The 59,067-nt window shown below is 56.5% G+C and overlaps 4 protein-coding genes, 1 long non-coding RNA gene and 1 pseudogene across 13 annotated transcripts; 3 read left to right on the top strand and 3 right to left on the bottom strand.

Annotated features, from left to right (window-relative positions):
• Positions 1-390: 390 nt before the first annotated feature.
• Positions 391-22,358, top strand: SMTN (smoothelin). 5 transcript variants are annotated; one of them, XM_077187898.1, is made up of 22 exons: positions 391-599; positions 5,595-5,755; positions 5,998-6,091; positions 6,200-6,278; positions 6,373-6,656; positions 8,138-8,240; positions 8,424-8,641; positions 8,768-8,831; positions 10,001-10,055; positions 10,136-10,944; positions 11,897-12,000; positions 14,013-14,129; positions 15,138-15,296; positions 15,388-15,463; positions 15,733-15,897; positions 16,448-16,510; positions 16,673-16,736; positions 17,067-17,237; positions 17,336-17,456; positions 17,528-17,679; positions 19,008-19,181; positions 21,428-22,358. In XM_077187898.1, exons 1-21 carry the CDS (start codon positions 549-551, stop codon positions 19,150-19,152), a joined length of 3,255 nt encoding a protein of 1,084 aa, XP_077044013.1. In that variant the 5' UTR covers positions 391-548; the 3' UTR covers positions 19,153-19,181; positions 21,428-22,358. The 5 variants fall into 5 exon arrangements, with proteins under 5 accessions (XP_077044013.1, XP_077044016.1, XP_077044014.1 ...); XM_077187899.1 differs by having other exon boundaries at positions 392-599; positions 8,436-8,641; XM_054645967.2 differs by having other exon boundaries at positions 393-599; positions 10,001-10,093; positions 10,621-10,944.
• Positions 22,359-22,990: 632 nt separating this feature from the next.
• On the bottom strand, positions 22,991-24,735 carry SELENOM (selenoprotein M). Its single transcript, XM_054646046.2, has 5 exons — positions 24,489-24,735; positions 24,369-24,404; positions 24,245-24,279; positions 23,704-23,782; positions 22,991-23,614 (listed from the first exon to the last, which is right to left on the bottom strand). Exons 1-5 carry the CDS (start codon positions 24,645-24,647, stop codon positions 23,402-23,404), a joined length of 522 nt encoding a protein of 173 aa, XP_054502021.2. The 5' UTR covers positions 24,648-24,735; the 3' UTR covers positions 22,991-23,401.
• A 3,420-nt stretch (positions 24,736-28,155) lies between these two features.
• On the top strand, positions 28,156-36,299 carry INPP5J (inositol polyphosphate-5-phosphatase J). Of its 4 annotated transcripts, none has more exons than XM_077187902.1 (12): positions 28,156-28,863; positions 29,663-29,773; positions 31,242-31,350; positions 31,919-32,035; positions 32,107-32,282; positions 32,842-32,953; positions 33,353-33,462; positions 33,760-33,949; positions 34,142-34,279; positions 34,637-34,729; positions 34,965-35,069; positions 35,225-35,422. In XM_077187902.1, the coding sequence occupies exons 1-12, from the start codon at positions 28,256-28,258 to the stop codon at positions 35,279-35,281; spliced, it is 1,926 nt and encodes a 641-aa protein (XP_077044017.1). In that variant the 5' UTR covers positions 28,156-28,255; the 3' UTR covers positions 35,282-35,422. The 4 variants fall into 4 exon arrangements, with proteins under 4 accessions (XP_077044017.1, XP_054501538.1, XP_054501537.1 ...); XM_054645562.2 differs by having other exon boundaries at positions 28,157-28,863; positions 35,211-36,299; XM_054645563.2 differs by lacking the exon at positions 34,142-34,279 and having other exon boundaries at positions 35,211-36,299.
• Positions 36,300-36,391: 92 nt separating this feature from the next.
• On the bottom strand, positions 36,392-39,091 carry PLA2G3 (phospholipase A2 group III). Of its 2 annotated transcripts, none has more exons than XM_077187903.1 (7): positions 38,647-39,091; positions 38,450-38,582; positions 38,246-38,380; positions 37,680-38,140; positions 37,440-37,569; positions 37,195-37,329; positions 36,392-37,034 (listed from the first exon to the last, which is right to left on the bottom strand). In XM_077187903.1, exons 1-7 carry the CDS (start codon positions 39,074-39,076, stop codon positions 36,830-36,832), a joined length of 1,629 nt encoding a protein of 542 aa, XP_077044018.1. In that variant the 5' UTR covers positions 39,077-39,091; the 3' UTR covers positions 36,392-36,829. The 2 variants fall into 2 exon arrangements, with proteins under 2 accessions (XP_077044018.1, XP_054502020.1); XM_054646045.2 differs by having other exon boundaries at positions 36,392-37,031.
• Positions 39,092-44,150: 5,059 nt separating this feature from the next.
• On the top strand, positions 44,151-50,324 carry LOC143695457 (uncharacterized). Its single transcript, XR_013184662.1, has 2 exons — positions 44,151-48,469; positions 49,803-50,324. It is a non-coding gene; the product is annotated as an uncharacterized LOC143695457 (long non-coding RNA).
• A 489-nt stretch (positions 50,325-50,813) lies between these two features.
• LOC143695468 (olfactory receptor 10A7-like) lies at positions 50,814-52,383 on the bottom strand (annotated as a pseudogene).
• Positions 52,384-59,067: the final 6,684 nt, after the last annotated feature.

Raw genomic sequence — 59,067 nt, 5'->3', positions numbered from 1 at the left:
CCGGGCCCGGTGGGGAGGGCCTCTGGGCAGGAGGTGCTGGTGGCTCTCTGCCCCGCATCCCGCAAGCCGAGGGGCGCAGCAGCTCCTGCGGGTGGGGAGTCCCCGCGGCCCGGCTGGGCTCGGGGACACTCTGGGGGCAGCGATACACCCTGGGGGGCTACCTCAAGGTGGCCAGGCCCGAGTTCTGCCACACCGGCACCGGCGTGGGGTCCGGGACGGGAGTGAGTGCGGCGCAGCATGGTACGGCACGGCTGCTGTTACACGGTGCCAGAACAGGGCTGGGCACCGGGATACAGGACCCGTAGGTCCGGCGGGGCGGCGCCGGGCCGGGCTGGCGGCGGCGGGGCGAGGCGGGGCGGTGGGAAGCGGTGGCCCTGCGGCGCTATTGGGAGCACGAACGGGAGCGGAGCGGAGTCGGGAAAGGGAGGGGAGCGGGGCGGGGCGGGAGCGCAGTGGAACCCAGCGCAGGGCCGCGCCGCCCCGGCCGTGCTTTGTTGTCTCGGCCGACACCGGGTCCCGGCCGCAGCAGCCCGGGCCCAACGGGCAGGATGTCTCAGGAGAGTCTCCTCGGGATGGACGAGGGAGCGCTGCGGAAGCTGGTAAGTCCCCAGACTGCTCTGGGTCTCTGGGTACGGTGCGCGCCCGCGGCGGTTCCGGGGGTAGATCGTGCCTGGAGTTTCCTTGAACACCCCCGGGCCGGGGGCCGCTGTCTCAGGCGCGGGCAGAATGAGACCGGGCGGGCCTCGGGTCTGTTGCTCGGCCGGGGGACTCTGGAGCCATCTCTGGGAGCGGTTGTTGCGCTGGAGATCCAGCGCTGGTCCCAGGCGGCAGCACCTGGAGGGACCCGCACTGGCCTGGGTCGGGCTCTGGGCCGGGGTGAGCTCCAGCACGAGCTCTGGTGATTCCGAAGACTCTGGCCCCGCTGCTCTGGCCGCTTTTGGCCCTTTGCTCGCAACCACGCCTGGCCGTACCGCCTGTCCCGGCTCCATCTTCTCGGCCGGCGGATCCCGGGGAATCGTTCCCCGATGTTGGCACAGTTCCCTGCTCCCCGCTGTCTCCTTGCGGGCTCCCGCGCTGCCGGGGAGCTGGCGCTGTGCCAGGCGCACTTCCCGGGCTCTGCCTGAATGGCTTTGCATCCCATCCCCTCCTGCGCGGCGGCTCCTGGGGCACCCACCGGCCGGAGCGCTGCCCCAGGAGCGAGAGCTGCAGTCGTGCGCTGCCGCGGCCGGTGGGCTCTGGAGGACGAGGGCCTCCGTGTCCCGAAAAGGGACTCAGGATACTCAGCCGGGTCTGGTGTCCCGGGAAGCCCCTACAAGTGCCCGGCTTTGGGCAACCCCGGGGACCTCCGGCCCGGGGCTAGGGCTATGCTGGCTGCCCTGGGGGTTGAGCCGGGGTGGCCCGGGCCAGCGATGGGGAATAGTCACAGCAGGAAGCTGAGTCAGCCGGGAAGGCAGCTCTGCTGGTACAGGAAAGAGTCGGGATGCCGGCGGGAAGTGAGGGCTGTGCAGTGGGTCCGCACGGGGGCTGCCCCCGGCTGAGCCTTCTGTCCTGCAGCCCTCAGCCAGCTCGGAGTGACGACATGCAGACCTGCCCGTGGTTCGATCTGAGGACCCCACTTGCTTCTCGTGGGGTGATTTCGGGGCCAATGGGCCATCTATCCAGAGGCACGGGGATGGATGGTCAGAGTGTCTTCCCATCTTGCCAGTGCTCCAGCTCTGCCACATCCCAGCCGAGGTCTCTGATCTGAGATGGAGCCTCAGGAGCAGTGGGTTCCTGGTGTCTGGCCAGCCCAGGGAGGTGGATCTCATCCTGCAGCAAGAACTGCTTCTATGGATGCTTTTTCTTCGACATGCTGAAGCTTCGCCTTCCCAGAGCACTGTGCTTGTGACCCACATTTCCCTGTGCTGTGTGGCACAAGCTGGGGAGAGCCTCAACTGAGCTGGCATGAGGCAGGGAAGGAATTATTTTTCTTCTGGTTAGGTTTTTGGCTCCACTCAGCTGGAAGAGGATTAGTCCATATAAGGGAAAACTGCCTCTCCCACAGCTTCCTCCCGTCTTCTCTGCTCTCCCCAGCTCTCCACTCTGCCTTGCTTCTCCTCATTTGTCTCAAGTGACGCCTAGGCAGCAGCATCTAATGTCCCCAGGGAAACTGAAAGAAGAAGGCTGGGGGACTTGAGGAGGTCCCTGCAGCCCCCTCACTCCTGTGCTGGCTGGGCTGGGAGCTGCCAGGAAGCCCCTGCCCTGCAACTCCTGCCATAGGCATCTGCATGATTCCCTCCCCAGCTGCCCACTGGTATCCCAGTCCCAGGGAGGCCGGTTGTGATGAACCAATGGTGCTGCATAAAGGAGACCAAGGTCTTGGAGAAGCTGGAGGAGGGAGCTGTGGGGGATGGGGTGGGTGCTACTGCAGGGTGGACATTAGGTGGATGTCCAGAAGCAAGAGATTGTTTGAGTGCTTACAGCTCTACTGAGCTCCAGGCTGAGGTCTGCCAGCTTTGGGCTGGGGAATGCTTCCCTCTCCCAGCCTCTCCAACTCTTAGTCTGGTTGACTAAGGAGGATATAAATACCTTTGGAGACAGAGGCAGGGCAGGCTTGAGCTAGAAAAGTTGCTGCCATGAGATCCCCTTCTTCTTATACCCAGTAGCCTTTGGCAAATCTTCAATGGCCCTGAGAAGCACTGCATCCCTGCCATATCCCTGTCATCCAGTGTCCTTCCTCCTTTCCTCTGCCCGGGGGGCAGCCATGCTCCCCATGGCTCTTTCTAAAGGTGCCAGTGAAGCTTCAGGCTGTAGGTGGTGCTCAGTGTTCCAGGCTCATCAGATGTCCCAAAGCAGTTTCCCTGTGGCCAGGCTCCAGCCTCCAAATTGCTGTGTGCTGCAGCACTCCAAAGAGCCATGGGGGATGCCAGGGTAATTGCAGCCCTCCTGGGGGAGCTGCCCACTGCACCAGGGCTGTGAGCACTGCTGTGCTGGGCATCAGTGGGGAAGCAGCCTATGGGTGCTGTGCCAGTGCCCTTTCACAAAGGCACTCTGTGTGCCGAGGAGGGTGTTTGCTTGGAACCATTAATTTGCTGGCAGCTGGGCAGGGCCCATGAGGCCCCCGGCATGTGCCGATCCCTGAGTCTTCCTGTGCTGGCAGGGTTGGGCCCCTTGGTCCTTCACAGCTGTTGTGGTTTCCGTCATGCTTTCTCTTGCTACTGGCTACGGCGCTTCCAAAGCTGCTCATTTGCCTCATTCTAGCTCCCTGCTGACGTGGGCTTGGAATAAGGCATTTTCTCCTGCCCTGCCATTTCTCCTGTGGGGAGAAGCCTTCCAGGACCTGAGTGCATGTCAGGTCCCAGCTGGAGCCTCCTGGATAGGGCAGACCCCAGAGCTGGCATGTGGGTGCCACTCAGCACACACTGGTGCCAGCATGTTTTCTGCACCAGTGTCTGCAGGGGTGGTGTTGCATTGTGTCCTCCTTTCCTGGCACTCACGACTTTTGCAGCTGCTGTGTACACGCCCCTTCTCCTCTCTCCCCCAACCAGCTAGCCTGACCCAGCTGCTTGGGCCAAGCCACTCACTGCCAGCAGCTTATTCAGGGAATAGCCAAGGCCTTGGCCACCCAATATGCAGCTGAGGACTGTTTTCCTGTTCTCAAAGCCTTTGGATGTCTGCAGGGAGAGCTTGTCCTTACCACAAAGCTCTGCCTTCATCCCCTCATTTTGAGCTGAACCAAATTCCACCACTTCCCAGCCCATCTATGCTGCCCTGTTTGCAGGGAGCCAGGCTTCCTGGCTGGCCGCCATTGCTGCTGGACCATGCCTTTTTCGTGGTCATAGTTGTCCCCACTGTAGTGGCATCCTTGGGATGCCAGCAGCCATCTAGGGCAGATGGGAAATGAGAGGCCCATGAGGATGGAGGTGCTGGTTTTCTCTCCAACACTCTCCACTGCTCTGGCAGTGCCGTGGCTCCTGCTCTTCCCAGCTGCTTCCCTGGCCTTGTGGTGGCAGAGGTGCCTGCTCTGGATAAAAGCCCAGAGTGGGCTGCAGGCCTCAGGTCTAGCCAGGTTGTTGGAAGGAATGGTGCTGCCTGCTGGCGTGGTGGGGGCTGCTGGGGTGGGAAGGAAAGAGCACCCTGGCTCCAGGCAGCTCCCCCAAAGGTTATGTGTTATATAGAGTTGGTTTGCCCTAGGGCTTGGTAGTCCTGGCCACCAGTATCTTCCCAGCTGGGGAAGGATAATGCTCCCTATTGGGCTTTGTGGCTGGCAAAGGTTAGAGTACAACAGTTTTGGCTGCTGCTGGGATGGCACATGGCATCTCTGTGCCTGCTCTGTGCTTGCTGGCTTCACTAAGATGGGAATACCCTCCCATATCACCAAACTCCAAGCAGAGAGGGCAAAGGGAGATAGCTTCTCTGCAGAGAAGTCTGCATACAGGTAGTGGTGTGGTGCCTGCAGTGTGGCTCAGTTCAGGTCCAGTCAAGGGACTAACCCTGGATCCCTGCTGCAGCGGAACCCGGAGAGCCTGCATGGGTGGCCTCTCAGTGGCCCATGGGATAGGAAGGGAAGGGACTGATGCACTTGTCCTATGGCATAGCCATGGCTTCTCCCAGCACAATGGAGCTTGATGCTGACAGCAGCTGGTGTTGGTCATTTGGTTTATTTTAATGAGCTCCATGGAAAATCACCTTCCGGGTTCCTGATGTTAGGGTGGTGTTGATGTCCTACAGCAGGACAGTGTAAGGATAGTGGGGCCATGCCTGCCCTGACTGGCCTCTCACTGCATATCTGGCTGCCTTCTGCCCCTTGAACATCAGGAGGTGTGTTCATAGCGCTCTGGAAAAACTGGAGCTGGTAGTGGGGCTGACCTGATCTGGAAGAGGGGGAGCAGCTCTGCATGCCCTTGCCAGGTGCTGGCCTTTGGTGGGCTGAAGAGCACCTGGAGTGCCTGTGAGATGTTCATGAGGGGCATTTGTGGGTGAGTTGTGGCTATGCTTCCCACACAATAAAGGGTTGGACTTGGATTTAGAACAGATCCCACTCATGGATTTGGTTCCAAGAGCCACCTGCTATGTGCTAGCAATGAATGAGAATGGGGAGGGCTGCAGGGTGGACAAGCTGACTCCTTGGTGGGATGCTGGGGTCCTTTCAACCAGCACCTCCTGGGGAACAGGGGATGAGAAGGGAATGGGCTCTCCTGTCCCTTTGCTGCTGGAGGGACTGGCATGGGTAGGAGGACTTATTCCAGAGCTGGTGCTACTGGGAGGGGCAGAGCTGCAGGGCACCAACCCTTGCAGGCAGTAGGACCACTGGTGGGTGTTCATTTCCCATGCTTGTCTCTTTGACCTTTACATGCCCAGAGGTCTCGGTGCCACTGTGACAGCCCCTCTTCACTATGGCTGGTTCCAGCATCCTGTCCTGGGGGGGCCGTGCCCACTTCCTGAAGGGCCTGGCAGTGCCGGGCAGCGTACACTGGGCACGTGGGTGCCACACACAGACAGTGCCTTTGTCCAGAGCGTGGGCAACTCATGGCAGTGTGGGAGAGGGCGGCACCAGGGCTGAGATGGGGACTCAGCAGCCAGAGCCAGTGCTGAGCCCTGCCCTGTGCACCCAGCTGGAGGCCACACTGGACCTGGCTGAGCGGCGCCGCATCCGCTCGGCTATCCGGGAGCTGCAGCGGCAGGAGTTGGAGCGAGACGAGGAGACGTTGGCATCCAAGCGCTTCCGCCCAGAACGCAGCAGCCACCGACAGGACAACAAGGAGAATTGGCCACAGTGAGTCCTGTCGTGAGCTGGGGTCATTCCCTGCCTCTGCCCTGGGAGATGGGGGCTGCGGTACCTGGCCCCACTATGGCTGGGACAGATTTGAGTGAACATGAGGGTGGGAGCAGCGTGGCACAGAGCAGCTTGGTGCATGGTGGGGCCTGTTGCCTGGATCTGCCAGCTGCCCACAAGGGGACTTTGCTCGCAAGCACTTGTGACAGCTCCCAGATGGCCACTCCTCTCACCCTGCTCAGGTCCCGGCGCCTGGAAGAGGAGCAGCAGGCAGCCCTGGCTGCCTTGTCTGAGCAGCTCGAGGCCATCACCAGCGTGGAGGAACTGACAAAACTGGTGAGCGACCATGTGCCGGGGCAGATTGTTTGCTGGGACGGAACTTGTGCTGGGGCTGACCACAGGTCACCCTGTGCCGGGGCTTTCCTGGGTCCTTCCCTCTTGCAGCTGCGGGCAGCGGGTGAGTATGAGGAGCGCAAGCTGATCCGAGCTGCCATCCGTAAGCTGCGGGCTGAGGAGATTGAAGGTGAGGCACCATTCCCATGTTCTTGGGGGGGAAGCCCTGGAAGGTGTGAGATGTGGGCAGCTCCTTCCTGAACACCATCTTTGCTCCCACTCAGCTGCAACCCTGGCTGGGAATGTGCAGAGCAGCCGAAGGGATGGCACCAAGCCCCCCACTGTGCCTGGGGAAAGGAAAATCTTCCAGAGGGACAATGCTGAAACACCAGTCTTTACCGGGAGTGAAAAAAGCTGTGGTGAGGATAGCACCAAGCCTCCAGGCACAGACAAAAGCGGGAAGAGCAGCCAGCAGGACGATGCAGAGCCACCACTGGCTGGGCCAGAGGAGAGTGGGTATGGGGAGGCTGTGAAGCAGGCCCCTGCCCAGCAGCCCAAAGGCTCAGTGGTGAGTGTGTAGAGCACTGCAGGGGGTGGGACTGTTCAAGATTTCACCTTTTATGGGGATTCCTGTGCCAGCCTGTCTGGAGTACAGAGCCCTGGGCAAGCTGTGGTTGCCTGCCCAAAGGGATTGAGACAGGTGGGGCTGGGGTCTTTGGGGACAGGGAAAACACGGCTGGGCTGTGCCAGCATGGCCCCAGCAGTGGTGAGCTGGGGCTGGGTCTTCAGGCCAGGGTGCCCCTTGGGCTTCTCCCAAGGATGCTACCTGATGGGGATCTGGGAGCCCCTGGTGCGCATGGTGCACCCATCTCTGCTCCAGTTCTTGGGGATGGGGCTCTTTGGAGGCAACTGCTATTCATCTCTCCTGCAGCAATTTTCCTGCATGGGTAGAAACCTCAATTCCCTGTCCCCCTTCTCATAATGGCTATTCCTCCTAGCCTTCGAGGGGCCAGAGCTCATTCTGGACTGAAGCTGCTGGGAGCTTTCTGGATGGGGGAGGGATAAACTGGTGGGCAGAGCTGCAAGGAATGAGCACAAACTGGGGTTTTCAGTGCAGCAGGGATGACACTGCAGAGACTCTGTGGTGGTAGGAGATCTCTGCATCCAACCCTGTGGGGTTGCCCTGCAAGGGTGGGAAGAGGAGAAGCAATGGGTGTACCCGCAGCCGGGTAAGAAGGTGTGGGTTCTCCCATCTGCCTCTGTCCAGCCCTGCTTCTTCCTCTGCCTGCCCCAGGGCTGTAGCAGGAGACTGCCAAAGGCATGTAGCCTTGTGCCACCTTTCAGCACTGTCTGCCTCCTCATCTGGATGTGCTGCCATGCTGCCCCCAAGCCCTGGCTGGGCTGGGAGATCACTGAGCAGCTGAAAGGGCTGTTCCACTTGATCTGGCTGATTTCTATGTGGCCATTTCCATTCCTGGGTTTGGGGCCTGGCTCTCCTGTGCCCTCTCAGGGTACAGGCCCCTCTTCATCTCCCCCTGCCCTAGAGTCATGGTGCTGCTAGAGGCACTGGCACAGCCAGGACTGGCACCTTGTTTCCTAGCTTACACCAGGACACCCCAACCCTGCTCTGACTTATGTCAGAGACAGATCTGTCACCTGCGTGTGGTCCTATGTTTGGAATATTTCATCATTTGCCAAGCAGAGCTGCAGGTGCTATTGACAGGGACACGGTATTGTAAAACTGGATGTTCTCTGCATCACAGAGCCCTAGAGTGCCTGGGCTGGAGGCATGGGGCAGGTTTGGGGTCCGCCTTCACTAGACACTGTCTCTCTCCCTGCCCACAGGATGCAGCAGGGTGTGGGAACACTTGTCCCCCTGTGAGCCTCTTGTTGTGACCCCTGTGCAGGGACTGGCTTGTCAATTCCCAGCAGCCTGCAGGCAGCGACCTGGATAGCATGGGAAGAGTCCACAACCTATGCATCCCTGGCTGGAATGGGCCATGGTGGCCCAGTGGGTGACTGGAGCAGGGCTGGTTCTACTCCCCCCAGGCCCGCAAGCAAGAGGATGTGGTGGAGCAGGAGCATGTCCCAGCTGGGATGCAGGAGCTGTGCAGCCAGCAAGCAGGAGACCCCCAGAAACCTGGTGCTCAGGGTGAGTTCCCACAAATGTCCATGGCAAAATCCTGTCTGGGTTGCATGCCTGGGGCCAGTTGCAGGACGATGGAGGGCATACTATCTCACAGTGGTGGGCAGGGCAGCCAGGTGCCTGGAGGGGCTGCAGGATGCATTGCAGGCAGCTGCAGGCTACCTGAGCAGAGACTCTTCTCACCCGCAGCTGTGGTTTCAGGGAACCTCGTGCTCCTGGCGCTGCAGCCAGTCCCAGAGCCCAGTCCAGAGCCTGAGGATGATGGTGAGGACCTGCAGCAGGGTCAGCCCCAGGCAGCCTGGAAGGAAGGGAACCTGGGCAGCCCTGCCAGCGCCCCAGAGCCCAGTGTGTCACAAAGCCCCAGAGGGGAGCAATTCATCCCAGGCCAGCCCAGTGCTGGCAGCCAGGTACAAAACTGGTGGCAGCTGCCACTGCCCTCCTTGCCCAGGGCTGGCAGTCTGTGGGTGAAGCCAACTTGATGGGTGGACTGCATGTAACCCCCAGCTGAGTGCTCTGCCCCTCTACTCCCACAGCTTCATGTTGGGATACACTGCCAGGTGCTGGAGCCAGGTGGGAGACATGAGAGGCCATCAGTGGGTAAGTGTAGCCTTGAGGGGGGTGACATGAGAGCTGTCCCCCTGCCAGCTGGGCAGTGCCACCCCAAGGCCCCCCTGCTCCCCTGTCCTGCAGCATGTACATCGCAGGCAGCCCTGGGGACATGACTCCAGCCCACGTGTGCTGGGCCAGGAATGTGAGTGCAGGACAGGGCCAGGCGAAAGGCCACCCCTAGCTGGGGGCCGATTGCTGCCTAGCCAAGTGGTGGCAATGCCCACCCCAGCCAGGGAACTGGGTGTAAGGCGGGCTGTTTACTGGGGCTCCCACTCTGGCCGGGTTACTGCAGGGCCATGAAAGGGAATCGGTGCCAGTAGCAAATCCTGGCCTTTTGCATTCTTTGTCCCAATAAGGCTGGGAGCTGTGCACGGCTGGCTTCTGACCACCCCCACCTTGGGCCCAGCACCCTGCAGGGCCTCCCCACAGCCCTGAGGGATTCCAGTGGCCAGCAGTTGCCCTCTTCCTACTGCTGGGAAAACCATCCCCATGGCTATGCCAAGAGGAAATGTGGAAAAAACAAAAAGCAGCTCTCTGCTTCCAGGGTCAGAGGTTGCTGTCCTTCTGAGGAGCCCCTGGAGGCTGCTGGCTCCTGGGAAGGAAGATGCCCTGGGAAGATGCTAGGGGTGATAGGCTGAAGCATGGCACAGCCCTGGGGTAGAGGCAAGTGTGCAGGATCTGACCCCCCCCTTGCCTCACAGGGGGCTCAAACCTGGATTCTGAGGAGAAGCTGAGCCCCCTCCCTCCATGGGCATCAATGACTCCAGCCCAAGGGCAGAGAGCTCTGCCTGCACCCTTGAAGGCTGAGCCACCTGGCCCCTTCAAGGTCTCTCCAGAGGCGATGATATGCCAGGGCCTGGTGAGGACAGGGGTGATCCCAACCTTTCAGCACAGATCCCAGGGACCCCCACTGCACTGCTCGGCACACAGCCTACCCTCTGCAGTGGGGTTTTGCATTGCAGGACAGAGCCCATGCCTGGGGTGCAAGGCAGCCCACAAGTGCTGATGGATTTTGGCACTAAGCTCTGGGGAGTGTGGAGTGATGGGGAGGGAGACTGCAGGGTGCTGTGCTGTGGTGGGGCGATGCCAGTAGCACCTGTGCTGTGCTCACCCTCTGCCTCCTTTGTCATTCCTTCCCTGGCCTGTCTCTTTCCAAGCATCAGTGCCCACCCAGGAGGTCATGGGGACCCCGGCTCGCCCAAATACTCACCGGTGGGAGCTGGTGCCCTCCTCCCTGGCTGGCCCCACGGGTAAGATCCTAGTGATGGCTGCCTCCATTCTCTGCTTTCCAGTGGTGGGATGTCCCTGCTGGAGCCTGGGCAGGTGTGGAGCTCCGCAGTGCCAGGATGCCGCAGGATGCTGCTGGCTGCCTACCTGCCCCTTTTGCTTCCTGCCCAGAATCCCTCCCTCCCTCCTATCCATGTGCAGTGGGGGGAGGGAGCAGAGGCTTTGAGGGGCTGCAGCCACCCTGGGAAATGCTGGTTTATGATGGGATCTCTGGGGCACCGCAGTACCTCCCGTGAGCACGAGAGGGATTGCATGCACGGTCAGGCGCTCCGGGGGCATTGTGCGTCGTGTGGGCAACCTAGGGGGGGCTGCATGCGCAGTGTGATATCCCGGGGCGGGGCCAGCATGCATCGCAGGGGGCACCCCAGGATGGGGGGCAGCAGTGTATCGCAGGGGGCACCGCGGGGCGCTGCATGCACGGTGCGAGGCCAGGCCGGCGGGGACACGCGTTGGCGGCCGCAGTCCGGTGACCCCGCGCCCATCCCCGCAGCGCCGCTCCCCGCGGGACCCCCGCCTTCCCCCGCCGCCGGCTCGGTGCGGGAGCGCGCGCAGCGGTTCGGGCCGGCGGGGGCGGGCGGCGCGGGGGGGCGGGCCGGGGCCGGGGCCGCCCAATGGCAGCGGGGGCCCCGCACGGCCCCGCCGGCGCCCGCTCAAAACGCGCGGGGCAGCGGCGGCGCAGAGCAGCGCCCTGCCCCGCGCCCTGCCGGCTCCCGCCTCGACGCCATGAAGACCTTCTTCACCATCGAGATCAAGGATGGGCGCGTGCAGCCCCTGGCGCCCCGCATCACGGCCACTCCCGGCGGCCAGCGGGCAGGTGGGCACTGATGGGGTACGGGGTGTGCAGGACAGGTCCAGTGGGCAGATGGCATCTGTCATAAGGCTTGACACTGTAGGGGTGATGGGCATGGGTGTCATGCAGGGAGGTGGGACTGAAAAAGGTGTGGATCTCTCGGGAAGGTGGGCACCGCACGGGAATGGACATCTACTGGGCTGTAAGCACTACGGGACTGTGCTCCTAATACGACAGTGTGCACAGCTGGGCAGTGGAGCAGGTGGATGCCAGTGGGCCGTCGGGCACTGACATTTGATGGGCACAAATGGGCAGGTGGAGGCGGGCAGGTGGAGGCAGGCATGCTGAGCCAGGCCAGGTGGGTGCTGATCGGTGGCAGAGTGGCAGCAGGGGCATTTGAGTGCTGCCAGAAGAACAAAGCATGCCTGGTAGCCCTCATCCTTTGGCATGCACTCTCATCGTGCTTGGAGCATCTCAGTTCGAGGAGACCATCTTGCCCTGCAGCCTGTCCCTAGCCCTACCGTCTTACTGTGTTTATGTTTGGGGTCATTCTCCAATCCCTGCCCTGCCCCTGCAGCCCTGCCCCATCCTCTCCTCACTGACCTGCTGGTTCAGGGGAGCCCACGCCATCCTGCTCTGTCCCATCCCACAGCTGCACCGTGTCTGTTCCAGCCCTGCCCCAATCCTGCTTGCCCGCAGATGTGGCCATCCCTCTCACTGGGGGGTCTTGGCTCCAGCTGAAACACTGCAGAAAGCGCCCTTCTTTGGGGTGGATGATAAGCCAGGGCAGCGAGGGGTCTCAATTGCCCCATCTCTTGCTCACCCCCAAAGACCTTTCCCTATGCCAGAGCTCAGTGCTCCCTGCTAGGGCAGGATGTGTGAGGCAGGCAGATAGCCCAGCCAGAGCCACTCCCCAGCTGTGGGGCTGAGCCTGTGGGCTGGTTCAGACCCCACATGCCTCTTGCTCCCCTTGCAGAGGTGACTCTGGATCTGCGGAATGCCCCCATCCGTATCACCACCATCCCCAGCAGCGTCAGCAGCATCTGCAACATCAGCAGTGTCAGCAGCAATGTCACCAAGGTGAGTGCCCAGGGGGTCTGTGGGACTGTGCTGCACCTGGCCATTACCTGGCAGCTCCAGGGCTTGGGGACCAGGGACCAAGGAGTTAGTGTAGGCAGCATGCCGCAGAGGCTGTCTGGTTTTGGTTGGTGCTTTTGTTTAGATAGGGTTTTTTTCATCAAGAGACCCTGGACTTTGTGTGTGGTTGCACTGCCCTGAATGAGCCCCCTGCACTCTGGACTGTGCCACCATGTACTCAGACACTTGGGGAGGTGCGCAGAGGGGGACAAGGAATCTTTTGTGGGTCTCACTTTGTTTTAAACACCTTTAAGGGTGGCAGCAGCTCAGGGAAAAACCCATTGCCAACCACCCCTCTGTTTTTCCTCGGGGATGGACCTTGGCCATGTGTCTGGGGAGCCTGCCTTGGAGGGGAGCTACTCCTCAAAGGTCTCTAAAGCACCCTGGAGCTGTGGGTTAGGGTCTTTCAAGTTTCTGCTATGCCATGCTGAGTGGAGAGTGCCCAAAGCCCCAGCCTGACGAGGAGGGATTCTTGGGTGCAACTGGAGGAAAAAAAATCTGAAAAAACAACCCCTCTGCAGTGTCTTTGCAGGGAGGGCAGGCTGTGAGGCTGTGGCCATCCTGGGGCTGGGTGCACACAGGAGACAGCCCTTCAAGTGCTTTAATCTGCTCCTGCCCATCTAGGGTAATGCAAGGCGTCCGTGTGCCGCCTTGGCAGGAGCCAGGATGTCAAACGTGGCTCTGTTTCACTCATGGCCACGCACGCCTGGCTGCCTCTGCAGGAACGGCCCTGTGGGTGGCCTGTGTCACTGCCAGTGGCTGTGGTACCACTGGCTTCACCCGATCCTCAGCCCAGCCCTTGCCAGCATAAGGCAGGCAGTGCCCACAGGTGCTGCCCACACCTGCCAGCAGGTCCTGCCTCTGGGCAGCTGGCTGCGGTGCGGTGACTTCCCTGTGCTAATGCGTTTGGGCATGCTTGGCCCAAGCACTTGTCAGCTCTCATTAAGGTATTAATGGGTCTGTCAAGCAAGGTGGGGGACCTGAGACCCATTGGCTGCCTGGCAGGAGATGCAGCCTCCAGGTATGCTCCTGATGGGCAGTGAGGAGAAGGAGGATGAGGCAGTGGTGCTGGCAGCCCTGCCATGTAGGGCTTGGTTGGAGGACCAGCAGGCTGTAGAGACCTGGGGGCAGTAGCCACAGTGGCATGTCTTCTTGTTTGTGGGGTGCTGCCTGTACCTGTGCAGGGACCTGCTCCCCCTGGGGCAGGCACTGGGGAGCACAGGGGTATGAAGACCTAAAATCCGTGCTGTGACCAACGCCCTTGCACCAATGCCAGCCTGGGGCTGGAGATGTTGTGCTGTGGACAATGCTGGCCCAGAGTGGGAAGGCTCTTGGACAGAAGAACACAGCAGTGGTTTGCTTTTTCATTCACCCAGCACTGCTGTGGTCAGGGCTAGTCCCCACTAGCCCCATGGCTGGTATCTGGCCCTGGAAGCCTCCAGGGGTGGGGGGGCCTCTTGCAGGGCTCCCCTTGCTGAGCCACCTGGTCCCACAGCCGGATGTGCTGCCAAGTGTGGCGCCTGGCTCAGCACCCCTGCACGGGACCCCTGGCTGCTGGGACCAGAATAGCCCACAGGCAGGGAGCGGGCCAGCCTCCAGCCGGGGGGGTGCCTGGGCCCCTATAAAGGGCAGCAGGACAGCTGAACGGGGCTCGCTGCAGCGCCTGCACCGCCATCATGCCAGGGCTCAACTTGGAGGGGCTGGCGCAGGCTGGGGTAGCAGAGCTGGCAGAGCTACGGCAGGAGCTGGTGGCGTTCCGGGGGGCAGCAGAGGGGCAGCTGGAGCGGGCTCTGCAGCGAGTGCAGGCGCTGGCACAGGCACTGCAGACATTGGAACAGGAGCACCTGGAGTTACGGGCAGAGCTGGGGCGCCTGGGACGCCGCCTCGATCTGCTGGCACCAGGGCTGCAGGTGCCCCGCAGGGAGGACATCAGCACCCTCTTTCTGGAAGCACAGGACCCTTGCGCTCACTTTGAGGGCACTGAGGAGCCCAGTGTCCCTGTGGCCCATCCACCCACTTTCTCCAGTACACGCCAGCAATCAACCCTGCATCTCTCCCGAAGCAACAGCAGCGTGAGTGTGGGCAGCCCTGTCCCATGACAGGGGGAAGGGAGGGGGTCACCAGCCCCCAGGGCTCCTGGGGGTATCTGTAGCCCTGGCACAAGGTGTGACTGTGGCAGTGGTGCACGGGGACACGGTACCATGGGGATCTGCCACTCCTTGGGCTCGCTGGTGGGGCTGTGCACCCACCTGTTTCGCATTCCCAGTGTGCCAGGTGGGAGGCCCCAGGCAGCAGTCTTGCCTCCACCACAGCACCAGGCACAGGTGGTGGCATGGGTGCATGTGGCCAGTGTTAACTCCGGCTGATGGCTTTGCCATGGATCGGTTTACCAGGTCACAGGATGCAGGATGGGACCAGGTGTGTGCATGGCTGCTCTGGCCCCACTCTGTCATCTCTGGTGCCCTGTGCCCTATTCTGGGCCTGGCCCACTGCCTGCTATGCATTGCTGGGGGGTTGTGCTGAAAGGGACTTGGCTGTGCTCAGGCAAGGGCCGAACTGGCCTAGATCCTGGCAGGGATGCAGAGGAAGGCTCTTGACCTGCTGCACAAGCTCTTCTCTACACTAAGTCCCTTAATTCCATGAAAATCCCTGTGCTGCTAATGGTGTGCACGGGCCTTGCCAACACCTTGCCCACTGCTGGGTAACAGCCACTGCCTGGCCCAGAGCTGTGGGCAACTCCTGCTTGCTGGGGAACCCAGCCACCTCCTAGCAGGGAGCAGAGAGGATTTGGAGATATTATGGCAGCCAGACTGGAAGGAAGAGAGGGACTGCTGGGTCTTCCTGGGGCATGGGGTGCTGCAGATTGCCATGTTCCCCTGCCTGCCTTGGGTGCTGCAGATGCTTGTGGCACCCACCAGCTGAGAGCACTTAGGCCCAATGTGGCACATCCTCTCTAGGGTTCTCACCGCCTGTATGTAGCACTGGGCAGGTGTCAGGGTGATGAGAGCCTGGACCCTGAGAAGAGGTGGGGGTGTGGCCAAGCTGGCAGGGGGCTCAGCTGCATGGTGATGTTCTTGCAGATGGAGCCAGAGGTGGTGGAGCAGCAGCAGGCGCCAAGGCGAGAACCAGAGCTGCCCAACGGCATGGAGAAGGTGCAAGTGAGGGAAGTGGAGAGAAGGAGCAAGCTGAATGTTGAGGAGCTGAGCAAGATTGAAGATGAGGATATCCTGGATAAGATGGTACTTCTTCCTCTGGTTTGGGCTCCTGCAAGAAGGTAAAGGGACCTCAAGCTGATGGCAGAAGACTAATGATGACTTCCCCCTCCTGCAGTTGGATCGGACAACAGACTTTGAGGAACGACGGCTGATTCGAAATGCCATGCGGGAGCTGCGCCAGCGCAAGCGAGGTACTCGGGGATGGTGATCCCTGCTAGGGTCAGAATGGTGGTGGTGGCAAATATAGGGCACTGAAGTGTGGCTGTCCAGCTGTGGGGAAGCAGTAGGAACCAGTGTGTGCTGGTTCCTCTGTTGTCCCCTTGGCTTTGTGACACCAAGGACATCATCCTTCCCACAAACCAGTTGTGGGCCAGCAGTAGCTGCAGGACTCCTGGTGTGGCAGAAACAATGAGCACCACCCCACTTCCCTGCTGATGCCATCTCCCACTCATGTTTGCAGACCAGCGGGAGAAGGAGCGGGACCAGCGGCTGCAGGAGGCTAGGAGCCAATCTGTGACAGGAAGGGCTGGCCATGCCACAGAGACCACCACCACACAGAGCACTCAGTCAGCCGATGGCTCGGCATGCAGCACTGTCACCAAGACTGAGCGTCTTATCCAGTCTAGTATGGACTGGGCCAGGAGGGGGGTGTGCCAGCCCTTTGGGGGCCTTGCAGAATCCTTCCCAGTGCTCTGCCACCACAGCTCCTTTACCGTTCACTGCCTGTCCTGAGTCTGGCTAGACTGTCCTGGGAGCAGGACAGTGTTTCAGAGCTGAGTCTCTGGCTTGCCCAGAGCCTGCCTGGGGATAATTAGGGTTTTGCTCTGGTGACTTCGCTCTGAATCCCCAACCCTGTCAGGATGGCAGGGCCTTATCTGCACCTTTGGCCTGTGTCTTGCCTCCTATATCCCTGCTCTCCCAGTCCCTGGATGGCTCAAGCTGAGTGGCTGCAGGGGCTGAGGGATGCCCCAGCGCCCTGCTGCTTTGCGCTTGCCTCTTTGTTCTCTGCCTGGGGGGCACGTGCGCTCTGTCCTCCCTCTGCCTGCTATGCCCATGGCTCTACCACCTGGGACTTTTCCCTGTTGCAGTGAGTGGGTGTGAATGCTTGGCAGCAGCATGTGTCTGTGGCTGCCGCTCTTCCCAGCCCAGCAGTTCCTGTTGCTTTGTCCCTGCAGGTGATGGCAGCAAGACCTCCCGTACTACAACCATGGAGTCAAGTTATGTGAAGAGATCAGACAGTAAGTTTTTCCTGCCCTTTCCCCATAGCATCCTCAGGGTGTAACCCTGGGGCATCACTGCTGCTGAGCCATCAGTGCCCCCGTGCAGGCAGAGTCCTGCCTTCCCGGCACAGCTGCCCTCAGCTTCTGCCCAGGGCCTCTTTCCTTCCTTTCTCTCTGCAGATGGCAACAGCACTTTCGTTCAAACTAAATCATCCTACAGCTCCTCATCCAAAAAGACAGGCAGGTGAGCAGAGGTGCCTGTGGGTACAGCCCCACATAGTCCCTGTCACTTATCTGCTTGCACAAATCCTCTGCCCAGCTTGCAGTGTCCTCACACAAATGTGACTCCAAAGCCTCCTGGTCCTTGAGGTACATCCACTGTGTTCAGAGGTTCTCATGGGTCCTTCCTTGGGCACAGAGATATGTCTGCCAGCTGAGGACCTTAAGCCACCTCTCTTCTATCCCAAGGACATGGAGGTCTCCAGAGTTCCAGGGCTGGCCATGGGCTGAGACCACTGCTTGCCCTCCTCTGGGCTGCCCAGAGCCCCTTTAGCATTGCCTGTCTCTCTCCCAGCATTTTTGACCGTGAAGATGAGAGTGCTTCTCGGCAGAGCAGCCTGGCCGCGCTGGAGCGGCGTCAGGCGGAGAAGAAGAAGGAACTGATGAAGGCTCAGAGCCTGCCCAAGACATCGGCCTCTCAGGCACGCAAGGCCATGATGGAGAAGCTGCAGAAGGAGGGTGGGAGGTGAGGCTGGGCCTGGGGCAGGCTGGCCAGGGCAGTAACTGCTGCACAAATAACAACACCCTGCAGCTATGGATAATACTCCATGTCTCCTGTCACAGTTCAAACCCTGCAGCAACACAGACCACTGTGCAGCGCTCCTCCAGCTTTGGTGTGCCTAATGCCAACAGTATCAAGCAGATGTTGCTGGACTGGTGCAGAGCCAAGACCCGGGGCTATGAGGTGAGTGCCACCTCCTCTTCCTGTCCCAGGGCCAGTCACTCTATCCCTTGGTAACTTTGTTGCTTTCTCAGCACGTGGACATCCAGAACTTCTCATCGAGCTGGAGTGATGGCATGGCCTTCTGTGCCTTGGTCCACAATTTCTTCCCTGATGCATTTGACTACAGTAAGCTGACGCCCCAGAACCGCCGCCAAAACTTCGAGGTGGCCTTCTCTTCTGCAGAGTACGTACCTCTCTGGCCATCATATGGACTTGGGATGGCTTGGAGCAGCTTGGGGTGGCTCTCCTGCTCGCTGCTGGGGCGAGTGGGGACACATGGAGTTGATGGTGCTGGAGGTGGGTGCCTGTAGGTGTCACTCCCCCCATGCAATGCAACAAGGTTAGGTGCTGTGGGGGCAAACAGCAGCTGGTATGGGCAGAGTCACAGGAGGCCAGTGCAGCCCAGTCTGGTGTGGCAAGGGTGGGTATAGGGGTCTGGTTTCCTGAATGTGGGGCAGAGCACCCAAAGGCAGAGCAGCAGCCCCATGAGCCCACCTGGCTTCCAGCAGTACTTTCCATCTTGGGGGACCAGGTGTGGGACTGCAACCTGTGGGGGGAGCAGGGTTGACCTATGCCAGGTTCCTCCTTTCACAGTTGTAGGGGCTCAAACACCATTGCACCTTCTCCAGTCTCTTCCTTTCCCTTTTTGCTTCTGTTTTCCTGGGTGCTGAGAGATGGGAGTGCACCTAGCTGGAGGGCTGGCAGCCAGCCCCTCTCTCCTTCCTTCTGTCTCTCTCCCACCCACCCACTCTTCTCCTCCAGTACCCTGCCAGAGGGCAGGGCTGGGGGTGGGGGGGGTCCCATCCTGCTGATGTCCAAGGTGGCAGGGTGAGATGGGGATTCCCACAAGCTCCCAGGGTGCCGTGGTGCTGTTTGGTGGAGCGAGAAGGGGGCTGTGGGCCTGGCTCTTGGCGCTCCTGTTAATGGATTTTTTGCCTTAATTGGGAAACTGGTGTGCGGACTTGAGAGAGCCATCGATCTCTCCGGCCTGGAAGCCAGGTGGCCTCTCGTCCTTCCTCCTCCTCCAGCTCTTGTGAGCGTCCTTTCCTGAGCTTCCTGCACCAGGGCTGTGCCGCGCGGTTCCAAGTGGAGCTGGGCAGGAGGGCTGGGTTTTCCCCCCGCCATCCTCCCAGCAGTTCTATATAGGAGCTGTATAGAGCGCCGCTCCGCTCTGGAACCCGCACCCCGAGCACCTGGCGTGCCAGAACACCTCACTCGTCCTCCTACTCCTCCTCCTCTTCTGTCTGTCTTTCCCTCTGGACTTCACGCCTCTCCACACCACTCACCTGCCCCTTTCCCCCTTGCTTGTGCCCCCCCAGTATCACTGAATGGCCTTGGCATGGGGTGCCTGGAGCCCTCCTGCCCCTGCATCGTGCATCCCCAGAGCATGCCAGAGCGGAGCAGCTGCCAGTGGGATGGGAACTGCACTGATCTGTGTCTCTTGTTTTCTCTTCCTCCCCTCCCTGACTGGGCTGCGGTCACTGGCTTGCCCCTCTCTCTCCCCGCACCCAGGAAGCACGCGGACTGTCCACAGTTGCTGGACGTGGAGGACATGGTCCGGATGCGCGAGCCAGATTGGAAGTGTGTGTACACATACATTCAGGAATTCTATCGCTGCCTGGTCCAGAAGGGGCTGGTAAAAACCAAAAAGTCGTAGCCCATTGTCAGCCCCCCCCAGGACTGATGGTGAGAACCTTCCCCTCCAAGTACCTGCCCATGTGCCCACCACCACCAGGGCTCGGCAGGGAACTGACTGCCTCGGCTGTGGATGAGACTGGGGGATGCTGATGGGTGAGGGGCAAGTCCTGGCGGTGCCAGACAGGGCCTAGCAGGAAATTGGCAGGGACAGCTGGCTGGGCTTCAGCCTTCTGGAATAGCACCTTGTGGAGGTTTGGGCAGGGGGTACTGTTTCACCCTGGAGTGCTGTTTGCTCTCCAGCTGTGGGGAGGGCAGTAGTTAGAACAGAGCTGTGCCCCCATGGCTGAGCCTGACCCAGGGGTCAGCTGCTGGGGATGCCACCCAAGGTGTTCTGAATGGTGCTGTCTGAGTGTGGGTGGCCCCTCAGGATGCTGCAGCATCACTGCTTCCACTTGCTGCCTAATTCCCCTGCCTCAGGGTGCATGCCCAGCTCCAAGAGGCTGCCTGCTCATATATGGGCAGAAGCGGGAGCCTGGAAAGTGTGACTCAAGGCTCAGGTCCTGCAGTGTTTGTGCCTGTCTCAGGGCATCCTGGCTGGCGCTAGAGCTCTGGCTCCCCTGGCTCTGCACAGTGCTGGCACACCAGGGCCCAAACAATGGCTTTATAAGGGCAGAGTCACTCTCTGTGCACTGCCATTGCTCCACCACTACCCTAAGCCAGGCTGGCAGTGGCAAGGGCTTTCCCAAGGCCCCAAGCATTATCCCTCCCACCTTCACGGTGGCCAAATCATGAGGTGGGGCTGGTGCCAGCCAGGCTGTGGGCTTGGAGCCCACTGAGCAGGCAGCAGAGACCTAATGCAATGGCTGGGGCCATGGGACTCAGGGTGGGGGGCTCTCCTGGACCCTGGTGCTCCCCAGGGGCTGGCACTGGCTGGGGTCGCTCCTTGGGATGGGACTCTTCTAGGGGGCCAACGTGTGCAGTGGGGCTACTGCAGGAGGGGAGAGGGGAGGTTCAGGGCTTGGGGGTTGAGGGTGTTGTGGTGGGTGGCAAGCTTAGGGTTCAGAGCCTCCTTGTGTACCCTGTCTTTGGGGGCAGATCCCTGCCTTGGGACATCCTTGTGCACCCAGAGCCTTGGGGCCAGAAACTTGAGTGGCCCAGGCCAAAGCAGCTGAACTGGCCATGGCAGCAGCAGGTGCTGCCAGTTTGTGTCAGCACCGCCCCCAGTGCCAATGCAGCCCTTGCTCCAGCAGCAGCAGCAGCCTGAAGGGGAAACAGTGCCTGGTAGGGGTGTGGGGCCTGGGCAAGGCCAGGAGGGTTGGCAGAAGTGGTGGGGTTGCTTCTGTGCCCCCCACCCCTTCTCTCCCTGTAGGAAGGAGAGGACAAGAGGTTGCCAGATCTGCTCCATGCCTTTCCTGGTTGTCATCATGACTCCTAATTGTGTTGTCAGTCCCTTCAAGGACCCAGGGAGACCCAACCTGGGCAGAGACATAGCCCAGGGAACTGGATGGGTGGCAAGGCAGAGTAGGCCACCCCACGAAAAGGGCAGTGGCAGAGCCCCAAGGCTACTATGGGGATGGGGACACAACCACAACTGATCTTCCAGGGTGCCACAAGACTGGTAGCTCCTGGAGCCAGGTCCTGCATGGACCCCTGCACTGTGGTGGGGCAGAGAGAGAAGATAGGCCAGGGCTGAGTGAGCTGAGGCAGGGCAGTAGGGTGTGCTGTGCTTGGTGCAGGTAGCCCCTGGGTTCCAGTCCAGGGCAGGGGAGGGAGCCAGACTGGCAGGGCTTAGGAGAAGGCAAAACATCAGGGTCAGGATTTGAGGCAGGAGTAAGGGGCAGCACATAACCAAGACCCATCCCCTGCTTTCCCTGAATCACTTGGTGGGGTTTGAGGCAAGGGCACAGCAGACACCTGCAGCCAGGCTGGACTTTCTCTAGAGGACATCAGCATCAGCTGGAGGAGCAAGAGGAGGAGGGTGGGCACGGCTTTAGCAGGGAATGATTGCCAGCACCAAGAAGTGGGATGGAGAGCATCTGGGGAGCCAGGGGTGCAGACAATTGGGAAACCCCTGCCCTGGGGCAGGCACCTCCCAGGGCAGATAGCACATGCTTTTCCCAGTGTCAGGAGCAGGACTGTGGTACCAGGGTGGGGTGGAGGGGTGTGAAAGGAGCTCAGCAGGTCTGAGGGCAGCAGTGCCCACACCAGCAGGCCCTGGGCAGTGTGGGGTGCCCATCCCAGCCCCCACACGTGGCAGCCTGTTTGAGGCCATGCTGAAGGCTTCATCTCTGCAGGACGCTGGTGGACTGCGTGCCGCTGGTGGAGGTTGAAGACATGATGATCATGGGGAAGAAGCCTGACGCCAAGTGCGTCTTCACCTACGTGCAGTCCCTCTATAACCACCTGCGTCGCCACGAGTTGCGCATGCGGCAGAAGGAGTGCTAGAGCCTGCCCTTTCCACCCCCACTGCTGCCCTCACCCCAGAGCTGCCTGCGGGCAAGGGAGCTGCTTGCCTGGGAGGGTCTGGGGGGCCATGGGTCTGGCACTGGGGACAGGAGAACTCTTCCACCAGGGCACCCCCACACCTCTGCCTTGGCAGAGCTGCTTCTGCCTCGGCCAGCTGTGGGCTGACCCTGTGGGCAGAGCCAGGTGGGCACTGCTGGGGATGCTCCCACATTGGCTTGCCCCCCATACTCCAGCCTTTTAAGTTATTTGTTCTCCAAGAATTATTTGCCCTGCAGGTACCATCCCTATGTCCCTGGGGTAGCGCGGGCACAGCTGTGCCCTCAGACTCGGGCCACCTCATGGGTCTGTGGCTGAGCAGGGCTGTGCATTTCAGCCAGGGTCATGGTATATCCTGCAGGCAGCACCTGTCAGCGGTTCCCTTGGTCCCCTGCAACGAAGCCTCTCTGCCCACTGCAGGCCTTGCTTGGTGTCACCTCCCTGGGGACAGCTCCACAACCGTGCCAACTCCCTGCTTCCCACCTCCACGTGCACCTGAGGCACTTCCACATTAGGGGCACCTGTGGGCTGGGGAGGGGGTAGCAGCAAGGGGTCCCAGGGGAGTGCAAGGTGAACGGTGCAAGCTGGGACAACCGTCCCCACTCTCCTCTCCAGCTCAGGCCACCCATGTGCTCAGTGCTGCTCGCCCTTCTGTCACATCTCTACACCTGCGCTGACACGTGTACCAACACCAGCCAGATAATAAAGGTTTATCTAGGGCAATGCCTCTGGTTCAGGTCCTTCTGCCAGTGGCATATTGCACACCACAGTGCTTGGGGAATGCTGGCAGTCCAGCTGCTGCAGGCCCCTCTACCTGCAACTCAATTGCTTACCCAGCCCAGAGGGACACTGGGGCATGTACAGCTCCTCACCTCATTGATGATGTCCATAGCTGAGCCATCCCCAGACCAAGGTTCACTGCCCCCTATTGCCCTAGGCTTGGCACAGGGAAAAACTCCCACATGGCCAGCAAGACTATGGTCAAGTGCAGCTGTGCCCCACCGCCTTCCCTAGCTGAGGGCCAGATGTCTCCAACTGGGCCAGTGCAGCCATGGGGCTTTGGTTCAACACTGCAGGACTCACTCATGGGCTCATGCCCATCCTCCTGCACCCTGTGAGAACAGTTCATCCCATGCCATGGTGTCCACTACCCTCACCCCTCTATCATGCTGGGGAGGGGTGGCACAGGAACAGCACAGTTGGTCTGTAGGTTGGTATATGGCTCACCAGAAGTGATTATGACTGTGCCATCTTCTACCTCTGTGAGAAGCTCTGGGGCACCCAGCTGTCCTTGGAACAGAGCAGTTTGGGATGCACACGACCGAGCTCCCTCTGAAAAGATGACACAATGCAGATGACTGCAAATAAAAGCTTTACTAGGAGGTGGATATGACATAAACCCTGCTGGGGGGTAAATTCCCCTTCTTGGGACAGCTCTCCCACCTTTGGGACTCAGCACATCTACCCTTAGCACCTGGTGCTTTCTGCTGAGGGTTTCATCCTGTCCCATGCAAGCAGGATACTGCTGCCCGGTGCTGGGAGCAGCTAAACATCTGGGCACAGCAAGAGACTGCAAGAAATGCTGCTCCTCCTGACTGGCCAAGGATAATGGGCTCCAAGGACAGGAGGGCATCAACCAGCACACAAGCAAGAGTGGGGGGGAAAACCTTTGCCACCCTGTGACACCATGTCCAGCTGCCATAACGCCCTCATTCCCTGCACTGGGGACTGGCTGCAGGACCCTGTCCTAAGGGTGCCACTCCTTGCTAGAGGTCTGGGTGTTCTTCCTTGTCATGTTTGGGTGGGGTCTTGCCATCAGCAGTGGGTGCTTGGGGGGGCGGCAGTATTGGCAGAGACTTGGCAGGGGCAAACTGGAACTCCTCTGGCACAGGGGTCTCAGGCGTCTCCTTGCGGTAGAAGCCCAACTCCTGCACCAGCTGGTTGATCTCTTCCCGGGTCATGTCGCTCAGGGGAATTCTCTGCACCCAGACAGGGGCTGTAGCCTGGCACCTGTGGGGCACTGAGCACCCCAGGCCCTGTGGCAGCAGGTGCCGCACTGCCCACTCACCTCTAGCTCCTCATACCGGAGGCTGAGGAGCACAAGCTCAGGGTCAGCACCAGGCAGGTGTTTCATCTCCAGGTTATGGCTGGGCAATGTGTCAAGGAATGGGCAGCACTGATCAGGCCCACACAATCCTTATACCATCCCATCCTTCATCACATCCCCTTCTGTCCTCCATCACATCCCATTCCTGTCTGTCCTGTACCATCCTCCATCCCAACCCATCTTCTCTCATATCCTGTTGTTTTCCATCCCATCTGTTTTGTCCATCATCCCATCCTTCACTGCCTACCATCCCATCCTCTTTCCCATGTAATACCATCCTATCCTTTATCACATTCCCCAACTACGCATTCTCCACTCCTCCCCAAACCCTGTCCTTCATTCCTCACAAAACCCCATCCTGTCCCTCAGCCCATCCCCTCCCATACTTCATTCCCTTGCATCCTGTCCCTCACCCATCCCATCCCCCATCCCATCCCATCCCCCATCCCATCCCATCCCATCCCATCCGGACCCCAGCGCTGCAGCCGCTGCCGGCAGGTACTAGAACGGGATGTCCTGGGTGACGAACGCCTTCACCTGCGGAGAATGGCCAGTCGGGCCCGGCTCAGCGTAGGGAAGCCCCGACTCCCCGCCACGGCACGGCCCGGCCCGGCCCCAGTACGTACCTCCCTGAGGCGATTCAGCCGTCACCCGCCGCAGGTCTGCGGGAGAGGACACCCCGTCAGGCACCCGGCGGGAAAACGGGTTCGCCCCCGGCGCGTCCCGCGGTCCCCACCCGCGCTTACCTCCACCTTGCCGCGGGCCAGGTCCTGCAGCACGGTCTCGCGGAGCCGGGGGTGCTCCGAGCCGCCGCCCGCCGCCAGCGCCGCCGCCAGCAGCAGCCACAGCCACGGCCCCGGCCCCGGCCCCGGCCCCGGCCCCGGCCCCGGCAGCACCGCCCGCATCGCTCCCGCCGCTGCCACGTCCGGCGCGCCACGAGCACGCGCACGGCGCCGTGCATGCGCGGCGGCTCGCGCGCAAAACACGTGCGCACACGAACGCTAACAGTCTCGCGCGCAGACGCGTGCGCACCCTGTGAATGGCGCGTAAGAGCCGCGAGCGCTCAACGTGCACAGACCGACAGCGACACCAGCGACACATACAGAGCGACACACAGCGACACACACAGCAACACACAGACCAACTGTCGCGGTTTTATATTGGAGGCAGTCATGGAAGTGACTTTCTAAAAGAGGCTGCTAGCAGTTTCCCCTGTGTCTGACAAAAAGATCATTCAGTAATTAGTTTTGAAAACTGACAATTTGTTAAACTAGTAAGGAAACTGTACACGCCTCCGTGAAGATACCTGTTAAAGACAAAAAAGCCCAGGAGGGTCTTTTTCCCTTCTGGCCTGAGAGCAGGTGAGGAGGCCGGGCTGGGCCGGGCCCGTGTCAGGCAGGCCGAGCCGGGCAGCCCCTGCCGCGGGCCCGAGCCCCTCTCCAGGGCGCCCGCCGGGCCCCATCGCTGCCGGGCAAGGAAAGGGGAGGCCGCGGGGCCGAGGCCGGGCCGCGGCTGCGGCTGCTGACATACTGCTGCTACCGAGCCCTGCCCTGCCACCAGCCCAGGCCGAGCGGGGTCTGCTGGGCCCCAGGAGCAGCCGGGGCTGGGCTGGCTCGGCCAAAATTCTGCTGCCATTGAGGTTCACCTGCACCCAGCGGACAGGGGGAGGAGAAGCCATCGGCCCCCGGTGTGCTGCTGCTGTGTCATGGCCCGGCTGCCGAGATCCTAACTGCGTTCCCCCCCAGCCCAGCCGCAGCTCCGGCTGCAAGCTACAGAGCCTGGCCAGGGCCATGTAACCGTCTGCAGGCCCCGGGTGAGATATTAACTCTTTCAGTGCTTCAGTCCTCCCTCGAGTGAGAGAAAAGGACAGAGTGCAAACACGTAGCAGAATAGCACGAAGTCACTGAGGTCAATGAAGAAGTCAAGTCCCAGAGGGAGGGATAAAGAAATGCCTTTAGTGAAAGTACTCTTATAAAGATATGGAGAAAAATATAATTGATACATCAGGCTCTTTTTCCCTGTAATGCATTGAAAAGTCAGGGGAGATGAATCATTCAAATGGTAGATATCTAGCAAAGGCCTCTGTGCTAAAGTAAGCAGATGTTAAAGTAGCTGTGATCCCATAAGTTTATACAGAGAGAGAAAAGAGTGATGAAGACCCTGTGCCCCCAGGGAGAAAAGAAGACCTCTATTCCCAGAAATTATGATTTCAATGATAGATGAAGAGAACCTTTGCTCTTAAGCAGCTCATCTTTAAAACAGTACCCCATAAGTTGACATGGCCCATAAACACAGCTGTGCGAGAACCTGTGAAAAATGGGAAGGACTTCACAATGGCAGATTTTCCTGGTGGCTACTATTAATAGAAATTCAAAGCCAGGAGAGAACTGTTTTCTTATAGAGCAGTCTTCATATATTAACGAGAGACTTCTCTCCCTAAGTAAACTGAAGAAAGACTATTCTAAAAGTAATAAACTGAATTGTTTCTGTACATTGTTAGAGAGAAAGAAAAGGTTATGGGGGAGAAATGTTCTAAAAGTTTTATTAGAATTCTTATTATTCTTTCTTTTAGTTACTGTTATAAACTTTTCTTTATACCCTTTTCAAGTTTAAGTCTGCTTTGCCTTCCTCCTAATCCTATGTCACAGCAGGAAATGAATAAGGATATTCTAATAAGTGCCCTGGCATTTAGCCAGCCCTGAAACCCACCACACCAACCATGCACAGATGGGCACCACACAGACCAACAGCATCACACACAGAGCAACACACAGCGACCGTGCACAGACCAACACACAGAGACCAAAAGCACCACACACACAGCAGCACCAACTGTGCACAGATTGACACATGGAGACCAACAACACCCACACACACACAATCTGCACAGACTGGCACCACACAGACCAATGGCACCACACACACAGAGCAACACACACCAGTAGAGCACAGATCAACACACAGAGACCAACAATACCAACACACACAGAGCAATACACGCCAACAGCACCAACACACAGAGCAACGCAAACAACTACACATACACACAGAACACACCATTGCACTGACCGACACAGAAACAACACATACCAACGACACACCAACACATACATACCAACAGCACACACCAACACACACACACGCACCCCACCCCCACAACCCTGCACACCCTGACCCTCACTGACCATGAGCTCACCATCTCCTTGGGGCAAAGCAGGTGAATGACATCCTGAGCTGCATTGGGGGGGTGTTGTTAGCAGGCCAAAGGAGGTCACAGAGGCTCCTATGAGGCTACCCCTGGAGTGCTGTGTCCAGTGCAGAGCAGTGTGACATCGACTCTCCTCAGTCCTTTCCCAGTTGCCACCACTGATCACAAATGATTTGCAAGTGCCCCTTCACGATGGCAGGGACTTCCCACAGTTCCTTTGGCTCCTGACTGAATCCCATGGCGATCCAAGGATCTTATACTCTCTGGCCAGTATCCTCCTCTGCCTCACTCCTTAATTCACCCGGCTCTTTCTCCTCCTCAAGCTCCAGCCTTCCCCAGACACTGTAGCAGGCACAGGATGAGGATAAACCTGTCACCCAGATTCCTATGTATGTGTGCACCCCAAGTGCAGGTGTTCAGACCTGCCTGTACAAAACGCTGTACAGGCACTGGAGCACATGGGCACTGCCACACACAGGTACAGCAGCACCTACACACAAAGCCACATACACACAGCTGCACAGACACACACACACATCCCCAGCTACACACACAGAGCTGCACACACAGACACGCACACACAGACACACACACACATCCCCAGCTACATACACAGCTGCACAGAGCTGCACACACACAGCTGCACACACAGACCAGTACACACACAGAGATGCACATGCAGCACACACAGCCCATGTGTAAATACACACACAGCCAGACACAACAACACACACAAACACACTCACACGCTCACACACAACTGCCCGAGGGTGCGTGTGCTCACCAACAATGCAAACACTCTGCAACAGACCACAGACATATCTGGCACAAGCTGACACAACAGCTTCGGTGGTGAATAGTCATATACACAGTAATGCACCAGGGCAGGCATTCATTTGCAGGGGCAGATGTGCATGAGCAAGGACAGATGTGCACTTGCAAGGACAGGTATGCAAGGACAGGTGTTCATGCACAAGAACAGGTGCGTACACGCAGGGAGGGTGTGCAAGGACAGGTGTTCATGCACAAGAACAGGTGTGTACACGCAAGGACAGGTGTGAAGAGGGAGGGGGAGGCACACGCCAGGAAAGGCTTTCGAGCGGCGGACGGGGCGAGGCACGGGCCGTCACGTGAGCAGGGCGGAGCGGCAGGTGCGCGAGGGGCAGGGCCGCTCCTGCGCCTTTGAGGCGCCGCGCAGGTGGCGGGCGTTGACGTCACTGTGTGGATACGTCACGGGGCGGGGCCGCAAGGTGCGCGGGGCCGGGTCGAGGCCGGGGCCGGGGCCGCTCCGGTCTTCTCCTGCCGATGGACCCGGCCCGGCGCGGCAGCGCCGACCGGGGCTCGGCCTCCGGCGAGGGGTCTCGACCCGGCCCCCCGCGCGGCCCCGGGAGCGCGGCTCGGCTCCCGCCCGACGCTGGGGTTTCGGCGGTGCCTTTCCTCGGCGGCGGCGTCGCGGGCGGCCGTAGGAGCTCCCGACCGGACGGGCACGGCTTCGGGCACGGCTGCCCGCGGCGCGCAGGAACCGAGGAGCGGCCCCAGGCCCATACCCCGCCCGAGGGTCTCCCGCTGCCGGCCTTGCTGTCCCCCGGCCCGGGCGGTCCCCCGTCCCCGGCAGCGCCCGGCCGGGTCACCTTCCCCGCGCCGGCCCCGCCGGAGCGGCGGGAGATGCTGCCCAAAGCGGAGTCCAGCGACCACATCGCGGCCTGGGCGGGCCCCGCCGTGCCCCGCGCCCCCACGCTGCCCAAGGCCGTCTCCAGCGAGTTCCTTGCCGGCGGGTGGGCGGGCCTGAGCCCCCGAGCGGAGACGGGAGAGCTGCCCGTCCTCGCCCGGCCCCTCGGTCGTCTCGGCCCCAGCGCCGTCTGCGATCTGCTACCAGACTGCCCGGGACGAGCCCCGGAGGACGGCGCGTTCCGGTGAGTGGGGCCGCGGGGCGCTCGCGAGGACGGGGCTCGCAGTGCCGTGGGAGCAGCATCCGCTGTGCCCCTTCTTCCCGCTGTGGCGGATTCAGCAGGATTGGGGTGCGGGGCTGCAGGCAAGATCCCGGCGGGAAGGATGTCTGGCGCGCACTGTTCGTGCGGGATGTCGTGGTAGAGACACCGACTTTGGAGTGAGTGCAACCTGCCCCCACTGTCCCCGAGCACCGGGGCTAGTGTGGCGCTGCTCTCCTTCCATATTGAATCGTCTCCCCCGTGACTGAGGCTCCTGTCACTACCAAAAGAGCCTGCGGGCCCTTTGCTGGTGCCCGTTGCGCAAGGGCATTAATGTGTTGTGACGGATGTTGCTTTGCGTTGGTGAAGGACACCGCTGCGGGGTTGCAGCACTGCTGTCACATGCGCTGCCCTGGCCTTTGTGGCTGGCAGAGGCTGGGAACTGAGATCCGGGTCCTTTTCCCCAGGAGCCTGAGCCTTCCTGGGGAAGGGAGGGGGTTTCCAGAGACACCCCGTCTCGCAGCCTGTCTGTGTCAGCTAGTGGTGATGAAGACGAGGGCTCTTAGTGTTGGTTTCTAGAATTTCAGGTGCAGATCTTGGAGGCAAGGATCTGTCTCTCTCATGTAGGAGTTAAGGACCTTGTATATATGCCATGACTAAGCTTCAGCCCTGGCTACTTCTGTTGCCCGCAAAAGGCTTCTTTGGTGGATCTGGGGGCTGAACAGGGTTACAAGGAACCTGTCTGAGCCTTCATATTAGCCTGTTCTTCCTTTGTCCTCCCAAGCATCACAGTGGTCACCTGGAACGTAGGTACAGCCATGCCCCCAAATGATGTGACATCCCTGCTGCACCTCAACACGGGCGAGACAAACGATGTGGACATGATCGCCATTGGGTAAGAAGATGAGGTGCAGCTCCTCCTTTTCCTTCCCCTCCCCCCTCTGGTGAATTCCCTTTTCAGGGAATCCCCAAAGCCCTGGGGGACAAGGAATGGAAGAGCTGCAGCCCCAGCCTCCCTTGGTGCATGGGGAGCAGGGAGGGGTGATGTGTGCATCACAAATGATAGCATGTCAGAAAAGGTGATGGAGAATCAGCTCCTGGTAAAAATGGGAGTGCTGAGAGGAACTGAAGCCTTTGAGTACTGATTAGACTTGAATACTCATCGAGCCTGAGGTTGGCTATGCTGGACCAAGTTAGCCCTGCTCTTGCTGTGAGCTGTGGCAGTCCTTGGGTCAGGTCTGTCAAGGCATTTGACTCACCTCGCCAAGTCCTCTGGGAGCATTCTCCTCCTCTGTGCTTTTGCATGTGGTATGCAGGCATCAAGGGCATAGATCTGTTCTCCCGAGGCTGGACTGGCTCCGTGGCCCTGGTACACAGATGTGCTGAGAGGGCAGTACCACAGCACTGTGCTGAGGCTGGTGAGGTGAGGGTGGCTGTCCCTGGAGGACTGCAGTAGTGTATGAATTCCTGCTAAGGCCAGGGATGTGCTGTCTTTGCACAGGGAGCAGGAAGCAGCCTCTGCCTATAGGTATGAGGTGGAAAAGCTGGATCTGCCTCCAGGACTGCCCCCGAGCTCCCAGCTGCAGGTGCATAGTGGTGTAAAGGCTGACACTGCTGGAGCTATGTTGCAGCCAGCCTCTCAGTCCCCTCAGCCTTACAGGCCAGTGGAGTGGGTCTGTGTGGGTGGCAGAGGTCAACCTGAGCTGGATGGATGGGGTGAGGGGTGTAGCTGATAGTTAGGGACCTGCTGGGACCGTGTTCTGGCCAGGGCAGGGTGTCCTGCTACTGCTCACTTCCTGGCATCTCTGCCTAGCTGTGTCCTTCCTCTGACCTGTGTCTTTGTGCTCTAAGTGCTCGATTTTTTTTGGCAAGACATTTCCTGATTGTGCTGTTCTCTGTGGACATTTTTCCTTCTTTTCATTAATTTCTCAGCTAGGAGGAGCACTATTAGCTTTCTGGTTGCTGCTGCTCTGAGCTATGCAGCTCAAATACATCTGGACACCTTGTACTGTTGGGACATGACTTCTCTGTAGAGACTGAAAGGCCCCATAAGCCCCTCTTGCACACTGAGATGGGCTTTAGGCTTCTGCTCAACCCTGTGCAGCTTAATTGCTTCTGCTTTAGAAAGGGCCAAAGCCTCCTGGATTCAGGGCCACTTGTGCCTCCTGCCACCACATGGCCCAGAATCACTGGAGCAAGGACGTGGCTGGTTTGTGCTCCAAAATCAGTGTCTTCCCTTGAACTGCCCTTTCCACCCTGTCCTGCTGCCCAGTATTGTGCTTTGGCACCTCTCCCAAGTTCTCACTAACTGGGACACAGATGGTTTCCTGGTGTGGCTGAAGGACCTGTACATTTCTTCTCAGGCTGCAGGAGGTAAACTCAAAGATAAACAAACGCTTGAAGGATGCCCTCTTCACAGATCAGTGGAGTGAACTCTTCATGGATGTACTAAGCCCCTTCCACTTCATCCTGGTAAGGAGTCCTGAAGGAGTTGGCTGCTGGTGTTCTCTCTGCCTGCCAGGCAGGTGGGACATAGCAATAGAAAGCTGGGAGGGAGGTGCAGTGGGAGAGCTGGCTGGAGGGACAGCCTGCAGCCATCCAGGCCACAGGGACTGCTGTTGCATCTCACCCAGCAAGTTGTTTGGCTTGTGCCACCCAGCTGTCTTTCCTGTGGTTATGCTTCCCCTCTGGTGCTTTGGGGTGGCTTTATGTTGCCCCCTGCATTGAACCAGGGTGAGGAGGTAAATGCGGGAACTGGCTGGTGCTGCTGGCAACAGCCTGCGAGACTCAGGGCAGGCTCAGCTCCCCAAGGCATTTGCCTCAGAGCATATGTAAGCCCAGCATCACTGAGGTTCAGGTTTGGCTGTCAGTGCTCAGGAGAGTATGCACAGATCTCTGAACCAAATGTGCTGTTAGTCACCTGTAGGATGGAGGGGCACACGAAGGGTGGAGGTACTGCCTCATGGCCTGGAGTGAGGGGAGTTGTCCCCTTGTCCCCAGGCTCTCTACCATCCTACTCCAGCCCTTGCTCCAATTCCAGGTCAGCACAGTGAGGATGCAAGGTGTGATCCTGCTGGTATTTGCCAAGTACTACCACCTGCCCTTCCTTCAGGACATCCAGACAGACTGCACCAGGACAGGGCTGGGGGGATACTGGGTGAGTGTGGCCCTGGGGGGAGATTGCAAGGGGCTGGCTTCCCAAGGAGTCATGGGATCCTCTTGGTGCAGGGCAACAAGGGTGGGGTGAGTGTTCGTCTCTCCATCTTCGGCCACATGGTCTGCTTCCTGAACTGCCACCTGCCAGCACACCTGGAAAAGGCGGAGCAGCGCAAGGAGGACTTTGCCACCATACTGCACATGCAGCAGTTTGAGGGGCCTGTGGCCAACGGCATCCTGGACCATGAGTGCGTACCCCACCACTTTGCTTCCCAGTCTGGGCTCTAGTGCCAGTCCTAGTCCTTGACCACCTCCATGTAGGGTGTGGGGTCTCCCCTGCATCCCAGCACAGTTTGGAGATTTGGTCTTGCCTGCAGAGCTGGCCTAGCATGGACTCAGCATGGTGGGGTAGGTGTTTATAGAGGGGTCTTGGTCTCACCACATTCAGGGCTGGTACAATTCCTGCCTTACTAGCACTCTTGGGGTTTGGGACCAGTCAGAGGGCCTAGCTCTGTCCCTGTGTCCTGGCTTTGCGATCTGAATCCAATGGGTGCCTCATGTGGAAATTCCCACCCTTGGTTTCAGTTTGGGGAAGTCTGGCCCATTTGGCTAATGGTGCTTGGTCCTACCTACAGAATCCTGGCAGCTGGCCAGGCTGCTGGCTGAGCAGTGACTTGTGCCAGTGTTCCCAAGAGCACCTGTGCTGTGGGCTAAGGCTGCCCCCAGGCTGGGGACATCTTTCCCCTGCTGTCCCTTGCTCTGGTAGCCTCAGCCCTTTCAGCCCATTGCCCTTGCTGCCATCCACAGCCTCGTGTTCTGGTTTGGGGACCTCAATTTCCGCATTGAGAGCCTGGACATCTGTTTTGTGAAGTATGCCATTGACAGCAATGTCCTGAGCCAGCTCTGGGAGAAGGATCAGGTGAGGGATGGGTGTGCTGCCAGCCTACACTGGAACCCTAGCAGTGATCGACTCTCCCCAAAACTGCCCATGCAGCTGTTGGTCAGGGCACGTCCTCTTGCAACCCATAGGACACAAAGGGCCCTGGCTCTCATGTCTCTGGGGGAGGAAGGGACAGCAGAATCCCAGGTCAGTCTGGATGGAGCTGGGCACACTTCCCTCATGAGTGTGTGAAGGAGAGCTGAGGCATTGAGTCTACAGACTAGCTGCTGGCATAGACAAACCCTGAGAGCTGTGGGAGCTGGCAGGAATGGGACTGGGATTTCACAGTGTGTGAGGGTGGGGAGATCTGGGCAGGATTTGCGGAGGGGTCTGGCTATGGGGGTTGCTGTGCTCCTTGATGTGCTCTCTTCCCCACAGCTGAACATTGCCAAAAGCACGTGGCCTGTTCTCAGAGGCTTCCAGGAGGGACCCCTGAACTTCCCACCTACTTTCAAGTTTGATGTGGGCACCAACAAGTATGACAGCAGGTAGGAGAGCAGAGCTGGGCATGAGGTGGGGCTGAGAGATGCAGGAGCTGTGGCGCTCAGAGCCAGTGTAGGTGCTGGTGTGGATGGGTGGGGAGAGCAGCCGTGCTGGGGTGGGCACAGGCTGGACTGTGATGTGATAGCAGTGCTGCTGCCAGCACAGGTCTGTCCCAGCAGCTGTGCTGAGTGCCAGGATGAGCCACATCCTCTGCCCACATGTGCCGTAGTGCCAGGGGGAGGCAGTTTGGGTCAGAGCCGACTGCCCCTGCCAGGCAAGAGATGCTCTTCTCTGCCCTGCAGTGCCAAGAAGCGAAAACCTGCCTGGACTGACCGCATCCTGTGGAAGATAAAACCTCCCAGCAAGGGGTTGGGCACAGGTGGGCACCGGCCCAGCCAGGGTGTGCTGTCAGTGAGCCAACTGTGCTACTGCAGTCACATGGAATACACCGTCAGCGACCACAAGCCAGTAGCTGCCATCTTTGCCGTGCAGGTGAGCACTGTCCAGGGCTGCTGGGAACACAGGCAGGAGCTGCAGGGGTGGAACGTCAGGCCTTTTGTGTGGGGAGCTTACTCCAGTTTGGCGAGCTCAGCACCCTTGCCTCTTACTGGGGGCTGCTGTGGGTATGTGCATGGGGTCCCTGGGTAGCAGAGGCAGCTCTTTGCCATACTCTTTCTCTGGCAGTTTGCTTCCAAGGTGGACAAGCCCCCAGTTGAGATTTATGTGGCTGATGAGTGGAGCAGGCCTGAGCAAGCAGTTGTCAGGTACAAGATGGCTGTTGGCTTCCACCGGAGCTCCTGGGACTGGATAGGACTCTACCGGGTAGGGGCTTGGGGGCTGCTGGGGCTGGAGGGAGTGGGGAGCACTGCACAGCACTGCGGGGTCCCTTCTGAGCTAACCCCCACCAGTGAACATGGCGAGGGCATGGAGCTGTGCCCTCCCTTCCCCTGGCATCATGATGTGGTCCTGCTTCAGGAGGCTCTGGTCCAGCAGTTCCTCCTTCCCCCTGCTCTGTGGGCCCCACAGCACCCCACGGCACAGCTGCAGGGGGGTGCAAGGCAGCTTTGGGTCACCCTCTGCAAGCAGAGCCAGCTGAGCAACAGGAGACTGAAGAGTAACTGTGCCGAGTGGGGCTCACATTGTCCCACTCACTTGTATTGTCCCACGTATTGTGCACAGGTGGGGTTTCGGCACCCTAAAGACTACGTGTCATATGTCTGGGCCAGGAGTGATGATGGGGAGCGCTGCCTGGAGAAGCAGCTGTGTGCACAGGTGAGCTGGGGCCAGCCCTACTGTCTTGCTGGCACTTCTGCCCCACACTAGAGGGACAATCGGCCCTTTGTGCCCCTGGATGGGGGAGGCAGGCACCTCGTTACTGCTTTTTGCTGAGTATGGAGCAGGCTCATGGTATTGGCAGCAGAGATTTGTGCTTTTGGCTGGGGTTGGAGGTGGCGGGGGGGCACCCCTGTGCCAATCCTGGTGCCCATCAGGTGTCTCTGGGCTGCAGGTGATGTTCTCTGAGGAAGCACTGCCCAAGGGAAACGGAGAGTACATCCTTGGATATTACAGCAACACCTCCAGTAGCATTGCTGGTGTGACTGAGCCCTTCCAGGTGAGCACAGCCAAGAGGTGAGGGGGGATGGAGATGGCAGAGGGGGGTGTCGGGGGTGTCTCTGGATGGGGGAGGCCAGCTGGTGTGGTACCCAACAGTCCCCTGTGAGGGTCAGCTAGCAGTGCTGATGCAGGGGTGCAGATTTCCCTACCCAGGTCAGAGGAGGGCAGCAGCTCTACAGACAGCTCAGGCAGCAGCTCAGAAGAGGATGACAGTACACTTGTCCTCCTGGCTCCCAAGTCCCGTAGTCCCAGCCCAGGCAAGATGAAACGTCACCGGAGCCGAAGCCCCAGCCTGGCCAAATTCCAGGGCCTCATCCTGCGGCCATCAAGCCGGGACAGGGGTACAAGCCGCAGTCCCTCACCCCAGAGCCGTTGCAGCCTCCCCAGGAGCATCCCCACCATCCATCTGCCCCATGAGGAGCTGGGGCACCATGAAGTCAAAAGCAAGGAGCTGGGACAGGCAGCTGAGAGCCCAGACAGCAGCTCGTTCTACCAGACTGTGCAGGAGCAAAGTGGCCTCCGGCGTGTCTCTGCTGACAGCTCCCTGACCAGGGCTGACCCCCGGAACCTGGGCCTGCTGCCTGCACTGCGCCTGGAGATGATTGACCAGGCCCTGGGCCGGCGGCAGGAGAGTGCAGACCAGGGCTATTATCCCTGCCGGAGAATGAGTGCCACCAGCCCCCCAGGCTGTGGCACCTCCCCAAAGGAGGGGGACAGCCCCCAGGAACTGGACAGACATAGCTGTGCCATGGGCCGCTGATGCAGTGGCTCCCTTCCTCCTCCCCATAGCGCGCTTGCTGTGTGCTTTCCTCTGCCACTTCCCTGCTGAGACACTCCCTCCCTTATTTATTGCAGTGACTCCTCACCCCTGTTGTGTGCCTGGCAGGTAGAGGCCCCCTCCTTGCTGCCCCGCTGCCCCCACAGCCCAAGCTCCTGCCCTGGGCTGTGAGGTGACCACACAGGGGAGGGTGGGCAAAGTTGGTTTAATGCGGTTTGGGGAACCTCTCATGAACTTCCAAGTGCAGGACTCTTGTCCCATGGGAGGAGTGCTGAGGTGGCACAAAAGGCCAGGGCAGGGCTCTGGCAGGAATGGTGACAGGCACAGAGCAAGGACCACCACAGGGTAGCCTGGAGATCGGAGATCAAAGCTTGCTCCTTCCCTGCTCTACTACTGTGCCTCAGCCTGAACATAGTGCAAGTGACAAAATAAATGATCCTGCCCACCCCAGCTGCACTGTGCTCACTGCTGGGGGCAGGATCACCCCTGGGTTGGGGGCCACAGTGTCAAGAGGGTACAGCAGGCTCAACTCTTGTACCATATACCATGCTCTGACCACCCACCCTTTATTTTTTCTGCTGCATTCAGGTACTGACCTCAACCCTCCTACCCTACCTGGGCAAGAGGGTCAGGATTACACCTCACTGCTCAGGTCCCCCAGTTGAAGGGTCACCAATCTAGGGGTGGGATGCCCTGCCATCCTCCCTGCCCCAGAGCATACCAGGAAAGGACAGTGAGTTTCCTCTTTCCTGAGCCCTCCTATTTCTTTCCCCTTGCTTTTGATACTCAGGGATGGCAGCCACAGCTCCTTGAGAGGCTTCTCAGTCCCTCTGCCTGCTCTGGCTGTGGTCCCCAGCTCCATGCTGTCATGCCAACAGCCATGCTCAGTGCCATCCTTTGACTTGAGGACCAGACCCCAAGCAGCTCTCAGCTGCTGCACAGCACATCTTCCTCCCCAAGGCAGCACTGCTTGGGTGTCATCAACGCACTGTGTGGGGCCAAGCTGGTGTCTGCTCTACAACCCGATGCTGGTGGCACTGCTCACAGAGGGTACCTCGCCTGGCATGTGTCTTCCCGTGTAGATGCTTGGCCTTGGAGCTCACATGCGGAGGGCCCCAGCGTCTTAGAATCTTTTTGAGCTGCTGTGCAGGTACAAGCACAGCCCTGGTCATCATGGTACAGCTGCTGGAAAAGCAAAGCTGTGAGCATCACTGTAACCCTGCAGCACCAACATCCACTGCCCCTGCCCTGCAGCCCGGTTGTGGCACAGCAGAGCAGGGGCCAATGCTTGCACTACTGGTTTCCTGCCCCACCCAGGCCCTGGCCTCTTGACTTCTGCACTTACCTGTGCTGTGACCCCCTGCCTGGGCTGCAGGCAGCAGGCAGCTCTAGCACAAAGCAGTCCATGGTGATGTGGTCAGCCAGGACAGCCAAGTCCATGTTGCTGCAGTCCCTTGCCCTGTGGAGGCACCGTGCCAGCCTGCAGGCACAGGAGGGCGCATGTCACCAGGTGCTGGCCAGGGCAAGCATCCCACCTCCTCTGATCCCCAACTGTATGCACACAGTGGCCTTTTCCTCCTGGACTCACACCTGCGCGTGCAGTTGCAGTGGAAGAGTGTCCGGCTGTCCACGTTGTGCAGCTGGTACCTCACCTCATGGGGTGCAATCTGGTGCTCACACTTACCCAGGTGCTTGCTGCACCTGCACCCCCTGCCCGGGCCTGAGGACAGTGGGGAGGTAATGGGCACCCCCAGCACATGACCCCACCAACCTGAGGCCTTGGGCCACCCCAGCTGTGGTGTGCACATGCTGCCCACAGTACCAGCTCACCCTGCTGCCTGCGCCCCTTCACAGCTGGTACGGGGGTGGCTCCACACTGCGCTGTGGCTGGGCTGGGTCCAAGGCTGCCACACCGAGGACGTGCTGAGATTCCAGCTCCTTGCTCTGGTCCAACCAAATCCTGTCCTGACACTGTCGATGCTGTTGCACGGCCAGGCTCTAGCGCCCAACGCACTGCTGGGTGCCTGGTTGTGAGCTCAGTCTTGTCCCTGTCTGACGCAGGGGTACCTGGGCCCTGTGGCTGCTGGGCTGTCTTATGTCTCCGTGCCTGGCGGTGCCCAGGCTTTGCCCTCAGTTTCTGTCGAAACCGCTTACGCCCTGTTCTAGAGAAATTCCTTCCCTTGCTCGGGGGCTGCACAGTGGGGCTGCCCCTCTCCTCTGCTGGTAGGCTGGGGTGGTACTGATTCTGCTGCACCATCCTGGCCAGAGGCACTACTCCATAACGCTCACACCTGGGGACACCACGCGTTGTGAGGTCCTGCACACCAACCAAGTCAGTGCCCGAGGAGACAGCCGGGCAGGAAACGCTGAGGGCCGGGGCACCCCCGGGAACTCACCCGCCCCACCAGTGCCACTGGATGCACTCCTCGCTCTCTTCCAGCACAAAGCACGGTACCTCCAACAAGTTGAAGAATGTGACGCCGATGATGTTGGAAACGGTGTCGTTGATGGCGAGCAGGCACTGCCGGAACCTGAGGGCAGGGGACCGGTGAGGAGGGCGGGCTCCCCAAGCTCCCCGTTTCCTCATACCCTGGGCTCACCTGGTGTCGCAATCGCAGTGGGACACGGTGTGCAGGCGATAGTTGCGGATGCCGTAACTGAACTGCAGTGCCGTGATCTGCGCCCAGCACTGGTCATGCTCCCGACAGCACCGGTCGGGGCCGCGGAAGAGCCCTGCGGAGGCGCCGATGAGCCGGAGCGAGACCGGGTGCTCCCGCCGCCCCCCGCCGATCCGTACCCAGCTCGCTCCAGTTCCCCGCCGAGTTCCCCGCGCCGCACCACAGCGTTCCTGGCAGCGTCCAGCCCCGGCGGCGGCGGCGTTGCGGTCCCGGCGACACGGGGTCGGTGCAGGCAGCACGACGCCGCCACAGCGCGGACAGGGCCCCGCGCAGCGCAGCTCCGGGCGCGGCAGGAGGGCGTTGCGCGCAGGCGGCACGGAAGGCACGGGCGAGGCGCGGATCGCGGCGGGCCCAGCAGGCGCGGAGGCGGCCGGGGGCAGCCCAGACGCTCTCGACCAGCGCGGGTCCGGTGGCGGTGCCGGCGCTCAGGAACGCCACGTACCGCGCGCCGCCCGCGCCCGCCGCCTCCCGCGCGCACACGGGCCCGCCGAGCCAAGCGCGTGCGCATGCGCACAGTGCCGCACAGGCCAGAACCGCGCGCGCCCACATCCCGCGCGCCACTCCACCCCCCCCCCCCCCCCAACCGCACCCGGCTTTAACCCCGCGCCCGACGGCGAGCACAGCGCTGATTGGCCCGCGCCGCGCAGGCCCCGCCCCGCCCCGCCCCGCCCCGCCCCGGGGAGAGCGGTGGGATGCAGCCGGAGTTCCCGACCCTGGCTCCTCATCCCGGGTACCGCCCCCGTGCAGCGCACCCGCCAGTTCCGGGCACTCCCCATCCCGGGCACCCCCTGCTACACGCACCCCACCACACGCGCTCTCTCCCTGGGCACTCACGGGTGTGCTCTCACGTGCACGACCCTGGATGCAGGTGTGTGCAGATGTGCACAGGTGCCTGCACGCTCACCTTGAGCGCAAGTGTACACACTCGTGTGTGAGTGTATGCCCATGTGCAGTGCGTGCCCAACCATCTGTGTGCCCTGCACAGGCTGTAGCCATGTCCCTGCTCAAGTGTCCACTGTGTGCAGTCAGGACACAGAGCACTGTCCTCTCCAGCCCAGCAGAAGCCGCCCGTGGCCCAGGATCACACTGTTTGAGAGCTGAGGATCCCTGAGACGGAGCCACCACAGCCCCCAGGGCTCCTGTGACCTGTACTGAGGCGTGACTCTCACAGTACAAAGGTGTTCCTTGATATTCAAAGGAACCTGTCATGTCCTAGTTTGTGCTTATTGCATTTTGTTCCAGTACTGGACATCACTGGGAAGAGACAAACTCTCATCTCCTTGCACCCTCCCTGCCTGTGTATTAGCAGGATCCCTCAAAATTCCTCTGCTCCAGCCTCGGCAGACCCTGCTCCTGCAGCCACTCCAAACAGTGCAGGCGCTCCAGTTGCTCCACCACCATCACGACCCTTTGCTGGACTCACCCCAGCATGTCTGTGCCTTGCCCAGGTAATCCCAGCTGAAGCAGCACAGCCTCCCCATTGGTGCTCCCTGCCTGGCTTTGCCTGGTGCCATGAGGACACATCCCTGGCTTCTGCTCAGCTGGTGCCCAGCAGGATCCCAAGGATCCCTGTGGAGCTGCTTTCCAGCTGGTGCCACAATTTATGCTGGTACAATATCCCCCTGTGAATCAGGATCTCCCTACCCTGGAAATACCTTGGGAGGGTAGCTGGGCTGTGGGACAGAGCTTACCCCTCCACCTATCCCAGAGCCCCAGTGCCCCAGGGAAGTGTTGTTTAGGGTGGCTAGTGAGTCTGGGAATCCTGCTGCATCACTGCTGCATCCCAAAAGGATGCTGGCCCCGCTCTGGAGAATTGGCCCACTGAAGTCCAGATGCACCTCCCTGCCTGAAGGGGGGAGGAAGGGAAGGGAAGGGAAGGGAAGGGAAGGGAAGGGAAGGGAAGGGAAGGGAAGGGAAGGGAAGGGAAGGGAAGGGAAGGGAAGGGAAGGGAAGGGAAGGGAAGGGAAGGGAAGGGAAGGGAAGGGAAGGGAGGGGAAGGGAAGGTTCCTTTGGTGTGTTTTTTTCTTCCATGGCTAGTCTAGAGTCATGTCTGTGTCCAGGCTGATGCTCTGCCCTGCTGGGGTTCTGGGGGGGGGGGGGGGGGGCAGGGGAGGTGGTCTGTGGATCCCCATGTGCTCTAACCCTAACTGGGAGACACTGATGGATGGTGCTTGGCAGTGTAGGCTTATCTCACCTTATCAGGATTTCCCTGACAGCAATGCACTGCAGAAAGGGCAGAGTCCACCTTATGGCTATGATAGGGCTGCCATGTGCCACCCATGACATCACCCCACATGTCACATGTCCTGGGAGCTGTGTTCATGAAGCTGGATGAGGGCTGGCAGAACTGGCATGCCAAGGCTGGAGAAGGGCTCTGCTCAGGGGTGCCCCAGATGTGGGAGAACCAGCTTTCCACCCATAGGGATCCACAGAGCTCTCCTGCCATGGGCTCTGCCACACTGTGCTGTGTTCCCGTCCCAGTGCCCCCGGGGCTGCCCTGTGCATGCCTTGTGACCCCTCATGCCCAGCACCCTGGGGCTGCCCTGTGCCTGGGTTGTGTTGTCAGCCCTGTGGGGCCCCACAGGGAGGGATCCATGGGGCAGCACAGGACAGCCTTGGCTGACAAGTGAATGACTGTGTGAGAGACAGAAAACCCAGTTTGGGTTTATCTGGAAGATAACAGGGGATAAGGAGGGATGCCTAATGCTCTGGCCTTCAACGCCCAAGCAACTAGTGGCTTACAGGGCTGGCCCTGCAGCAGATCTCCCCACTGTGTAATCACGCAGCTACTGCCCTGCTGCCAGCTACTGGCACAAGGCTGGTGTCTGGCTGGACAGTGAGGACATGGGGCTGAGCCCTGGGCTGCCCAACTCAACAGGCAGCTCTGCCAACCCTGCACCCAGCTCCGCTGACGTGGCTCAAGGCTGTAGACAAGGCCAGCATGCGGCTAAGCTCCCAAGGACTCAGGGCTGAGCCTGCAGTGGGGGAGAACTGAGCTCTGGTGAAGATGCCAGCAGTCATGGTCCATGCAGGGAGTGGGTCCCCTGCATGGACCATGGGTCAGCAAGAGTGCAGAAATGGGCTGGTGAAGCAATTCCTTCCCCCTTCTTCTGCACGCTATGTTCCATTTGGGGCTCCCCAGTACAAGAAAGATCCTATACTGGAGTGAGGCTAGTAAAGGCTGCTGAGCTGGTCAGGACTGGAGCTAGGCTTACTTGGGCTGAAGAAGAGGAGAAATCAGGCTTCATCTGCCCTGAACTCTGAGTCATGGCTGGACTAATTTCTTCTCCTTTTGCACTCCCCAGGCCAGCATGGGCATTGGGGTGATGCCTCCTATGGAGACATCCTGCAGGCAGCAGCTGGATGAACAGACTGTGTGAGTGGCTGCCAGACCTGGAGCCTCACCCGTATCTCAGTGCTGACACACCCCCAGATGTCCCCATGTCCAGCCTTGCCCTTCACCCCAGCCAGCAGCAGCACTGGCTCCCCATTGTATGTGTATCATGCATGCTGCTGGCCTGCTCGTGTCACCTGGGGACAGGCACCCTTGGAGGAGATGCACAGCTCTGCCTTCTGGAAAAGGAATTGCTGCAGCACTGGATACAAGCCTGTCTGTTTTTTACTGATCTAAGCTGGAATTTACAGCTTTGTGGAAGGGAGCAATACAGCATCCAGGGCATCCATGGCTCTGAACATGAAAGGCAGAACAGGGAAACAACTTCATGAGAGAAAATGTCTTGTGAAGGTTGGAAGACAAAATTCAAGTTGGAATGAGTAAAGGAGTTATTTCGCACCTGACTTGAGATTATCAGTTCAAGTATTTTGCAGACCCAGGGAGACCCTTGAGGGCTCCTGTGGACTCTGGCATGCATCCACATGTCTCTCCACCCTATGCTGGTTGGTGGGCACTCCCCAGGCTGGCAGCCAACACAGCCACCACCTGTCTGCCTAGGAAGAGCCTGGGTCAAGCTGTGGTCCCCTGTGACATCTTGGTCCCATCTGGATCCCATCCCCTTGTGGCACCAAGACTCCACACAAGTGCTACCCTCTCCCACTTGTGTGACTTGGGACCCTCATCACACAGCAGCCAGAAGTGCCCCAGCCTGCTGTATCAGGCTACTCAGGCTTTCCATCAGCCTAATGGAGATGGGAACACTGGGATGTGGTGGGAGTAAGGCACTTTTGCTGCTTTCGTGGCATTTGCCTGCTCCCTGGCTACCCTGTGTGACCAGAGGCCAGGGTGGTGGGCTTAACTCACCTGCACCCAGCAGTCCTGGCTCTAGGGAGAGCACTGGTATTCAGGTTCGGGTGGCACTGGTGCCCATGGGTGCACAGGCCACCCTGGGCAAAGACAGCCCGTGTGCCTGGCCCCAGCCTCTGTGAAGGCTGTGCTGGTTGTCATCATGTAGCATCTGCCCAGACTTCTTCAAGGAAAGAGACATCCCTCTAGGATATATTGTCTAATTTTATAGGGGGAAGGGACTACAGGGGCAGACTTTTCTTCTCTTTTGCCTGATTCTCATTGCAGAAGCAGAGCTGGCTCCACCAGCTCTTTTCAGTATGAGGCTGGGCTGTAGGGACAATGGAGGTGGTCAGGCTCTACACATCTGTGGGTCCTGCAGCTCACAGGAGCCATCTCCTGCTCTGGGTCCTCAGCCACAGCTGCAGCCTCCTCAAGGTCTTTTCCAAGAGTCATAGAGCATCCTGAAAGTCCTGGGCAGCCTTGTCTGGGTGACCCTGACTGAGCCAGGGACTAGAAAACCTCCACCCTCAGCAAGGAGTTGCACCTTGCTTCCAGCAGTAAATAACCAGCCTTGTCTATAGGAAAATACAAGGAGAGTATTTTCTCCAAGACTTAAGGAACACAAAGAAAACCACCCCAAAACTAGCACAAGGCACAGAGGTTCCTTGTGAGAGGATGGTACTTTCCTCCTGCTGATGGTAGGAGGAAATTCCTACAACTTTCTGTTTTCCCTTAGTTCCTGGGCATTTCCCCATGCCATTGTGATCAATGCACCTGGTTTTACTGCCCTGGTGAACATGTCCCTTTAAGTTATGGGAACTACCCAGGAGGAAGCAGCTCTGAAAGGAGTAGTAGCTGACTGGTGCATATCACTGCACTCGAGGTGAAGGTCAGGTAAGTGATGAATCAGCAGGAGCTGGGTTTACTAAGAGCAAGAGGAACAGCAACTCAGAGCAGGGACCCCCTTCCCAGCATGCTTGGGGGCTTGGCAGGAGCTGTGGGCTAGCACTCTGGGGAGAGGAAAGTTCATGGGGTTGAGGCATTTCTGGAAAGCCCAGTTACTTTTCTTTCAATGTCCAAGGAAAACTGTGGGCTGGTATTATTATCTCTTTGGAAATGAGATTAAGAGACCAAAGCAGCTTGACAAGAGAAAAAATTCCCACATGCTTCAAATTTCCTTCCCATTGTGTGCAACAGCTGTGACTGAGCTCTGCCTGTGACAAATGCTGGGAAGGTTTGGGTGCCCGCAGCAGGAAGTGTGTATGGCACTGGGTGAATCATTTACTGCAAAGTCAGGTGAACAAGCCATAGCTTGTGTGTGCTTGTTACTCCCAGGTGGCAGAGCAGGGCCCTGCACACAGCCAGCTCCACCCCGAGCACCCCATGGGGACTGGCAGGGCTGCAGCCTGTGCACCCTGGCCTGCAGCCTCCACACCATGTCCACATCACTGTATGGCTCAACAAAGGGGTATGAGTGCAGGTCAAGCTTAAAAACTTGATGATTCCTCTTTGAACTCCCCACATCTCCCAGTAAAGCCAGTTTCCCTGTTTTTGGTAAAGGAAGCAGCTAATGTCAGATGGCCTTGGGCCTCAGTGAATTTCTCCTTCCCACTGGAGCTGAGTCTGGCGCAACTGAGTCTGGACTTCTCCTGGCTTAGTTCAATGAAATTGCTGTCCTGGCTGTCATTTGTAGTCCAGCCTAGACATAAGGCAGGCATTCCAGCAATTTCTACAGAGGGCTGTCTCGGTCCCTCTGCAAGCCTCTCAAGAACCCTGGGCCAGTCTCGAGTCGGCAGACACCGGGGAGGGCAGCCCCGACACGGCCGACAGTAGGGAGACACTCACTGTGTGTGCCCCGAGGGTGCTGAGGGCACCTGGGCTGGGGGCAGACACCCTCTGTGCCCTGAGGGTACTGAGGGCACCTGGGCTGGGGCAGACACTCTCTGTGCCCCGAGGGTACTGAGGGCACCTGGGCTGGGGGGAGACACTCTCTGTGTGTGCCCCGAGGGTACTGAGGGCACCTGGGCTGGTGCCTTTGCAGCAGGAGAGACACCAGAGACATCAGTAGAAGAGAAAGGGCCGACTCTTAGCAGGGGTTAATCCAAGGTTTTATTAGGAGTCCCGAAGGAGCTCCTACACCTCAGGGCGGCTCCTGCCGAGAGCCCCGGGAGATGTGCCAAGGTTACATTTAAAGGGAGGTGGAAACCAAAAGTAGATAACATCCTACCAACCATTAAGTGACCCTAAGGGATGGATGCTGGGGGATAGACATATAGGACAGCGTATGGGGCAAGGCTTGGGGGGCTGACCCCCAGCCTCTGGCTAATCACTCGATGACTTGGACAGAAACTTCTGGATGGAGGGGTGGGATGCTGAGTGATTGACAGAGAGCCAGGGTGGGGGTTTGGGGATGATCTCATCCCGGGAGAGGGATAACACAGGTAAAGGGAGGGGAGTACAGTCTGGGATAAACCATTTGGGAAAAATATGGGAATACAAAACAAAACTACTTCAAAGTATTATGAAATATAAAAATGCACTACAACAGAGGGCAAGCCTCAGGAACAGTCACACCACAGAGACTCTGCAGATGTCAGCCAGCAGCAGGATGAGGCCAGCTGTATCCCAGGCTGTTAAAGGTTGTCAATAGTAACAAAGAAGGGTAGTTACACAGAGCAGCAATTCATGGAGTGAGTCCTGGAGACATGGCATGCTGCTGACACAAGGGATTCTGCAAAGGCAACTGGGACTTGGGAACTTCCTTGTCCCCTGGCCAAAGATGGTACCCCTGGCCTGTGCTGCTGTTGTCATGACCCACTGGTCAGGGGAATGATGTTCAGCATAAATTCTCACCAGGTTGAACAAAGCCACTGGTCACATGTCAGGAACTCCTATGTTTCATTGTACAGTCACCGTAACTCTGGCAACCAGCCCACTGCTTAGACTCAAAAGGTGTTGGCCAACAAACCTGTAAATTCTTATAACACACTTCCACAGGATGCTGCCTTACAAGCCACAACACATTTCCATAAACTTCCCACTTGCACAACAAAGTTCAGTACAGAGTATGGGGTGGAATATGGTAAGTGTGCTTTGCCCAGGAGAGGAATAAACACAGAAGAGGGAGAAAGAGAACAAAGATTATAATCAGTTTGTAGATCCCATCTTGGTCTTGCCACATGGGTGGTCCAGAGCTGGGGTTGTGAGACAAAGAAAGTGAAAAAGAAAGGGAGGGAAAAGAGAATGAGTGGGCCCAATCCACTTTATTTTCTAGTTAACCTTGTAGAAGCCTTTTTGTAAACGTGACTCTTTGTGCTTTTTTGTTCATGCATGCACAGCCAGCCATTTCAGCCCTCCTGCAGGAAGTGCGTTGGAGGAGGAACTGAGCATGAAATTCAGGGCGGAGCAGGAAATCGGCTAAGAATGCACTGCCCAACCTCCATGGGACTCTCTCCTACAGTCTTATCTTTCCTGTTGTAAATCAGAATGATTGAGACAAAACATGCCTATGCCTGATCCAGTACAGCCATCAGGAATGGTGACTCTGCAGAAGCAACTAAGTTTTGTGAGCAGCAGGAGCCCAGGGAGCCCAGCAGATTGGGGAGTGGATCTGGTCTAGAAAATCACCAAGTTAATTAGCAAATCCAGCTGCTCTTCCAGAAATCTGTCCCTGGAGCATCCCTGAAGAAAGAGCAGTGCTGGTCAGGAGGCTCCATGTTTTTAGTTTTGGATACTCATAGCACCTACAACTTTGCTTTAATTCATCCTTGTGTCCATGTCAGTCATTTTGGAGCGCCAGAACAGCTTCACAGGCTCTCAAGCTTCAGACTGCCTCTACCATGTGGCCACACCACATGCACAGTTACCTCATGATGCATTCTTGAGGCTGATAGTCATCTTTCCTGTGCCTTGTGGCCAGAGGTTCTCCAGGAAAGGAAAAGGGCAGATTTTCATCAATTTCTTTTGGATTCACATCATGGTCAAAGCAGAACTGGCCGTTTTTCTTGGAAAGCACAAATTAAAACACAGGAGGAATCCCTCAAGCATTGCCATGCACCTCCACCTGCAAAGATGTACTTCAGGGTTATGCAGGGACATAGGCTTTCTGAGTTCTATTGCAGGAACACAGAAGCTGTGAGCAGATTTGATTCCACTCACATTCCAGTTAGTGATGATGTAACGTATCAGGTCCTCAAACTGAGGACCCGAGGTGATGACTGAGGTACAAACCACAGCTCTGGCAGTGAGTGCTCCGCTTTCATTGCAGGCATGTCCTGGCAGCAAGTGGTGACTCCTTCCTGGCAGAGTGTCCCTCCAGAAGCCTTACCAAGTCGGCTACATTCTGCACAGGGCAGAAACCCCCGAGGTGACCTCATACATGGAGATTCTCGGAACTGGAGTTCCCTTGCCAACCTGGCAGAGGGAGGAGAGGCGGAGGGATGGAAGCCGCAGCTGGACTCCCGGCCCTGCCACAGCAGGGAATCCACCGCCAGAAGTGGCTCCAAGGCCCGCAGTCGCGCGGTCGTGCTCAGAGCTGCGGGAGAAGCGAAAACCCCCCGGGCACCTGTGCCAGTCTGTCCAGGGGACAGCACTCCCTCTCCGCCGAGACAAGGCTCCCTCCTGACCACGAAATGGCGATGAGCTACTGCCCGAGCTGGGCCCGGCCGAACGCGGCTGAACCGCTGGAGACGCTCGATGCCGTCGTGCAGCGCCCCCTGCGGGCCGGGAGGCTCCTGCAGCCGCCGGCGCTGCTGAGGGAGCGGGAGGGAAGCGCGGCCCGGGGCAGAGCTGGCTCCCTCTCCCTGCGGGGTACGGGAGCTCCTGGCGGCACGGACTCTCCGCTGGGTTTGGATCGCTGTGGTCGCTGTGTGGGAGCCCAGCAGCTCTGCATTCTGCCAGGGAATGGCACCCAGCCGTGCTGTCGCGTCAGAGCTGAAGGCCCTGCTTTGAGAAAAGGGGCTTGGAGCAAAGACCTCGAGAGGTCCCTTCCAAGCTAATCCACTTACTTTGTGAAGAAGCTATTTGGAAACACAGAACCTACCTGGTGGATTGTCAGAGTTGCAGAGAGATGAGCAAATGTCTGCCTATGTGCACCAAAATTCCTGGAAGCTGGACATTTTTTCTTTCCACACGGGTTTTTCACAGCCACTGCTTTGAACCTTCCAGCAATACACTTCCTGCTTGTCCTTTGTTCTCTAATTGCCTCACCAAGTGCCTTATCCTGCTGCATGTCCTCCACCGGCTCAGCAGTTGGAAAAGCTGGATGGACTGTGGAAAGAGGCCATGAGGGGAATCCACAGCCTGCCCCCAGCAGGCTGGGGACAATGGACAGACTGTTTGCTTGGAAGCCAGAGTGTCTCTTTGCCCCAAATTCACTGTACCATGTGCTGAACTGCCTTGGAGATGGGCCACCTGCCCTTTGGTTAGAGAGCTGGTGCCACCTCTTCCATCTTGCTCTTCTGTCTTGCCCTGCCTTTTTGACACAAGCAGGACTCCAAAGGTGGCTAGTTCAGGTACAAAGATCAAGGGACATTCAAGAAACTAATTAGCATTGCTGTCAGAGGTGGAAAATCTACCTTATAAACAGCCCCAGCTTCCTGTTGTGTCCCAGATGGGTGTTGGGATGGCCAGAGGCTTGGGGATCCTTCTGGACTGATAGTTGGGGTTTCTCCTCTGCGGATAATGCTCAGAGCCCCAGGGTAAGGATTGGTGGGGAGGGAAGCAACATCAGGTGGTCTGGGGACTAATCAAAAGCACTGTGGTTTGAAAGGGCTTTGGGAGTACAGACAAGTCCAGGATTGAGCAGAACATTCCTTTGTCATCCTGCATCCCAGATACCAGGAGGCCCCTTGTGAGAGACTGAACTGTGAAGGGATGATGACTCAAAACATTCTTCCATTTGTGGAGATGCTAGGGTGCTTTGTTAAAATGGAGGAGGAGAGCTTTTGGATGTGTAATGGCCAGTCTCTGATCTGAAAAGACCAAGTCTGTCTTGAGGCCTTTGGGTGATGAGATCTTCTTACTCTTGTCAGATTACTGTAGATAACAACAAAAATGACTGCATACCTACTTGCCTGTACTGTGAGAAACAACAGCTCACTTTCTAAAATTTTAAAGATTTATTAAACTTTAGCAAAAAATACAACAAAAGGACCAAATAACGAAAAATTACAGCGCTGGGAGGCCCACCATGACTACCAGCCACGTGGCTCATCTTCAGAATGGATGCTCTGCCTTTTATATCTCTAGCCTCTCCTAGAGCCTTGTCAGTTGACTCCTTCCTTGCCATCCCGTGGTGGAGATCACTTTCTTACATTCTGATTGGAGGTCAGGTGTTACCACAGTAACAAGCCCACCCTCCCAAATGTTTGGAATATCCAGGCCATTCTGTGATAACAATACTGGGGGGAACACATTGCAGAAACATAACTATACATCTATAAAACTTCTCTTAACATACCTATAATGTTCACCCCTTAGTTGTGAGAGCAAACTATCTCATTACTCATCCATAACACTGTGCAATCACATTTTTCTACAATAAACCCTACTTGTGTATATTTACCCAAACACCAGTCATTCAGTGTCATTTCACTCTAATCTGCTCCAAAGAATCTAGTAACAAGAACCTGGGTTGCCATTACCTTTGGGGATAGGTTGTAAAAGCCCTGGTCCAAAGACAGGTCTTGCTGAATAAATAAATCTATCATGGAGAAGATATCTCTCAGTCATTTTCCTCCCAGCACCTTACTAGTGGGGCCAAGGGGTAAAATTACAAGTCAGCAGGAAATAAAAGGATAGAGAAAAGAAAGAAGAGGGAAATGAGATTAGCGTTTAAAAGTTTGGAAGTTTCTGAGGTTGAGAATGACGGAAGGACAGACCTTTACAATTGCTACTTTAAAAATTATTATTATTATTATTATTATTATTATTATTATTATTATTATTATTATTATTATTATTATTATTATTATTATTATTATTATTATTATTATATTTCTCCACTTTTATTTTTCCTTTCACCAACTGCAGTCTCTGTTTTCCAAGAGGAGGACACGCAAGGCTATGGTATGGTACCTGCTTCCATCATTTTTGGTTCACAGCCTGAAGAGATAATTGTATTTGCAGCCTGAGGCAGAAGCAAAAGAAACAGCACAGTTGGATCACTTGGAAAGGAAGAAAGAGCTTTCATGAACTTCCAGTGGTAACAGGGGCTCACATTAGGAAGAGATGGGATGGAGTTAAGCTGCAGGCTGTGGGATGTGCCTGCAGAAGCACTTGGCAGCACAGAGAGGTTTTTCTCTGCCTCACCTTAGGAGGAGGAGGAGGTGCCACATGGCAGAGTCCTGCAGAGAGGAGCCTGCTGGAAGCTGACAGGTGAACAGCACAGGATCACCCCATAGAAGGATATTTATTTATTTATCTTGTGTTGCTGATGTGGCAACACGGGATAGGTCACATAGTGAGAATTACCACGTAAGGAAGCACCGTGCCTTGAAAAAGTGTATAAAGCCAGCTCATTTCTTTGAATAAAGGATTCAGATTCCCTGCCCATCTGGGTGTGTGTTGTGGTCATTACAGCTCACTGCCAATCTGGCAGCACAAATGGCTTCTGGAAAGACAGCATTGTTTATTTTCAAAGATACCCTTGAGGCTGTGCTGCTGGCACACATTTATTGTGTTCTGGAAGTGTAACAAAGGCATGTCCTGAACACCAGAGGGCTGGACGTGGCCAGTTACTGTGTTATGACTGTGGCAGAGGAGCCAGGGGTGGGAACTGTGTAAATTTTCTGCCTCTAGACAGTTGTAGTGGTTACTTTAACTTTGATGTGTGAAATTCTTTTTGTTGATGCAAGTGAAGTTTGTGAAGATTGTGTCATGAATATTTATATTAATGCTAATTACCTTAGCTAAGAGCTGAGAACAGTTCCATCTCTTTCTAACAGAAGTCTTTTTTGGAATCTGAGGTGTCTCTGAAGCTTTTCTTTTATGCTAGACTGGGGAAGACAGTCCTGGACAAGATCTTTGGACACAGTTGTTTGTCTACCTGGGTAAAGCTTTAGTCAAGATGTTCTTCACCTCTGCATTTCTAAACATGTAGATGAAGGGGTTTAGCAGTGGTGTTACAATTGTTTTTAAGATGGTGACTGTTTTGGTCAGTTCCAATGAAGCAGCTTTGATGGATGGCTTGACATGAAGGAAGATGGTGGAGCAGTATCAAATAATTACTATAATGAGATGGGAAGAACAAGTGGAGGAGGATCTTCACTGGCCTTGAGCAGGTGGGGTGATCTACAGTGGAGATGATAGAAATAAAGGAGTTCAAGGTAATGACATAGAAGCCGAGGATAACAATGTCTTAGGTGGGAAATGCAAGATGTGGCCGGGGTGTGTATTCTACTGCGATCTGTTAGACACGGGGCAGTTTTCTTCTTTGTTAATAGGGCCACCTGTTAAAACCAGGTGGGGCAGCTTTCTTTATCTCTCCCACAGCCAATCCTCCCTGCAGGAGAGATCTCTGCTGTCCATGGCCACTGAGTGTCCCTGCAGGGCTGATCCAATTCCATCATCCCATGGGGAGATGCTGCGCCCAGGGGAGGAGCCAAGCATTCCTACCTGGGTACAATCTGAGCCTGGACCAGTACAGCAGCCTTTGCCCAGTGCATTCCCAGAGGAGCAGCTTTCTGCTGCCCTGCATTGCCAGAGGGAGCCCAGGCCCATCTTCAGCAGCCCTGGAGCTGCAGAGGAAAACTCCCCCCTTGTGCAGGATCCCTGCTCCAGCAGAGCCACAGCTGGCACTGCAGGAGGGCTGAGCCCCCATGGGATGGGGCTGTGCCACCACCCTGACACACAGGGGGACAGGGCATGTTCTCACTCTGGCAGTGGGGTTTTTTTTGTTGTTTGTATTATTGTATTTGTATTTTTAATTTTCCCAGTAAAGAACTGTTATTCCTATTCCCATATCTTTGCCTGAGAGCCTATTAATTTCAAAATTATAATAATGCGGGAGGCAGGGGTTTACATTTTCCATTTCAAGGGAGGCTCCTACTTTCCTTAAGTGGACACCTGGCTTTTCAAACCAAGACAATACTACATAGGGTGGTGGAGTTGATGCTACGTACTCACAAGCACAGTAATGCAGAGGTTGCCCATGACTCAGGACATACATAGAGAGGAAGAAGACAAACAGGAATACTTGCAGGTGTTGAGAATCAGAGAATCCAAGCAGGATAAACTCCTTCACTTGGGTTGAGTTCTGTTGCACATCCAGCCTGAAACAGCAAACCCTAGACTGCAGTGGCTAGGCATGTAGGAAGCAGAGGCAACTGTGGAGAAACCTGACTCACTCTCCCTTGGTCTCAAGGGGAACAGGGCCAGCTTACATTCAGAGAATAAATGTCACAGAGGCTGATACCTGCTCCAGCCTATCATGGCTTTGGCACTTTCATATGAGATGGGACAGGGATGCCTTCTTCATCCGAGCTGGTCATAGTCAAGGGAGAGAAATGGGCACTTCCAGGCTGCAGCTGGTTCCCCAACAAACGCTTTCCTGCTGCTGGCTAATGAATCATGTCTCAGCCTGGATCTCTGCTCACCAACTATGAAGAGACATCACGAACTGTCTCAGATGGAGAAACTTGTGATGGAGATAAATCAGCTCTTGATGTCTGTAATGGGCTGGGCAGAACCTGAGCAAGTTCAACATCTGCTCTCTAACATACCAGGGTAAAGAAATTAAGAGAGAAAAAATTCTCTGTATTTAACAATGACTGTTCTCCCCCAGCCTTTCCTTAAGATGGCCTAAAGTTGAAAGGGATTTCATTTAAGGTTTTGAAGATAAGCCCCATGGGAGAAAACAGGAAAAAACCCAGAAATCAGAAAAAAAAAAATATATTTAATCAGTTCAATTTTTAGTGCAGGTTGTAAAAGCTTTGCCAAAAAAAGACAGTTCTTTTCATGGCTGCAAAATTTCTCCTATCATCCATCAGTTTGTATGCCCATTCTTTACATCTGCACACACTGACCCCTCAATTCCTCTCCTCTCCCTGCTTTTTAAACTGCAATCTATTGGTCTGTTTTTAAGCTATTGACTGGAAGGTCTGGGACTGTGCTGTAAACTTCATCCAGGCCAACACAAGTGCACAAGTGGATGAGGCAGTGTTATTTAATTTCTTTGCCTGAACCCCTGGAGTCACTGTTTGCTGAGAATTACATTCTTCTACAATTACAGTGTTCTGAAATCAGGGGTTGTGTTTGTGCTGCTTGTGGGGATAAAGAAGTTTTCCACCTCACTCCCCCAGTGCTTTTTTTTTTTTTGTCTGAATAGCATCTGTGTTTGTCCAAGGGGTCTCCAGAATGGTGAAAAGGGTTGTCTTTACTTTCAGGAGCTCTCATTTCTGCCAGGGACTTGGAACAGAAATCAATACAAATCTCTTAGATTTGATGAAGTTTTAGAGAATAAGGTTGCAAAATTGCAACAAGATTACAGAGTTTAATAGAAGGCCTTTTAGAAGAGAAGGCAGCTTTGCTCTAAAACTGAACTGAAGGAGAGTGAGTTTCCCTCGTGCACATTCTTTCTGTCTTGCTCCCTAGTCTCAGGGAGGGCGTCTCCAAGGAAATTGTCCAACAGCCAGACCCCATGATGCCAGCATTTGCCTTGTCTGTGAGGCTTCCAGATCCCCTGTGATGACACCCAAGGTGAGGAATGCCAGGCTTTCCATCACTACCACACTTCCTGGGCTCTTCCTAGGCTGGCAGTCATGTTCAGGTTTAGAGTCTCCTTTCTGGCACCTCTCAGGTAGAGGCACCTCTCCCAGAGGTTCTTGCCTCCCATCTCTGAGACAGACTGGCTTTGCTGTTCTTTGCCTTCTTGTCTGGGTGTGTTACAATTCCTGCCCAGTTCTTTACCTTCCCAACCTCAACACTTAATGGCTTGAGGATTTCTTCCAGTCTGAGACCAGACTGTTTATTCCCCACCCCCATCCTTCCCTGTTCTGTTATCTGGGTATACTGAGAAGCTGCACTTGACATGCAGGGAACTTCTGCTGGGCTGCTGATCTGGCTAACATCAGCATGTGCTGCTTTTGGAAGTATTCTGCTTTCTGTTTCTCCTGATCTTTCCACAGCTGTACATGATGACTCCTTCAACCCTATGAGAAGCAAGCAATGCAAATAAAGAAGCACTATCCTGGTGATCAAGAAAAGAGATTTTGGCTTATTTGTTCAAGTGTTTGTTTCTAGGCAGTCACCAAAGCTTGAAAAGATTCGTTTTCAGGGTTGATTTTCAGTGTTGATTTTGTCATGATTTTGGGTAGATTTCAGTGTGGAAACAGCTTGATGAAAGGCTGTTACACAGACCTCAGGCATGAGACAGGCTGAAGATTTAGCCATCAAAACCTGATGCTGACTGATCTTACAGCAACATGGTGATTTCCATGGCTTGGAAACACTGTTCCATTTCTGGAAAACTTATAGGGGAGACAGAAGCTGGAGAAAAGGTGTTTGCTGTCAGGAAAGCCTCTGGTGAGGAAAGGTTCAGGGATCAAAGGGTCCAGTGTCAGAGATTTTCAGCTGAGCAGCACCACACCAGCTGTGTGATCTGGTGAGTGGGGAACTGCTCTGGGTCTGGATAAGCTTTCACACAAAGTAGGTGGGAACCTTCTCTTTGGGCCAGACTTCTGGTAACCTGCAAGGTGATACCCTTAGGGACTGAGAGATACTGTTTTATCCTGTGAGTCATGTGAAGGGGCCCTCTGAGGGTTGTCATAGTCTCTAGGTCCCACTGCATCCCTATAACTCTGCATGTAACACAGGTAGAGCAGCAGTTTCTGGGAGTGCTGTCCTAAGAGAGGAGGCTGTTGGTGTGCAACACATAAGGAGGCCTGACCTGTTCACAGCCCCAAGAGCTTCTGCTGCTGGCACGTCCAGAGGGAGGGCTGCTTCCATGTGTCACAGCCTTAGTACTGCTCTCCTTTGGTGCTGGGTCAGTGCCCTCCATGTGTCCAGCATGTCCTGCTAACCAGAGGGACCCTCCGGTCGACAGGTGGCAGAAAGAGTCACCCTTTGGGGTGGGACTGGCACCTGTCCCTGGCCTGTCCCTTTCTGCCTCCATTCTATCATCCAGAAGTCTGTGCCTCTGATTTTCTATTCTAACCTGTCTGCAGAGACACCTTGGCATCCGGGAACAGCTTTATCACCATCAGCTCTCAGCAGATGTTGTTAGAACATTCTTACACCACCTCATCCTCTACATGGTGTGTGATTTACCCCCCAAGAGCTCCAGAAACTGTGGTGAGCTCGTTCTTGCCTGAAATTCTCCATAGAGCCAGAGCCCGGATGGTAGGTGAGGCTGTCCTCTGGGAAGGGCTCCAGGAATCATGGCTTTAATGAGCACAAGAGGAAACTGTTTAATTTCTTTAGTCAGTTTAGGCCTGAGAAGTTAAATTGTTATTGTTCTGCATCAAATGAGTGTGATCCACCTCTGCCTCTGCTGGGGAATCACACTGTCCCACATGGGGTAGCACAACAGTCCCCGAGGCAAAGTAGTTTCTGGGCAGCCTGGAGCCAGTTGTTTTCCTGCTCAGGCAACAAGGACTAAACTGTATCTGGTGAGATCTCCTCTGTCTCTGACCCCTGCCAGAGCACAACAGAATACAGCTTGGGAAGGTCCCATGAGGGGTTTAGGTCTGTCCAGTGCCTTTCCTGTAAGCTCACCTGCATGCAAGGTGCCCTGGTTTTGGCCAGGACAGGGGCCATTTTTGCAGTAGCAAGGAGCAGACATGTCCAGGACCCTGATGTTATTTTATACCACTTCATGTCATTGCTGGGTGCAGGGGAAAGGCACTGTCTTCTGAGAAGGGCTTGATTCCAGTTGAGAAAACATCTGTTGTATCTATTAGTGGGGAATTTTCCCCACTAATAATTTAATTTCTTATACCTTTTGTTATTAGCAGTGTTGCTGCTACAGTTCGTTTTCTTATCTCCTTGCTGTTTCCAGTGAATTGTTCTTTATCTCAACCTGGTATCTTTACCTTTTGTACCTCCAGTTGGAGAGGGGAGGGGCACATGGTTTTAGTGGGAGTACTGCCTTGGAGAATACCATTTCTAAACCATGACACAGCATCAGGAGAAATCAAAAAGTACCAAAAGCTATGCCATGTTTAAAAAAGCCACCAAAATTCAATGTTTTCATCCAACCCTAAAGTACCTGTAAATCAGCCTGACACAGATGGATGTGCAATCAAGAGATACAAACAAAAACGGGGATACGTGAACATGGGAGAATGGACAGGCAGATGAGTTGAATTACAGATAAGAATCAGTAGAGGAAATCTGGCCAGCAATTAGACAGGTAGGAAAAGAGGAAAAGTGACTGATGAATCATTAAGAGAGACCTGCAGGTAGTGGCTGTGTGATGGTGTCATTGTGAGGGCAGCAGAGGAGGAGGACTGTGCTGGCTGAAGCCACAACATGCACACCAGATATTTGGATTTCTCAATCTGGAAAATGCCTTTACAGAATTATGGGCAACACTTGTAAGTGGTGCATCCATTGTGGAAAATAATTTTAGGGGATAAAGTAAAAATATTTAATTAAATCTAAAGAAAAATATATTTTAACTGGCACAGGTATTTTTTTAACTTTAAGAAAGCATCTTGTCCTTTAAGTAAGTGGTCTTTTTTATCATCTATCAACAGTCCTGGCTCACCAGGGGGCTGGCAAATGGGATGTCTGAATCCCATTTTCATCCTTCTACAAAAAGGATGAAAAGGAGGATCTAGTGAACTCCTTCCTTTAGTGGCTGGGAAGGCTGTGAAGCAGATAGATCCTCCTGAGCACTTTGCTGACAAGGGAACAGTCCAGGGGGAGAGGGGTGCAGGCTGGGATTTGAGCCAGGGAAGTGAGGTGGGATACTGCTTTTTATCATGCCAATGTGCTCCTGAGCCATCACTGGCTCAGGCCAGTAAAACTCCCCCAACCCTGGAAAAATAGCAGGACATTCACACCATAGCCTGAGGGTTTTCATCCCTTCTGATGGGAGAGGAGGCTTTTATGTCTTAGAAGAAGTCATAAACTATCCAAGATCCTTGAAGTGCTCCCAGACCAATTTCTGGGGCCTTTGACCAGAGGACTGTGCACAATCCACAGTGCTGCAATGATCCATGGTGCTGTATTTTGCATCTGTCAGATGCAGAGTCCTCCAGAAGAGAAAGATCATCTTGGAGGTCTCCCTGGGAGGAGTCTGGGGCTGCTACCCATGACCACAGGGCACTGGAAGAAGTGGGGCAAATCTCAGGTGGATCCCAGAAAAGAGTTAATTCCAAATGAGAAACGGTTACCCCAGGTTGCTTTTCTTGGAGGAGCCTTGAGCTGCTCCTGGGTTCTGAGGAGAGACTAAAGCAGCTGTGTAAAGCCTTCAGGAGATGCCTGGGAGGAGTCTGGGGTGGGTCCTTGAGGATGTAGGTCCCATGAACAGAAAAGAATCATCTTGGATCCCTTCCCTGGAGAAATCTGGGGCTGCTATTTGGGATTGTGAAAAATGCTTGGCTTTTCGCAAATATTGAAATGAATATTATATGTGTTAAGTTAGAAAGTTATGGTGTACTAATTCTCTTATGTAGTGTGTTAAAGATAGTTTTAGGTTATAACACAATGTTAAAACAGGAACTATGCTATGTAAGATACTCTTTAACTAGCTCAAGAAAGAGATGAGATAATCAAGAAATTCTTCGCACAGAGATAACAGCAACAAGCTCTAAGAAAAGAAATATTGCCTTGTTATCAGAAAAGACAAACTTTCTTCCACCTCCTTTTCATCTTTGAGGTGCCAACAGGATTAAGGAGGACAATTTGACAATAACCAGAGAACACCCTTTGTTTGAAAAGAATTTCTGCATCATGTTTGAGATATAAGAATATGCAAAAGGCTATTGCTTTTAAGAGTTAATCCTTTGTTAGCGAGCCATACTTTTTTTAAGGAAAGCATCCGAACGTTTGTATTCTTTGCTTTTATTGTCCTTTATTGTCCTAGCTCTGATTCAAAATTCTTATTATTCTAATTTGTATTACTATTTTTATAGCCATTTTATTACTATTAAACTTTTAAATTTTTTTAACAAGTGATTGGCGTTTTTCACAGGATTTCAGGCGCTGAAATAAAAGACAGAAAGACTCCAGAAGATGCATAGCAGGTGCCTAATGCAGAACCTAGAAGATGCAATTTCCACAAAGAGAAAAATCATCTTGGGCAGCTTCCCTGGAGGAGTCTGGGGCTGCTGCCTGGGATATCAAATGCCTAGAGATGAAAAGACTGGGAGATGCCTGGGAGAAGCTGCAGGGAGATTCCAGCAGATGCACTTTTGTTCAAAAAGAGAAAAATCATCTCAGGTTGCTTACTTGTAGGAGTCTTGGACTACTACTCAGGATGTCAGGATTTATCGGTAATTAATGAAAAGACTCTATGAGATGCTTGGGAGGAGTCTCAGCTGGATCCTTGAACAGAGAGCTTCTACCAAAGAGCAAAACATCACAGGCAGCTTCCCTGGAGTAGTCTGAGTCTGCTACCCGGGATATCAGGTCTCGAAATCACAGATCAAAAAGCCCCAGGAGGTGACCGGGAGGAGTCTTGGGGTCATCCAGGATAGTTCCCTCCAGAAGAGATAAAACATCTCCAGTTGCTTCCTTGCAGTACCCAGGACATCAGGGCTTTAATAAGTAGAAGCAAAAATCTATTCGAACTGTGGCCAGCCCAGCCCAGCCCAGCCCAGCCCAGCTGAACGCAGCCAAACCCGGCCGAGCCGCTCCCCTCCAGCCGGTCGTGCAGCGCCCCCTGCGGGCGGGCAGCTCCTGCAAGCCACGGCCCCGCTCAGGCCCCTCCCGGCCCCGCCGAGGTCCCCGGGAGCCAGAGAGGAGTGACTGTGGGGGAAGCAGACATCAGGCGCAGCAGGAGCACGGTGGTGTCACCCCGGGACGGCCTCCAGTGTGAGCCGGATGACGGGAGGGGACAGAGGAGCAGAGCGTCCCGCAGAGCATCCCCCTGCCTGCCTCGCATCAGGAGAACCGGTCCCAGTGAAACCACAGTGCTGCTCCAGGTCTGCCCAGCCCAGAACTCTTCCCCCTTTTTGTGATCCTCCAAGGACTCCAGAGCTATTCCTCGGCACCCAGCCACCTCTTTTCATAGAAGCATGGAATATCCTGAGTTGGAAAGAACTCACAAGATTCATCAAGTCCTACTTCTGGCCTTGCCCAGACAGCCCAACAATCCCACCATGTGTGTGTTTGTGGTCCGAACACTTCT

The sequence above is a fragment of the Agelaius phoeniceus genome, chromosome 18, assembly GCF_051311805.1.
Source record: "Agelaius phoeniceus isolate bAgePho1 chromosome 18, bAgePho1.hap1, whole genome shotgun sequence".
In the NCBI taxonomy this organism is placed as follows: Eukaryota; Metazoa; Chordata; class Aves; order Passeriformes; family Icteridae; genus Agelaius; species Agelaius phoeniceus.
The sequence above is the reverse complement of the archived record's forward strand: the minus strand, read 5'-3'. Positions and strand labels throughout refer to the sequence as shown.

Excerpts from the sequence above, each read along its gene's own strand:
- INPP5J (XM_054645562.2), top strand. The coding sequence starts at position 28,256 with ATGGACCCGGCCCGGCGCGGCAGCGCCGACCGGGGCTCGGCCTCCGGC. Across the intron at positions 29,774-31,241 it reads GTGGACATGATCGCCATTGG|GCTGCAGGAGGTAAACTCAA; the intron begins GTAAGAAGATGA and ends ATTTCTTCTCAG. Across the intron at positions 33,463-33,759 it reads ACCAACAAGTATGACAGCAG|TGCCAAGAAGCGAAAACCTG; the intron begins GTAGGAGAGCAG and ends TCTGCCCTGCAG.
- SMTN (XM_077187898.1), top strand. The coding sequence starts at position 549 with ATGTCTCAGGAGAGTCTCCTCGGGATGGACGAGGGAGCGCTGCGGAAG. Across the intron at positions 600-5,594 it reads AGGGAGCGCTGCGGAAGCTG|CTGGAGGCCACACTGGACCT; the intron begins GTAAGTCCCCAG and ends CTGTGCACCCAG. Across the intron at positions 14,130-15,137 it reads TCTCCCGAAGCAACAGCAGC|ATGGAGCCAGAGGTGGTGGA; the intron begins GTGAGTGTGGGC and ends ATGTTCTTGCAG.
- PLA2G3 (XM_077187903.1), bottom strand. The coding sequence starts at position 39,076 with ATGTGGGCGCGCGCGGTTCTGGCCTGTGCGGCACTGTGCGCATGCGCA. Across the intron at positions 38,583-38,646 it reads GGGGAACTGGAGCGAGCTGG|GGCTCTTCCGCGGCCCCGAC; the intron begins GTACGGATCGGC and ends GCGCCTCCGCAG. Across the intron at positions 37,570-37,679 it reads GAAGGGGCGCAGGCAGCAGG|GCCCGGGCAGGGGGTGCAGG; the intron begins GTGAGCTGGTAC and ends CACTGTCCTCAG.